The sequence below is a fragment of the Pinus tabuliformis genome, chromosome 5_2, assembly GCF_031772625.1.
Source record: "Pinus tabuliformis cultivar Carrire ecotype Pingquan chromosome 5_2, CPIR1, whole genome shotgun sequence".
Lineage (NCBI taxonomy): Eukaryota > Viridiplantae > Streptophyta > Pinopsida > Pinales > Pinaceae > Pinus > Pinus tabuliformis.
In genome coordinates, this window is record NC_142306.1 from 727,137,025 (window position 1) to 727,209,113 (window position 72,089).

At 38.8% G+C, this 72,089-nt stretch overlaps 1 pseudogene; it reads left to right on the forward strand.

Annotated features, from left to right (window-relative positions):
• The first annotated feature begins 11,367 nt into the window (after window positions 1–11,367).
• On the forward strand, window positions 11,368–59,482 carry LOC149161268 (glyceraldehyde-3-phosphate dehydrogenase A, chloroplastic-like; annotated as a pseudogene).
• The last annotated feature ends 12,607 nt before the right edge of the window (window positions 59,483–72,089 follow it).

Genomic DNA, 72,089 nt, shown 5'->3' on the forward strand with positions numbered 1-72,089 from the left:
ACGGAACAAATCTCCTTGTTTGTTCCTTAATTTGACCTCTTATAGCTTGTTTCCTGTGGTTCCTTGTAGGGCTCTCTTGCTCCACAAATGAAGTCCCTCTCCCTTGTCTCTTAGGCTGACTTTAGTGGCTTCTCTCTCAACAAAGCTTTTGTTCCATGTTGAATTTTCTACAAGATACATAATAGAAACCAATCTTTTGATCTGATAATTATTACCTAATGCTCTTCAAACAATTTATCTAATGCCACTAATATCATTGAGCAATTATACATGGAATATTTTAACAATAAATACAACAAAAAAAACAATGATCATAAGGAGACATCCATGCACAATTGTCATACGTCCATTTATAAAACATTAAAAAAGGACAATAAAAAAAAAAAAAAAAAAAAAAAATTTAAAAGGTTAAACATACCATTATCCGATTCATGATAACATATAAATTTTAACTTTACCTGGATACCAATTATTACATGATAATCTTTTATATAATAAGGATCTAGATTTACAATTGTATTGTTTGGTTTGGCATTTATGAACTTGGTCAGTCCTCTACAGTCTTAATAAATTTCTGCTCTTGCCAAAATGAGACAGCTCAGCTCACACATCGAGCTTACCCCCCACAATCAATCCTCTGGTAATTAATCCCTCTATGATGTCAGTTTAATTGACATTGCAGATGTGTCAAGTTTCCTCGGGATTCTTCGTCGCATCAACAGTGGTATTCAAGGGTCTACCATCGCACGGCTGGAGGCGTTTCAGGTGGCTTTTCAATCTCGCTTGCAGGGTTATGTGGTTCATTTGCTATCTTTTGCCTTGGCACTCTTTTCGGCTTCCCTGCTCCACTTGTGGGTTGCTCATTCTGAAGTCCAGGACCATGGTGCTTACTCCATGTTACAGAGTCAGACGAGAGGTTTCGGGTTTGTGAAACTTTACTCGTTACCAGGTGAATTATGGTTATCCTGTAACTTTCCAGCATTGTTTCTTTTTTTAAAATTGTTTTCTGTCTTGAATTTTAATGCATAATACTCAAAATTATTTTTGCAGGTTGTGTGGTGATGAATCCATGGAACACTAGTGGATTTGAAGGTGAGATAGCCACCTTACCTGGCATGGCGCTCGAAAATTTCCCGGGTAATTCTTTGGCATCTCTGACAGTATTGTCTGTGAAGAAAATGGTTCTCGTGTTTAAGCTGCGTCTTTTTTTTTTTTTTATCATACCAGGAAGGATTTCCGGCCTCAGACCTGGAACTGTTTTGGATTCCCCTTATTGGGCTTCTCACCAATTTCTCGTTGCCCGATGGAGGGTTTCTTTTTGTTTTTTGATGAAGCTATAATCATTAATTTTGAGACAGTCCAAGGTGCACAAAGGCCTCGGTCCTATGTTAGTAACTTAGATTATGACCCGTTCGTTTGTAAGAACATGAGTCTCTTAAGTTGTTATTGTGGTGGAAACGTTGCGGCTTTCGATGTTGTGATATGACTGCACATTTGTCTTTCCTCATGGTATATATAACTATATGTCTTCTTCATTTATGCTTATGGTACGACTATTTCCTTTTGTCTGAACAACGTTCATGGAAAATTTCTTTCTCTGCCTAGAGGCTATTCATGTTTGGTATCAATACTTTTGTCCAGATGTTTATACTATTCTTCGTGAAAAAGATTGTTCTATTTGTGTTGAATGTTTATTTAATATATGCATAACAATTTCCGTTGTGGCTATTCTAAGCTTAAATTTTGGGTTTGAATGAGTATTTCTATTTTCCCTTAGCAGAAATGAATAAACCAACAGGTCTTTCCTGCGATGGCCATGATTCTGGAACCTCCAGAATCTAGGTGCAAGCGCAGTATTTTCGTTTGTTTTGGTTTTCAATTAAGGTTCTGCTTTTCTATTTAAGGGGTTATTTTCCATGTGGTTCTATAACCAGTTTCCTTATGCTCCTCAATATTCTGAGAATAGATTAGTATATCGTCAATAAATATTAATACAAATTTATCTAAATACTAATGAAATATGTTGTTCATCAAACTCATGAAAGTCATAGGTGCATTGGTTAACCCAAAGGGTAATACCACAAACTCATAGTGTCCGTAGTGGGTCCTAAAAGTATTCTTGGCTATATCCTACTCTCTGATCCTAATCTGATGATATCCAGATCGTAAATCAATTTTTGAAAACACAGTTTCCCCTTTTACTTGGTCAAATAGTTCCTCAATCCAGGGAAATGGATACTTGTTCTTAATTGTTAACTTATTCAATTGTTGGTAGTCCATGCACATTCGAAGGGTTCCATCCTTCTTTTTGATGAACAACACCGGGGCTCCCCAAGGCGACACACTAGGGTGGATGTAATTTTTGTCTAGCAATTCCTGCAATTGCATTTTCAGTTCTGTAAGTTCTGGTGTGCTCATATGATAAGGGGCTTGGGACACTAGAGCTGCCCCTGGTATCAATTCAATAGTAAAATCTATGTCCCTTTTGGGTGGTGTTGATGCCTCGAAAATAGTTGCAACAACATTGGGGATAACCACCCGGTCCGGACCTTAGTACAGCTCCTTTTCCGTTTGGAATAGTGGCTCCGACTGGGGATAATGGGACCAGTTTCCCAAAATTGGATAAACGGGATAAATGGATGATTTATAATCTAAGATGGTGGGGCGAATAACTAAACTATCGACAAGAATATGTAAACTATAATATATCCCGGGAATCTATTGAGTTTTAAAGTGTACCGTTTGATGGTCTGCGTCTAAAGACAAGCATATAGATCACTCCATCTTTGAGACATAGATATTAACTCATTCAGGATTGCTGTGCCTAAATAGTTAAGCAAAGTGATTATAACTATATTACCACACTCATCATTTATATCATTGAAATATACATGATTTAAAAGAAACACATCATAAAACATCCAATAGTGGAATGAATATAGATCTGCTGTTATATCGCATGCATATAATCAATAATAGCAAGAATAATCACATAGCCATTCATATGAAAGGAATGAATTCAGACATAGATAGAAATACCATATGAGCTGCGCAACACTCCCAATATCAATCGCTATTTGTAGTTCTTCCTTCAACGCAAAAACATTCCAACAAAGACAATAGTGCACAATTGTGTAAAAGCTTCCTTGTTGAATTAAGAACAACTGGTCCAATTTTATAAAAGAATATTCATTGAAGCACAGAAGTGAAAACTTCAGTTTATTAAGTCTGATACAAAACTTTACAACCCCTTCTAAAAACATGAAAGGGTCTATAAATACTAAATTAATCTAAATATATATGAAACTGAAATCCTACTAAATTGGTATCAATAAATATTGATCCTATTTCCCTCAGCGATCTGGCAGTCGGCAGCATGATTCATCAGGTAGGCTGCTTGCCTTTAAATCTGAGCTGACTTATCGCAAGCATTGGCTCTACTTCAGGTGGTTTGTTGAGGCGTGAACTGAGCTGGGCGGCATATGTGGCATCTTGAATATCGGGAATTATACACCCGATTGCATCTGTTAAACACTTGAGGGCAGATCTCTGTGTGTGTGGCTTAATCAGGAAGAGCCAATATGCATCGAAGGTCAAAGTGTTACCCCCAGCGATTAACCTCCCTTTTTCCTCTAAGTCAGGATAACTCATTTGCTTTATCATGTTTGCTGTTGTTATCTTTCCTGGTGTACATTGGGAAATCATGTTCGCTAAGTAGAGAGTGTTGTTGACCAGGTCAACTAGATTGCTGGCAGTTGATTTACATCTTGAAGCCGCCCTCTCTGCTTTCATCACCTGAATTTTCCATTCTGTGAAGAGTATATCCTTATATGTTTCTTGGATCCTGGGCAATTTTGCTGCTTTCCCTAGATCAGAATCTTGCCAGTCAAGATATGCAGTTATGATTTCTTCGGCTTGGTCTAACTCATTCCTGGCCTTCTCTACCTGTTGATTTATGGATGTAGTTAGCTCACATAATCGCTCTGCCTCAGTGAGTTGTTGACATAGGAGCCTAATTTGTGATATTAACGCAGTATTTATTTGCAATGCTTCTGCTCTGAACTCATCCACTTGTGGAGTGCCCTTTATTATTTCGAGCTGCGATGACAATTGAGCTATTTGCTCATCTTTCGTTTTCATCATTTGCTCGTTTGCCGCCCTCAATTGTGCCAATGCCTCCGATAACTCCTTCTGCTTCTGGATCGCACTTTGATCGATCCTCTGCTTGTTTGCCTGCAATTGCTGAGTTAATTGACTGTTCATTTGTTGCTGTGTCAACAATTGCTGTTCCGTTTGCTCTGCCTTTTGCTTTGATTCAGCCAACTCTGCCTGCAGTGCAACAATTTCTTGGTCTTTAGTCTTCAGTAGAAGACTTACCTCTGATGCCTTGTCGATTGTTGCTGCCGAATAGGCTCCTGCATACTGTGATAGTTTTGTTAGATCATCGGAGGGGTCGAATTCCTCTTTCCAAACCACGTTGCCCGTAACAGTTTGTTCCGAAAAAAGGGAAGGTTGATCAATCTTTCTTCTTTTCCTTTGTCGTTTGACCACTGCTCTATGCCTCGGGCTGTAGAAAACATCTAGGGGAGGAATATCTTCTACCTGTAGAATGATTTGGTCGGAGGGATCTTTTGGTATTACTTCAACATCCTTAGAAATGGGTGGGCCGCTGGTTCCACTTAGAACCTGAGGTGAAGTGATGTCCTGCGTATCATTTGTTTTGGAAGTGTCTGTATGTTTTAGAAATAATAATAATAATAATAATAATAATAATGATGATGATGATGAAAGTGAAAGAAATCACATTTTTATTTATTATTTATAAAAGGGTTTTTGTTAAGAGAATAATAGACTAAATATATTTTTCTTCATAATTCAAATGCTCTTTTAATTTAATGACTTTAAGGTCTTCCATGTCTTTCATAATAATAACTTTGAGACTAACCAATTAGCGAATTGTGGATCTAAGTTATCAGAAGGGGGGATCTTGGTAAATAAGTTTGAAAAGACAGCAGAAAAGGAAACTCCAGGGATGTCCTTTTTCGTAAAGTTGTGTCTCTCGGGCCCAAAAAAGTATAAAATAATACCCGAAAGAACCGCCCGATCATTACGATCGAGGAGTACTTTTCATGATTAGTGACTTCGACCTGAAAAAGTAAAAAAGCGGTCAAAACCACGTCGTTTCATAACCACTAACGAGCTTGAAACGACAAAAACCCGGTAATCTTTTTATGTTTTAACGGTCGACAAAAAGAACTTAACACGACCGCCCCTTATCACCATTTAATGAGTCAAGAGGAGCGACTCGGCAATCTTTTCCTCTTTAAATGGTCAGAAAAGAGCTGAAAGCGGACCTCCATTTTTATTTTCTTTAACGAGTCAAAAAGGGAAAAATACTCGGCAATCTTTTCATATTTTACGAGTCAGAAAAGAGCGTAAAGGCGACTCATCTTGAAGGAACGAGTGGTATAAGGGATAGCAACTGGTTCCGGTAATGGTGGAACTTTACTTGAAACACGTAAAGGTTAAGAGGCTGGCTAATAAGACCACTCATCGTTGCGGTTCCTCAGGAAAGGAGAAACAACCAAGTGAAAGCATATGATCGGCCAAAAAGATAGTAGCGATGGAATGAAACAACCAGGGCTCATCTAGCATAATTTTAGCGGATAAAAGGCAATCACGGGATGTAAATGGGTTCATTTTTACACAAGCTTGAACCATGGAGAACTTTGCTTGTTAAAAAAAATTTTGTTGCATGCCCCCAGCATGATTATACCAATCAAGGTACATGCCCCCCAAGCTTCATGGCATTCACGGAGTGGATGGAATGAAGGTTTACTTGGAAAGACTCGATTGGAGGATGCCCCCGAGCTTCAGTCGCGCGCCCGGGTGAGCTACCGTCATCAGAATGACGGGGTGGGTGCTGGGGCATTTCCTGTGGAAATAAGACCATTTAGGAATAGCAAATGGCTATATGTGAAGTGTGAACCGGGGAATGAAAGTTGGTCTACGACTTTGATCGTTCTTCCTTCATGCGGAAAACACATCACTCTGAAGAGTGAGGACACAATAGCACGTATGCGATAAATATAGTCTCGTCCAAGGAGTAAATTGTAATCTAACGGACCTTGGACTATCATGAGACCCATTTGGATAGTCTTCCCTTCTAACGTGATAGGTACATTGGGAAGAATTCCTAAAGGTCGAGTGATTTCTCGATGGAAACCTACAAGGCTTCTCATCTCAGGCAGAAGCAGTGGGGAACCAAGTGCTTCCCAAGCTGTTGAAGAAAGGATACTAACAGGAGATCCTTCATCAATAATTGTACCAGCCATAACCATGCGATAGACTTGAACTATAATTAGAAATGGTATGGAGGCTGGTAACCGAGGATTGACTAGTTGATCCCAATTAAAGGAAATAACTAGGTTGCTCGGAGGTGGGACTGGATAGACAGCCGGATATGCCACTAATGGACTTTCTTCCTATTGTGAAGAAATGAGAGGGATGCTCACTTGATCATTAACGTCTATGTCAATGAATATAATTTGGACGGTGGGTTCGTCATTCTTGGCAGTGATAACATCATCTGAGGAGGTAACTTCTGAAGGCGAAACCGGGTCACTTGTAATCCAGACTGTTTGACTGTTGTCTGGTTTGGATTCAGATGTAGGATCATCTAGGGGTGGAAGTTCTGAAAGCAAAACTGGGTCACTTGTAATCCGGACCGTTTGACTGTTGTCTGGTTTGGATTCAGATGTAAGAGAAGCTAAAGATGGAACTTCTGTAGGCAAAATCGGGTCACTTGTAAGCTGGACCTTTTGAAAGACCGAGTTACTTGTAAGCTGGAACTGTGGACTTTCGGTTGGTTTGGACTCAGGGGGTTCATCTTTGATGATCAAGTAGTGCGTAGATGATGAATATAAATCACTTGTTCCGACCAGGGACTGGTCTGGAGCAGGCGGAGCACAGGTAGGTTCAGGAAGGGAAAGCTGGACCAAAGAGGAATCATGTTGGATCACTTGGTTAGTGGAGAGACACTCTGCAGGTGTAAAACGACGCTGATATCCAGTGGGTAGTTGGGGTAAGGAATCCGACAGACTTGCCAAAAGACGGGAAGCTTCATCCATAAGTGGACAAAGGTGAAGGAGATGATTACCTTCACAAAGTCGACAAGGGAAACGAACCTTCCCTTTTCTATTACCAACTAGTAAGGTATCATCAATTTGCGACAGCAAGGGGTGAGTCGGGTCACTGGACCATATATCTAGGATCCTGGGAATGCCAGGACAATCAGAAAGAAAATGGTCCCCTTTGCATAATCGACAGGGAGACCAAAGCTTCCGCGGAGGAGCAGAAGGTGGTTCCACTTCTGATAGCTTCGTGGTAGATACGACCTTTCCCTTAGGAGACTTCTTCTTTTTGGTCTTCTTCTTCTTCTTCTTAGCCACCTGGTTAGTGAAATCCAAGGTTTCACCAGGCGAAGTAGAAGATGAGGACGCAGCAATAGGTGAAGAAGGGAAGGGGTCCACCTTAGAATCAACATGGTGTTGTTCGGGTGGAGGAGGTGGTGGTGGGACAGGAGTCATCACACTTGAGACCACCGAGTTTGAAAACAACCATACAGGTAAACCAATGGTCAACCCAGGCAAAGACAATGTTGCGATATACTGAACACCAACATTTCCAACAGAAGGAAATGGGCGAGGGTACCCATCAGGAGGAACACCTTGGCCGGTGGGCACCAGAAAGGTTGCCATTGAACGAGGAATAACCCTACTCAAGCTAACGCAAACAAAATCTAATTGGGTAGATGTTATCGTGGCCAATAATTTTTAAGACAATGAACTTAACCTTTTCATTTTTTAAGAGTCGAGAAAAGGGTAAAAGATGACTCTAATCTCCTTCGAATATTTAATGAGTACGAAGTGACAAGACGCTCATAGGCACCTTTTCGTTTAGGGAGTCCGAAAAGGATCAAAAGTGACTGCTCTGGAATTCTAGGTAGAGGGTGTGCCAAACTTTTCGCAAAACCACAGAATACTTTTTAGGGTACGGGTGGTCGATCTTCGTGAATGCTGTGTTCACTGCATTGCGAATCGTAGGGCGGCTGACACGGCTTCCTATGGATAAAGGCTTTATTCCTATAGGGGTCTCCCATTATATACTCGACGGTACGTGGGAGCACAGTCCGTATTGGCAGCTACCGTTTCACCGTGGAGGAATCACCCAACCACTTGACGATAAACTACCAGGTTTAATGACGCCGGAACACGTCTCTAACCTAGACCTCTAGAGTGTTTGCATTATGTTCCAATGCGTTGTTATGTTCATTGAGTTCATTTTAAAGTTTATCTTTGATTATGTTTCAGTTTTTTGGTCCTACCGTATGTGATATCTCGAAAACTTCTTACATGCAAACTATATGCCGAAATTAAATCATTTGATTCGATGAATTCTATCTACAGGAGGGTTGAGATCTTTTTCACAAACGAAATGATCACTTCAACAAAGAACAAAGATCCTAATGCAGCTAATAACAAGAAATGAAATTTTGTCTTTTTTCTTTTCAATAGCAACAAATAACAATAAATGCTAACTACTATAATGCAAGAGATTTTTTGTTTTTCTTTCCTTTAAGATGGCATGATGCATGTAAACAAATTCTAAGAGATATGCACAATCCAAGTTCAGTCAACGAAATAGAACCAATTCTAAAACACAAAATGAACCATGCAAGCAAGGAAAAACACAAAAACTAGTGAACTTCAAAGAGGCTAGAAGTGAAGTATTCAGAGTATAGAAGATCAAGCTTTAACAAAGCACTGGATAGGTGTAGAACAATCAACAAGCTGACTGGATGATCAAGAGACCGAAACTTCCCACAGAAGGCTAGACATGCAAAGTCACTGGAAATAAGCAAACAACTGAGGGATACAGGCTAAAACCAGTCAAGTAGAGGTTCAACACAGTTCCAGAGGCTGAAAGAGATATATAAAGAGACTAAATGAGATTTCCACCCACACACGGGAAAAATTTACAGAGCTGGCGCGACTGTCAGCCTGCAACTTGCGCTACCACAGAATTGGCGCGAGTTGCTTTTGGGCAACATGCGCCAACTGGCGCGACTGTCAGAGAAATAACCTCACCAATTAAGCTTGCCAACTAAAAAGATAAATGATACGACCTCAGGTAGGGTTGACAGTGCTCAGATGGGTCAAACAGTAAAGAATCAACTCAAAACTGACTCAGGAAGCTCATGCACTCAAGCAAGCAGAAGAAAATTAACATGCAAGACAGAAATCAAAGAGTTACTCCCCAGCGGAGTCGCCAATTTGTTGGTAAGGTAAATCCCCTCTGCGGACAGAGGCGATCCCACTAGCCTATCACAGAACTAGCCACAAACAAACCACGCTGCTACGCAAGTTCCTAGTTATGCATCAAAGGTGAATCAAGAAGACTAACCTGGAGTCCAACGCTATGATTGAAGCAGAGTTGATATCCTCGCTCCCTTGCTCCAACAGATCATAATGAATACCTGCACATGCAAAGGAAGAGACAGATACCAACATAAAAACTACCAAGGCACAACTATATTTCAGTCAGAAAGGAAATAAATCAACATATCACCATGATAGATAATGAGATTGGAACTATAATAGCAGTCGCTCATCAATTAATAAACAGGAAAAGTTACAACCATTGTTCTGACGTCGACCCTTCTCCTGGCTGGGCGAGTAACTATATGTGTCTTGACATGCATCTCTTCTCCGGCAGCATAACCTCTCTAGCACTCACTAGCATTCCTCCAAGAACTCAACATCTAACACTCCATGACCAATAATCATCACTACTATCACTCAATCACCAAATCACTAGCATAACACTAACACCAACACTCTCTAGCTTGTCCAATGCATAATGACAAGCTTATATAGATGAAGAAGGGAGGAGGATGCGATGAACCGGGACACCTTTCGTGGAATTAGCAAAAGCCATAAAGATGGATAAAGCTCGACAAAAAACTGATTTTCTATCCTCAGAAAAGCTCCATGTAATGAAGGAAACAACAGTCGGACGTGCATTAAGGCAAAAAGCATTACTAAATTTGGTTGGCGCGACTGTTGCTCTAAGATAGAGCGCCAATGGTCGTGCCCTCTTTTGAGGATCTCCATCATTGGCGCGGGTAGGATACTGTGGACTTGCGCCAATGGAAAAAGAGCACTTTTTAGGGATGATCTGCAGAAGGTGTCTTCAGGGAACATGGAGTACATACTCAGGGGAACATAATGCAAGTGTTTTTAGCCCTTGTCACTTCTTATAACTCCCGGAATGAGTCCTCTAAGGTACGACAAGAGGAGTAACAGGGATGGTGACAAATTACTGTGTAACACTCTCCATACTATTGCCTGATTTGGTTGTAGAATTTTCTTGGCATCGCCCGATTTGTGGTTTGGCCATAGAATTTCCTTCTTGTCATCACCTCAATTTCTAGTAATAGGACTGGCTAGGGGCTTTGTCCATTCCTTGGAAAAACAAATCTAGCTTGTATTCTCCCTGGATTTTAGGGTGTTGGGGTTGGCAGTTTGATTCGTTGAATTTTCATTGCATTTGACCTGCATTTGACTAGCATCTAAGGTCTTTTATAGCCTTTGGCCTTCATTGGCACTAGGTTCGGTGGACTCTTGCCGAATGAGATATATAAAATGGAAGAGCTGGTAAAATTGGACCTCTCAGTCAATGATTTCTTTGGGGACATTCCTGGATTCAAACAATTGCCTAAGCTTGAGCTATTGTTCTTGCACTCTAACCTGCTAAATGGTACTAACCGGCTGAATGGTATTGTTCTCTCCTTCATTGGAAATTTATCTTTATTGAAAAACTTAATGCTGGCCTACAACCATTTGGATCAAGGGGTAATCCCACATGAACTCGGAAACTTGTCAACGTTTCAGTACTTGTGGATGAAAAATTGCAGTTTAATAAGATAAATTCTAGAGTTATTAAGGGATATAAGAGATATGGTACACTTGGACCTCTAACATAATCTTTTATCTGGAAGGATCCCCAACACGTTGATGGCCTTTTCAAAGATGACAACTTTATTTCTATATAATAATAATTTGTATGGACCAATTCCAAACAATATCAACAATCTTAAGAGTCTTGTGAATTTGGATCTGTGAATGAATGAGCTAAATGGAAGCATCCCCAATGGGATTGGAGATTTGACAAACTTAGAGACACTGCAGTTATACAACAACAAACTCTCTAGGTGTATACCCTCTGGGCTTGATAAGCTTTCTAATTTAGTCCATCTCAAGATTTTTACCAACAAGTGCACAGGAATACTGTAGTTGAGGGATTATGGCCTCAGCTACACTCTCCATGGTTGTTGTGGCCAACTACAGTTGCACTCATGCATCTTTGTAGGTATACTCTGCTTCCCATGCCACTCACCATCCATATCATTCAAAATTACAAGCCCTCACCATCCATATCATTCAGAATTACAAGATGACACCATATGAATGTCTACCCATTCTTGCATTATTCTCTGCTAGCTAATGATTTGTTCATGCAGGTTTTTATAGTGTCATTTTATTTCATTGCGGTTTCCATAATGCTAATGCACCATTAGAATTCTATGTGTTGGTGCAAAATTGCATAACCAAATGAAATAATGATGAGTGAATATTACTTGGCAATTCATTAATTTAGATGGGCTTTTACTACATGAAGTATTGGATGGTGGTACTGAGCTTATTGTAGTCAGTTTAATTAGTATTCAGTTCAAACAAGTATATTTGTTTTTGTTTGTCAGTTGCATTTGGATTTGGGGTTGGAGTTTTAATTGATGTCTCACATGCTATTGTTAATGGGCAGGTTTCACGGAAGGGATTCTCCGAATACTCAGGTCTCAAGAGCTCCAGTGACTTCCCTTGCCTAAGGAAATACAATGAGGACTTGGTTTCAGTAGTTTCATTCCAAACTAATGCAGTGAGGATATGTTCACACTTTTGATAATGTCCCATATATGATTGTGAGTCACCACCACCGTTGTTGGTCTAATTAGTGGATTTCTTGGTCTGATAATGGAAAAGTGGCATTGTGATAGTAAAGCAAGTTATAGAAAATTAGGAGCTTCCCACAGTGGAATTTTTCTCCATGATTGGACATCACACTATTGTATGTGTAGGTGATGACAATATTGATTGTCTTAGTAGTTCTCTTCCACAATGGCCACTTTGGTGTCTCTGGATATTGTTTTGTTGTATAATTGTGATAGTTGTGAGTGTAGAGATCATTTTTCTCTATGTGGATGCCATATTTCCATCCTTTTATCACATTTGTTGAGTTTATGTTCAAGCCCTTAAGTCATACAAGAAATTATCCATCAGATATTGGAGCAAGAAAAATCCTTGTGGTACACTCCCTCTTATTGGGAGAACCCTCTTGACATGAACTTTGCTCTATTCTTCTAGATGCTACCATCTATTGCCATAATCATTTCCTTGGAAACCTTCACAATGTACTTACAAACCTCATTCAGAAGGCCATGGAAGAAACAATTATAACCAAGCAAAATTATAAAGACAAGAGAATGACCAAGGAATAAAGATAATAATAATATTCAAGGGAGAAAGATATGAAATACTTATCTCTTTATTAAAAAAAAAGAAGAAACTGTTGAGGGTTGTAGGGAATTGTCAACTCCTTATTGATCCTTTCCTTCTTGTAGAAATCAATGAAGTCCATCTGCAATATCATCAAGCTTGGATTCCTTATCTTTTTTTGAAGTGGATGCTCATCCTCATCCTTAACATTCAGCTGCTAATGCATGCTACTTTCCATTATTGCATGATATATAAGAGATAGGGTTCATCCTACAAATTAGGCTTAGCAAGCAATTCATCAAGTTATCTAGCCACACCAAAGGCTTAACAACAATCTAGCATCAACATCAAGTCCACCCTTGGATCTCCTGCTTCCATTCCACATGCTATTCCACATGTTATCAAGGAGATAAACCAAGTAAGCATCTCACAAACTCCACTTGCATCCAACACTCCAAGTCTTGCTCTAAGGTTTAATTCCACAAGTGCTGAGACTTTCAACAAGTATAGAGACTTCAAGTCAAATAAAAACTCCTCCAATATGTTTTGGTACCCTTGTTGATGCACTAAACTGCCTTGCAACCACCTTCTCTTCCTCACTATATGTGTTTATACTTCAACACAACCCAACAACTTCCCTTTTGCTTGTGGCTAGGCACATTGTGGCTATTAGCCCTCAACCAGGTTGAACAGACTCAATACAAGCCTCACAGACGCCTTCTTTCAGCTCTGTCCAACCTTCAGTTTCTCTAATTCAAGTCTATGTAGCTTCATGGATCCCCTATTTTAGACTTGCGGAACCTTCCTAGGCTTGCCACCCTACGGCCAGGCCTGTAACCCTTGGCCTTCTTTATGCAGCCCTAGACCTAACCAGACCTCGCTTGACTTGTTTAGATAAACCTTTGACTTAGCTATTACGGAACAAATCTCCTTGTTTGTTCCTTAATTTGACCTCTTATAGCTTGTTTCCTGTGGTTCCTTGTAGGGCTCTCTTGCTCCACAAATGAAGTCCCTCTCCCTTGTCTCTTAGGCTGACTTTAGTGGCTTCTCTCTCAACAAAGCTTTTGTTCCATGTTGAATTTTCTACAAGATACATAATAGAAACCAATCTTTTGATCTGATAATTATTACCTAATGCTCTTCAAACAATTTATCTAATGCCACTAATATCATTGAGCAATTATACATGGAATATTTTAACAATAAATACAACAAAAAAAACAATGATCATAAGGAGACATCCATGCACAATTGTCATACGTCCATTTATAAAACATTAAAAAAGGACAATAAAAAAAAAATAAAAAAAAAAAATATTTAAAAGGTTAAACATACCATTATCCGATTCATGATAACATATAAATTTTAACTTTACCTGGATACCAATTATTACATGATAATCTTTTATATAATACGAATCTAGATTTACAATTGTATTGTTTGGTTTGGCATTTATGAACTCGGTTAGTCCTCTACAGTCTTAATAAATTTCTGCTCTTGCCAAAATGAGACAGCTCAGCTCACACATCGAGCTTACCCCCCACAACCAATCCTCTGGTAATTAATCCCTCTACGATGTCAGTTTAATTGACATTGCAGATGTGTCAAGTTTCCTCGGGATTCTCCGTCGCATCGACAGTGGTATTCAAGGGTCTACCATCGCACGGCTGGAGACGTTTCAGGTGGCTTTTCAATCTCGCTTGCAGGGTTATGTGGTTAATTTGCTACCTTTTGCCTTGGCACTCTTTTCGGCTTCCCTGCTCCACTTGTGGGTTGCTCATTCTGAAGTCTAGGACCATGGTGCTTACTGCATGTTGCAGAGTCAGACGAGAGGTTTCGGGTTTGTGAAACTTTACTCGTTACCAGGTGAATTATGGTTATCCTGTAACTTTCCAGCATTGTTTCTTTTTTTAAAATTGTTTTCTGTCTTGAATTTTAATGCATAATACTCAAAATTCTTTTTGCAGGTTGTGTGGCGATGAATCCATGGAACACTAGTGGATTTGAAGGTGAGATAGCCACCTTACCTGGCATGGCGCTCGAAAATTTCCCGGGTAATTCTTTGGCATCTCTGACAGTATTGCCTGTGAAGAAAATGGTTCTCGTGTTTAAGCTGTGTCTTTTTTTTTTTTATCATACCAGGAAGGATTTCCGGCCTCAGACCTGGAACTGTTTTGGATTCCCCTTATTGGGCTTCTCACCAATTTCTCGTTGCCCGATGGAGGGTTTCTTTTTGTTTTTTGATGAAGCTATAATCATTAATTTTGAGACAGTCCAAGGTGCACAAAGGCCTCGGTCCTATGTTAGTAACTTAGATTATGACCCGTTCTTTTGTAAGAACATGAGTCTCTTAAGTTGTTATTGTGGTGGAAACGTTGCGGCTTTCGATGTTGTGATATGACTGCACATTTGTCTTTCCTCATGGTATATATAACTATATGTCTTCTTCATTTATGCTTATGGTATGACTATTTCCTTTTGTCTGAACAACGTTCATGGAAAATTTCTTTCTCTGCCTAGAGGCTATTCCTATTTGGTATCAATACTTTTGTCCAGATGTTTATACTATTCTTCGTGAAAAATATTGTTCTATTTGTGTTGAACGTTTATTTAATATATGCATAACAATTTCTGTTGTGGCTATTCTAAGCTTAAATTTTGGGTTTGAATGAGTATTTCTATTTTCCCTTAGCAGAAATGAATAAACCAACAGGTCTTTCCTGCGATGGCCATGATTCTCGAACCTCCAGAATCTAGGTGCAAGCGCAGTATTTTCGTTTGTTTTGGTTTTCAATTAAGGTTCTGCTTTTCTATTTAAGGGGTTATTTTCCATGTGGTTCTATAACCAGTTTCGTGGCCTCTGTCTGCCATACCGCTTCCTTTGCGGTTACAGAGATAGGCCCCATTACGGTACACAAAATTTCGTTATCCTGTCTTTCTTTTCTTTGATTCGAACATGCCAATTGTTTGCTTGCAGCACTAGATGCTTAGATAAATTCCTCCAGTTTATGTGGCTGGTTTTGGGTGTACACAGGGCCTCATATTTGCATGGATTCCTAAGTTAACAACACTCATTTACACAGGTGATTCTTAGGTTAAAAAGAAAGTTCTTAGTCACTTAGATTATATTCAGGTTTCCTTTAAAATGCTTAGGTTACATTAATGAGTTCACTTTCACACAGAATTCTCTTAAATTAATTTATACTTGCTCTATATCCCATGGAACTCTTAAGACATGTTTATATGTGTAACCATTATGCTCAGTAATTTCTTAGGTTTTTCTATCAGCATGGAACATAACACCGCACTCACTCTATTATCAATGTTTATCTACCTGCATAGACACTGATATTTTAATTGGTGTCATCTCGACACAACTAGCCCATTTGGGCTGGTTAGTCCTCCTCTACTGTGGTTTGGTTTTCAAGAATAAGGTTATTTATGTTGTACAAATAACTTTATCAGGTTTCAATGATAATGCCTTTCTACACTTGTATCTATTGCAAAAATTAACAACCACTTAAAACCTACTAACAAAGCTATACCAGCCAATTTATAGAGTGGGATCCCACTCCCTATACAACATTTCTAGTTTAAACAAACACAGTAGTTCTTGTAAAATGAATTTGTCGTAAATTCTGCTTACTTGTATTTCCTGTGCAATCGAGTCTCAGAGCACTGTCACCTTTTATTCTCTACATGTCTTCCTCCCATCCATGAGATTCATCTTCATGACCAAATCTCCCCTCAAGCCTGCTTGCGAGACCACAGCCTTCCGCAAGTTCCACACTTCATGCCATTGCTATCTAGTCCTCACCAGACTTAGCATCCTCTTTTTCCCCCTTACCGTCTGACATATCAGCATGGTTTTTCCTCCCCCTATCCCCTTTTCCTTGGGGTGTTTCTAGTTAGGGGAGGAAGTTAGGGTTTCTTTCTTTATTGGCAACTACATCTTTCCAACTTCTTAATGAGAAGTTACAAAATTTAATATTACTCAATCATTTCCTAAATTTAGAATTAACAATATTAATCTAAACAGAAAATAACAATATTGTCCAGTTTGTTTTCTTACGGTGGTAAATAAAATATTTATAGCTTTTCTGAGGACATTACATCTTCCCCCCTTGAAATCAAACATCGTCCCGATGTTTCCCAACCTCAAACAGCTTTGGATAAGCTTCTTTCAAGAACTTTTCAACCTCCTAGGTGGCCTGATCTGGCCCAAAGTGTTGCCATTGCACTTTAACCTGGGTGATGACTCGTTTCCGCAACATTACTTCTCTCTGCTCGAGTATACTCAGTGGCTCGATCATGAATTCTTCTTCCAGTTCGACCTGAAACAATAGAGTTAAAGTCAGTTTTTCCTTTAACATCTTAATTAATAGGCATACTTGAAATTCTCCTATACATGTACATCCCGCCAGCTGACTATGTGCTTGGGATCATAAACGTATTTTTTTAATACTGACACATGAAAGACATTGTGGACTCGGATATGGCTTGGTAGGGTGAGCTGGTATGCCACTGGCCCAACTCTTGCCAAGACTTGAAACGGTCCACAAAACCAAGGTGCCAACTTGGTGCACCCATGCCACTGTAACGTACTCCTTTTTTCCTGAATCCTTACATACACATGATCCCCTACTTGATACTCCTTAAAATTTCTCTTATTATCAGCGAAACGTTTCTTCCTATCTTGGGCTACCTTCAAATTAGATCGCACCTTCTTGACCATTTCCTCCATTTCCTTTAACATTTCGGGCCCCTAACTGGAAGGTGTGCGACATTTCCATCCATACAAAACTTAAAATGGACTCATTTGCAAGGATGTATGATAACCGTTGTTATACGAAAACTCAACCGAATGAAAATAGTCCTCCCACCTAGATGGTTGCTACATCACGTATGCCCTCAGCATATCTTCTACCACTTGATTGACCCATTTGGTTTGTCCGTCTGTTTGGGGATGATAGGCAGTGCTAAGGTTTAACTGAGTTCCTAACCCCTCAAACAAAGTTTTACAGAGGACTGAGGTAAATTTCACATCACGGTTAGAAATTATAGTTTTTGGTAACCCATGCAGTCTGAAAATATTTTGCATAAAAATATGGGCAATCTGTACTGCCTTGTAAGTGGATTGCACTGGTACAAACTGAGCCGATTTTCTTAATTTGTTCACCACCACCATGATGGAATCGTTGTTTCTTTTTGACCTGGGTAAACCTGTTATGAAATCCATAGAAATGGTTTCCCATTTCCATTCTAAAATTGGTAGGGGCTGCAACAACCCAGTAGGGTGTTGGTGTTCTGCCTTAATTTGTTGGCATTCTAGGCAACGTACCAAGTATTCTGCTACATCTTTTTTCATGCCCGACCAATAATACTCTTTTTGGAGTGCAGTAATCATCTGATACCACATATGTCTAGCACAATAACTTCTATGAAATTCATCTAAAATCAACCATTTAATGTCATTTTGATTGGGCACATACAACCTGTTTTTATAATTCAGCATGCCAGCAACATCCATAGTGTAACCTTGTTGATTTTCTTTGCTGGTTAGATTTTGAACTTGCTGTCCTATTTGCTGATATTTTGAATCTTGCTCTGCTGCCTTTTTAATCATTTCATCGAAGGTGGTACGCCCTTCGCTGCTAGAAATTTCATAGAGACACTGCACCTTCCGACTTAAAGCGTCCGCTACCTAGTTTTCTTTCCCTTTCAGATGCTTAATCTCGAAGTCAAAACCACTTAGAAAATCTACCCATCATGCCTATCTAGCATTTAATGTGGGTTGATTGAAATAACTAGTCAAGCTGTGGTGGTCCGTCATTAAAAGAAACTTTTTACCCATAGTGGCACCACATCTTTAAGGCGTGAATAACAGCTATCAACTCCAGATCGTAAGCAAAATATTTCTGTTCATGTTCCTTTAATTTTCTAGATTCATAGGTGATTAACTTGCCTTCTTGCATCAGAACCCCTCCTACCCCTTCCTTACTCACATCTGTGCACACCACGTAATCCTTACCTAGATCTGCTATGCTTAATATAGGTGTTGTGGTGAGCAGATGCTTGAGATGTTCAAAACTTTTTGGCCACCCTAGAGAAGCCTTCAATGAACCATCTGTAATAACCTGCTAATCCCATAAAAGATCTTATATCCACTATGTCCTTCGGTATTGGCCATTCCATTATGGTCTTTACCTTCTCGAGGTCCACCGTGATTCCATCCTTAGTAATAATATGTCCTAAGTACTAAATCTATTCCTTAAGGAAGTCACACTTGTTGTACTTGGCGTATAATTGATGGTTCTGGAGGGTTTGCATCAACAGTCTGAGCTTTTCCTTATGCTCCTCAATATTCTGAGAATAGATTAGTATATCGTCAATAAATATTAATACAAATTTATCTAAATACTAATGAAATATGTTGTTCATCAAACTCATGAAAGTCACAGGTGCATTGGTTAACCCAAAGGGTAATACCACAAACTCATAGTGTCCGTAGTGGGTCCTAAAAGTATTCTTGGCTATATCCTACTCTCTGATCCTAATCTGATGATATCCGGATCGTAAATCAATTTTTGAAAACACAGTTTCCCCTTTTACTTGGTCAAATAGTTCCTCAATCTAGGGAAATGGATACTTGTTCTTAATTGTTAACTTATTCAATTTTTGGTAGTCCATGCACATTCGAATGGTTCCATCCTTATTTTTGATGAACAACACTGGGGCTGCCCAAGGCGACACACTAGGGTGGATGTAAATGTTTTCTAGCAATTCCTGCAATTACATTTTCAGTTCTGCAAGTTCTGGTGTGCTCATATGATAAGGGGCTTGGGACACTAGAGCTGCCCCTGGTATCAATTCAATAGTGAAATCTATGTCCCTTTTGGGTGGTTTTGATGCCTCGAAAATAGTTGCAACAACATTGGGGATAACCACCCGGTCCAGACCTTAGTACAGCTCCTTTTCCGTTTGGAATAGTGGCTCTGACTGGGGATAATGGGACCAGTTTCCCAAAATTGGATAAACGGGATAAATGGATGATTTATAATCTAAGATGGTGGGGCGAATAACTAAACTATCGACAAGAATATGTAAACTATAATATATCCCGGGAATCTATTGAGTTTTAAAGTGTAGCGTTTGATGGTCTGCGTCTAAAGACAAGCATATAGATGACTCCATCTTTGAGACATAGATATTAACTCATTCAGGATTGTTGTGCCTAAATAGTTAAGCAAAGCGATTATAACTATATTACCACACTCATCATTTATATCATTGAAATATACATGATTTAAAAGAAACACATCATAGAACATCCAATAGTGGAATGAATACAGATCTGTTGTTATATCGCATGCATATAATCAATAATAGCAAGAATAATCACATAGCAATTCATATGAAAGGAATGAATTCAGACATAGATAGAAATACCATATGAGCTGCGCAACACTCCCAATATCAATCGCTATTTGTAGTTCTTCCTTCAACGCAAAAACATTCCAACAAAGACAATAGTGCACAATTGTGTAAAAGCTTCCTTGTTGAATTAAGAACAACTGGTCCAGTTTTATAAAAGAATATTGACTGAAGCACAAAAGTGCAAACTTCAGTTTATTAAGTCTGATACAAAACTTTACAACCCCTTCTAAAAACATGAAAGGGTCTATAAATACTAAATTAATCTAAATATCTATGAAACTGAAATCCTACTAAATTGGTATCAATAAATACTGATCCTATTTCCCTCAGCGATCTGGCAGTCGGCAGCATGATTCATCAGGTAGGCTGCTTGCCTTTAAATCTGAGCTGACTTATCGCAAGAATTGGCTCTACTTCAGGCGGTTTGTTGAGGCATGAACTGAGCTGGGCGGCATATGTGGCATCTTGAATATCGGGAATTCTACACCCGATTGCATCTGTTAAACACTTGAGGGCAGATCTCTGTGTGTGTGGCTTAATCAGGAAGAGCCAATATGCATCGAAGGTCAAAGTGTTAACCCCAGCGATTAACCTCCCTTTTTCCTCTAAGTCAGGATAACTCGTTTGCTCTATCATGTTTGCTGTTGTTATCTTTCCTAGTGTACATTGGGAAATCATGTTCGCTAAGTAGAGAGTGTTGTTGACGAGGTCAACTAGATTGCTGGCAGTTGATTTACATCTTGATGCCGCCCTCTCTGCTTTCATCACCTGAATTTTCCATTCTGTGAAGAGTATATCCTTATATGTTTCTTGAATTCTGGGCAATTTTGCTGCTTTCCCTAGATCAGAATCTTTCCAGTCAAGATATGCAGTTATGATTTCTTCGGCTTGGTCTAACTCATTCCTGTCCTTCTCTACCTGTTGATTTATGGATGTAGTTAGCTCACACAATGGCTCTGCCTCAGTGAGTTGTTGACATAGGAGCCTAATTTGTGATATTAACGCAGTATTTATTTGCAATGCTTCTGCTCTGAACTCATCCACTTGTGGAGTGCCCTTTATTATTTCGAGCTGCGATGACAATTGAGCTATTTGCTCATCTTTCGTTTTCATCATTTGCTCGTTTGCCGCCCTCAATTGTGCCAATGCCTCCGATAACTCCTTCTGCTTCTGGATCGCACTTTGATCGATCCTCTGCTTCTTTGCCTGCAACTGCTGAGTTAATTGACTGTTCATTTGTTGCTGTGTCAACAATTGCTGTTCCGCTTGCTCTGCCTTTTGCTTTGATTCAGCCAACTCTGCCTGCAGTGCAACAATTTCTTGGTCTTTAGTCTTCAGTAGAAGACTTACCTCTGATGCCTTGTCGATTTTTGCTGCCGAATAGGCTCCTGCATACTGCAATAGTTTTGTTAGATCATCGGAGGGGTTGAATTCCTCTTTCCAAACCACGTTGCCCGTAACAGTTTGTTCTAGAAAAAGGGAAGGTTGATCAATCTTTCTTCTTTTCCTTTGTCGTTTGACCACTGCTCTATGCCTCGGGCTGTAGAAAACATCTAGGGGAGGAATATCTTCTACCTGTAGAATGATTTGGTCAGAGGGATCTTTTGGTATTACTTCAACATCCTTAGAAATGGGTGGGCCGCTGGTTCCACTTAGAACCTGAGGTGAAGTGATGTCCTGCGTATCATTTGTTTTGGAAGTGTCTGTATCTTTGGAACATTCCATCCCACTGATAATAGAGTCAAATTGCTTCCACTGCTGGAGCAATTCGGGGTCAATGGTGGTTTGTTTCTGCTTTTCAGCTTCAGACTCCTTCTGCACTTCTTCCTGCTGTTTCTTCTGTTGCTCTTCTTGTTCTCTCCTTTGTCTTTCCTCTTGTTCTTTTATCTGTTGTTCCTCTATCTCTTTCCTCTTTCTTTCCTCTTGTTCCTCTTGTTCTCTTCGTTGCTTTTCTGCCTGTTCTTTCCTCTGCCTTTCTGCTTGTTCTTCTTGTTCTCTCCGCTACCTTTCTGCTTGTTCTTTCCTCTGCCTTTCTGCCTGTTCTTTCCTCTGCCTTTCCCCCTGATCTTTTGTTATAGCAGGAGGTTGGCTCGACTGTTGCCGACCAGGCTCGCTTGATGATGTTGCTGGGGTCGTTGTCAGTAAATCTAGAGGCATAGTTTGCAACCTCTGTTCTCTAAGTTTATTGAAATCAGTCAACCCTTCATCATTGTACTTTTGTAGGGAGAATTGCCTAACCTGGTTTATTGACTCGGCTAAGGAGAACAGGTCATCAAAGAGATCTTCCTGATGATCAAATCTTGTCAGTTTGGCCTGTTCTAATGCATTATAGGCAACTTTCTTTGGATCAAAATGCCTATTTGGGAGAGTCGCTAGAGTCAAGGATTGGATTTTTGTGGCTTCCTTTTCTGCATGTTTGAGGTCATGCAGGGTGTATACACCACACTTCAAAGGAAAAGAGGGCCAGCCTTGCTTTTTATTCTTCTTGAGTGTTTGTGTAACACTCTCGGAAATGATTTGGTAAGAGATTTCCCTCGCTAGAAGCTTATCTGGTATGTACAGAGGGAGGACATGGGGTCTGGCTTGGCTACCGAAAAATCTTATGTAGGTAAACCTTTCTTCTCCAAACCAACTGGCTATTCCGGCTAAATCAAAACTAGCTAGATAAGAAATCTTGGGAGCAGGTCTATCAAAAATGGAATAATGAATAGGCAACATAAAGCCATTACAAACTTGATATAAATGATCTTTATAAGAGGACTTCCACATTTTCTGGTGATATATATGAATGGGTGAGGGGTCTTGCGGAGTCCACCTCCAGCCGAGTACGGGGAATTCAAAATTATAACAGAGGGTGTCTAGAATATAAGCGTTGTAGTAAAATGGGGAAATTATCCTCTCAGTAACCCGGGTCTTGCTTCTAAACTCAAACACAGCTTGTGCTAGTTTGTTGGAAAGGATAGTAGCCCAATCCATAATTATACTGTTTACTGCTGCCTCCATTAGAGGAACCATTTCTATGGTAAAATTAGCAGAGTCATGCAATCCCCATAATCTACACATCATTATTCCCGCATAGCAATAAGGAGAAGCCAAAGAATCGACCGAGTACTTACCGGAAGACTCGTGCTTGTGTTTGGCTGGATTCTATCTCCAATCCCGGATGGGTTCCGACTCTTTTTCATTATCGTTTGCAAACTTCTCCAGGAACGCCTTGTTATACACCTTCTCTAGCTCGGGCAAATGATACATTTTCCTTAGATCATCTGCCTTGAATGATCCGAAAATCCTCCCATCTATGGTGCTAAAAGTTCTGTCCAAGATTGGAATTTCTTCAATCGCCCATCGCACGACGTCCGTGTATGGGAAAATTTGCTCTCTGACCGCTATCCTGTGAAGGAAAGAGTCGGCCAAATCTTTGAGAGTGCTATCAGACTTCCGGAGTAAATCCACACCTGCTTCTGTTACTATCTTCACTGGCTGTTCGGCTTCAATCAGATTTTAAGTGCCTTGCCAAGTGACTCTGGTGAGACCTGTGCACGTGGTATCAGAAATTAAGCCCTTCTTTTTGTCCACGGCAGCTTGTCCTGCAACTGGTGTAGCGGAAGAACCTGCGGTCTTCTTAGATTTCTTGCCCATCTTGCTCAAGCTTCCCTCTATGGATGAATTCTGCACAAAGGCAAAAATAATCGTAACACAGAAATATGATAATGAAAATCCAATACAGGAAAGATATATCAATCGAAGCGTGCTGAGAGATTAACTCTCAAAAATGGCTGCGGATCCAATTGATGGGAAGATCTTACAGATACATTAAATGGCCGTTAAGGCCTGCTACCCCTTAAATGCTCATTACACCATTATCCAGCTGACTGGCTTGCTTAAGCGTGCTATGGATATTTTGGTGGTTGAGTGCAGGTGATCGTTAATTCAAGAGATAAAACTTTAAATACGAATGAATCACCTTATCCCTCCATTTAACGGCTTTTTTCGAAATCCGCACTCTATCCTGATCGGGTATCGGGAACACTTTAAATCTTTAAGTTGACAATTTTGAAATTCCGATCACCGATAGCGATATCGCATCACATCGGAAGAATAGGTGTTATATAATCATATGAATAGGATACCTCCGACCACCGATTGCAAAATCGCATCGGATTAGCGTGAAAAGGTATAACAATGTGCATAGAGAGTGCAGTGCCGATTGCCCGATCTCCGATATCGCATCGCATCGGGGGTAAAACCTGGGTGCCTTATTATTATATATGGAGTATTGCCGATAGCCGATAGCGAAATCGCATCGGCGGAGACCAATGTGCCACCTGTATGTGTTTTCCATGTCATTGCGATATGCGATCTTGCGATCGCTTTATCGCAATAATAAAAGATTGTTTTATTTGTTGAAAAATGGGTTTTTCAAAAGGCTTTAAATAATATCTTCATTTGGTTTGTGGACCTTTTAAAAAGAATGCGCTATTGATACCAATTAATTTCTAGAGGGACCCATTTCATATAATAATTTTGTGAACATAAATGATATGAAATGGGGGGTTGTTGTAGAGCACAACAATTGGCGATTCGCTGGAAGAACCATTTATCTCTGAAAAGTAAGAAAATACTTAAACTTTTGCAAAATAGAATTCTAACCAAAGGGGAAAATTCTAATATAACTAGGTATATATGCATTCCGAAAATGAATCTATTTTTGCTAATTTCCTCTCTTTTTAAATAAAACATATACATTCCAAGCTTTAAATAGGTCTCTATGGGTTTATAATGATAAAACAGAATACTTTTCCAAATCAACTTTTAAAATGAACTCCTCTGTCATAGGTAGAGCCTCTGCTGCCAGCAAACATTTGTAGTTTCGACAGGGATACCTTTTAACCATGCTATTGTCCATTGTTCCATTCAATTAAGAGTGTGATTAACAGAATGAATTCAAAACATGTTTTCATATTTTGTATTTCATTTCCTTTTTCTGTTGTTGATAAGATAAAAAGCCATTGTCCTGGTTTGGTGGCCAGCTATTGACAATGCCATTCACTGGTAGTAATCTAACCGAACAAGCTGGCTCATGATGAGACCCCTTGTCTTTTAATTGCAAGCCATTACCCTGTTTTGGTATGCAGTATTGGTAATGTCGGTTAAACTATTTCCCTATGAACATGGTAAGCAGGCTTGTAATAAGACCTCTTATCTTTAATATCAAATATTTTAGAATGACACTCTGAGTAATCATAAACTTTAGTGAATGGGATGAACAATTTTCTCCTTAAGAGCAAATGGATGACAGTGACAGTTAAGAGTTGAAGATGTTGAAATTGGATTAGCTTCTATCTTAATATGGATAACCTTTTGAGACTGATTTGAAAACAGAAAATGATTTACAATACTTTTTAAACTTCTGAGAGGAGTTCACAAAACTTGAAATGTGGTTTCAGAATGCAAATGATACCTAATTTCCTAGAAATTATCCCTTTTGGTTATGAGTTCCATTATCTAAAAGAAAATATCAGATTACTTCTGTAGATCAAACTTTTACACACAGCAAAGGTCAATGGTAGATACCTTACACCATTATTTTTTTACAAATCCTACAAACTATAAAAATTTACCAAACTAAAAGGAGAAGTGAATACCTCCTCAATTAAAGAATTTCTTCAAGATGAGGCCATTAACAGGGAGAGAATCTCTCAACCCTGATAAGTTTTGCAATATAAAGGTCGAATGGCCCACCTTTTCACAGATCTGAAATGGTCCAAGCCACATCTTCTGGAACTTGGTGTGTTTTCCCTTATCTTCATGGGCTTTGTCCCATTTCAGAACTAAGTCACCGACTTGAAATTGTTTTGAACTGGATGAGGCTGAATCAAAAGCTGCTTTGATGATATGCTGATGTTTGGCATGAGTAACTCTAACTTTTTCTCTTTCTTCTTCTAATTTTAGAATTTGATCATGTCTAAGCTGAATAGAAGAAGAAGGAGTTTCGTCAATGTACTGTACTAGGGCTAAAGAAGGAAGAACAAGATTTGTGGGTAATACTGCTTCTTTTCCATATACCAGATTAAATGGGGAAGAACCTATAGAAGCCTTTTGCGTTATTCTATCAGCCCATAATGCAAACATTAAAGATTTGTGCCATTTTTTATGATTTTGCTCTATAGTTCGCTTAATGATTTTGATCAGATTCTTATTAGTAGATTCGGCTAAGCCATTACCCTGGGGGTAGTAATTAGCAGAATACTTTAATTTAAACCCTCTTTTAATGGAAAAATCAAACATAGCATTGCCTGAGAAATAAGATGCATTATCAAATACAAGAGCATTCGGGACACCAAACCTGGTAATGATGCATTGGTCTATGAACTCGATGATTGCTTCAGAATTTGTTGTCTTCAAAGGAATAGCTTCCACCCACTTAGTAAAATAATCAGTAGCAGTAAGGATATACCTATGTTATTTGGAAGACGGTGGAGTAATCTCCCAATGATATCCAATCTCCATTGTTCAAATGGTTGTTCGATGTTGACTGGTTGCAGAGGGAAAGCTGATTTACGTTGTCTTCCACTAGAAGTCTGGCAATTGAAGCATTTCCTTACATATTCGTGGGCATCTCTAAACAGAGTAGGCCAATAGTACCCAGCATGAATAACTTTGTGGGCTGTCGTATCAGCTCCAAAATGTCCTCCTGCTGGTCCATCATGTAACTCCTGCAAAACCTTTTGGGTTTCAGGTTTCTCAAGGCATCTTAATAGGATAGAATCATAATTCCGCTTAAAAAGCACATCATCAATAAGTGTGAAATTCTTTGCTTTTAACCTAATGGCCCTTTTGTTTTTGTAAGACAAGTGTGGAGGGGCATAACCATTCTTTAAGAAAAATATTAAATCTGCATATTGAGATTGAGAATCAGTGGCACTTATCTGATTGATTTCTTCAGTTTGACTTGTATTGCCTGATTCTGGAATGTTGGATGCTCCTGCCAATATCCTGCAAAAACCTTGACCCTTAAAAATCTTTGCTGGTTTAATCTCTAGGTCATATTCTTGAAGCATTGTGACCCAATTTTCTCTTTTTTCACCCAGTCCTTTTTGGATTAATAGTTGCCTAACTGCAGGGAAAGGAACTATAACTTTTGTGTGGGTTTTCAAAAGGAAGGGTCTATAATGCTTGACTGCTTTAAATACAGCAAAGGCTTGTTTTTCTACATCGGAGTAATTCAATTCAGCACCCTGAAGATTAGAGCTAAAAAATGAAATGGGTGCTTCCAAATTATGATCATTTAGTTGCGTGAGCACTGCAGCATAAGACAAGTCGGATGCGATGGTGTACAATGTAAAATGATTAGAAAAATTTGGAGTATTCAAGGCTGGGGCATTGATTATTGATTGCTTGATTAGATCAAAGGCTTCCTTTTCTGTTGATCCCCACTTAAAGACCGATTTTTTCTTCATCATTGTTTGAAGAGGCAATATAATCTGAGAGAAATCTGGAACAAATCTCTTAACAAAATTAATCTGGCCTAAAAATGACTGCATTGACTTTTTGCTATGTGGGAAAGGGATTTCAGAGATTTCTTTGATCTGATCAGGATCAATATAAATGCCATCCTTAGACACAATAAATCCCAAGAGTTTTCCTTGATCAAGGGCGAAGAAAGACTTTTTAGGATTAAGAGAAATACCATACCTTTTGCAGCGCTGAAAAATTTGATTTAAATCATGCAAATGATTATATCTTTCTTTAGAGAATACAATAATATCATCCAAATAGACGACTATTGTTCTATTAATCAATCCTATAAAAGCTATATCCATAGCTCTTTGGAATGTCGCTCCTGCATTTATAAGTCTGAAAGGCATCTTCTGATAAGCATATGTTCCCCATTTAGTTCTAAATGTCGTTTTAAGCTGGTCATCAGGATGAACCAATACTTGGTTATATCCTGAGAAACCATCTAGAAAGGAAATTAATTCGGAGCCAGCTGCTGATTGAAGGATGTCGCCATAGTAGGTAATGGGAAATTGACTTTCAAGCTTGCTTTGTTCAGGTTTCTGAAATCAATACGAATTTGGATGTCGCCATTTTTCTTTCTGACTGGTACCATATTAGAGACCCAGTTTGAGTGTCGGACAGGAAAGATAATCTTAGCTTTCAAGAGTTTATTAAGTTCTGATTTTATCTAGGTCTCTAAGTTTGGATGTATTTTCCTTAACTTCTGTTGAATAGGTTTCTGGTCTAGCAGCATTGGGATGGTGTGCTGGATAATAGATGTATCATAAGTCTTCAAATCATCATACTTCCATGCAAAGACCTGTTTGTTTTTCCTTAACAGTCTAATGAATGCCTCTTTCTCTTCAAAAGAGAGTCCTAATCCTAAATTTATATTTTGAGGAGCTTGTTCAGTACCTAGATTGATCAATTCAAACCTAAGGGTAGAGCTTTGGAGCTTTGCATTAGTTACAGGTTTAAACCTATATTTAATATCATAAAGATCTTCCAGCTTTACCACAGGCTTAGGAATTGTATTTTCCTGAGGTGTTTCTCTTATTTGGGAATCATGTGCATCCTCCTCAATGATTTGATTATCATAGGACTTTTCGGAAATTAAGAATTGTAAAACATCCTCATCATGATTGAATACTCTCCAATTAGTGACATTGTCAGGCACTGAAGGCCTAAAAAGCAATTCTACAGAAAATCTGTCTGAGCTGTAGTCTTCAGAAGGTAGGAGCTTGGATGCTACATTAGCTAGGAGATCGGCTGCCGAATTTTGAGACCTGGGAATAGAGGAAATATTGAATGTAGCAAAGTGCGAGGTAAGTTCCTGTACTAGCGATTGATAATGTTTAAGGTGATTTGAAAGACAATGAATTGCATTTCTTACCTGTTTCACAATAATCTCAGAATCGCCAAATACTTTTAAATATTGCACTTTAAGGCCGATTGCCTTATATAATCCCTGAACTAAAGCTTCATATTCGGCTGTATTATTAGTACATTCAAATTCTAGCCTACAGGACAACATTGTATTTTCTCCTTGTGGGCTAACCAAAATACACCCTGCTCTTGAGCCTTCACTAGACTTGGACCCATCGAAATATAAAGACCAAAACAAAGAGGTATTAACAAATGTATTTACAGTTTTCTCAGCATCATTGAAACATCTAGACCTATCTGTTTGTGAAAAATTCTCAATCTGAGATGTGAAATGATTAACAGAGAAAGGGGATGGTTGGGCAACAAAGTTACCAAAGAATGACTCTGATGAATAATTTCCCAAAATGTTGTTGTTGAATGCTACCGGTTGGTTTTCTTGTTTGAATTCAGTAACCGTATGGGTCATATGTTTCTCCCGATCGATCTTAATTTGATTTGGCTTGCCCTTGAAGGGAAGCCAAATATGTGACCAATCTGTGGAAATATATCCATGCAATTTCTCAGACCAATCCCTACTCAAAATTAAACCATAAAACTCGGGTATATCAGCTATTAGGATATCAATCCTCTGCACTATTCTTGGATCAGCCGATAACCTAATGGTTACAGAGTTAATTTCTCCTAACACCTGTACTTTGGTCCTGTCCAACTGTACAATATGAATAGCAGACTTTTGGGGTTCTATGTTCAGTTTAGAGCAAACTGAAGCTGGCATTATGTTAGATGATGCCCCTGAGTCAATTAAACAGTTGTGCAAGTTTCTATTGTAAATCTCATAGGTTAAAAGGAAGGGTGGGGTGTGAGAATTTGACCTGTCTCCAATCAAAACTGAATCGGTAGCTTCAACCATTCCTGAAGGAGGTTGGCCGGAATCATTAGCAGCTTTTTCACTGGGAAGAGGCGTAGAAGGAACAACATTTAATTCTTTGAGAAGCAATTTCTGTTGATGCTTTAATTTTCTAAGTTTGAACATCGTAATGTTTGCTTTAGTTTTCTTCATATCATCAACAATATTATACTCCATTGAATCTGATACCACTAACGTTTTAGATGTTGAAGGGGTATTAGAAGCTGAAGGCTGGTTTTGAGGAACTGCCGCAGGTACTTTCTTTGCAGGTACTCTTTCTTTGGTTGTAGCAGCACCAACACTTCTTTTGTTTGATGTTATCTGAACAGGTTCAGAAATACTTTTGCTTCTAGTAGTGACCGGAAATGCTTCTTCTTCGTTTTCCGAATCAGAGTTGGGTAGTATAAAATCCCACATTCCGTGACATTCTACTACTTCTTCTTCATCGCTAGTTTGTGAAATCGATTCCTCTTCCTCTTCTTCTTGTTCCAAATCAGCATTAGATATGACATTTGGTGGCTTTGATTCATTTTTCTTAAAAGTTCTACAGGGCCTTTTGGTTGATGTTTCAGCTACCTGTTTCTTTATTTCAACCATTTCATTTGATAAAGTCTTTAGAACCTTTTGCAAACCTTCCATGTCATAGGGGTCTTTAGAGGTTTTCTTTCTTGAGTTATCTTTAAAAGAGACCTTTTTGGCTTTTCTGTCTTCCAAGGCATATTTCTTTTCCAAGGCATTAATGCGTTTCTCCACAGCAAGCGCTTCTTTCATGTTTTCGGCTAAAGTAGGTTTCCCAGCCCTGTCTACAAAGATGGCTATATTGGCAGGCAGAGCTGTTATATACCATTCACTCCGAATTTGTTCGCTTGGTTTGGAGGCTGTGGGGATTTTATTTAGGAGTTTATTGAAACGGGCATTAAATTCTTTAATTGGCTCTCTATGCTCTATTCTCAAATTGGAGAGATCATTTATTAGGGTAGCCAAAGACCTGTCATCTCCATATTTAGTAAGAAACTGCTCTTGGCAAGTGTTCCAACTGGTAATGGAACCAGGTGGTAGGGAAAAATACCAGGATCCTGCTTATCCTTGCAAAGTATAAGGGAAAATTCTAACAACAACATCTTCTTCAGTAACACCTTTCAAGTTGACTGCCAACATGAAATTATTGATATGCTCCTCAGCCTGGGTCCCATTATCTGGATTAAACTTGGGTAGCCATTTTTCGGGAAGATCTGGTAATGGATGTAATGGTGCAGGCATATTGACTGCACCAGGCCTGGTCCATGGATCTGCCATTATAATAGCAGTAGTAGTTGATACTACTGCTGGAACTCCAAATGTCTGGGAAGGAAATAATGTTGAGGGAGGTGGAGGTTGGGATGCTGAAGCTTCTAATCCCTGGTGAACTACAATATGTAATGGGGGAGTGAGTGGTTGACTTTGCAGGTGAGAAGTTGAAATGGAGGATGTGGATGAAAGCTCTTCACTGTCAGATCCTTCAGTGTTTTTCTTTGCCTTTTCCCTTTTAGGTAAAGGAAACTCAGTGGGTTCAATACCAAGCTTTTCGCTCTGAAGTCTGGTGAGAGGGTGAGGTAAATTGAACTGCGAAGTCGCACTACTTTGTGATACCTCAGATTTCTGTGGCGAAATCGAGAAGCTCTAAAGTTTATGGATAAGAGACTGAACTTCAGGTGATTCAAGACTTAATTGTTCTGGAGTATGATGGGTTTGAGCAGTGGTAGTTGATTCCTCTCCTTCTTGTTCGGATACTGGCGAACCAGCATGCGAATGGGAAGTCCGAGGGGATTTGGAGGGAGAATTACTCTTAAAATGGCTTGCAGATCTAGGTTTGTTTGCCATTCACAGTCAGGCCCTCCTTCTAGCGCCAAAAAATGTTGATGCCTCGAAAATCGTTGCAACAACATTTGGGATAACCACCCGATCCAGACCTTAGTACAGCTCCTTTTCCGTTTGGAATAGTGGCTCCGACTGGGGATAATGGGACCAGTTTCCCAAAATTGGATAAACGGGATAAATGGATGATTTATAATCTAAGCTGGCGGGGCGAATAACTAAACTATCGACAAGAATATGTAAACTATAATATATCCCGAGAATCTATTGAGTTTTAAAGTATAGCGTTTGATGGTCTGCGTCTAAAGACAGGCATATAGATGACTCCATCTTTGAGACATAGATATTAACTCATTCAGGATTGCTGTGCCTAAATAGTTAAGCAAAGCGATTATAACTATATTACCACACTCATCATTTATATCATTGAAATATACATGATTTAAAAGAAACACATCATAAAACATCCAATAGTGGAATGAATACAGATCTGTTGTTATATCGCATGCATATAATCAATAATAGCAAGAATAATCACATAGCAATTCATATGAAAGGAATGAATTCAGACATAGATAGAAATACCATATGAGCTGCGCAACACTCCCAATATCAATCGCTATTTGTAGTTCTTCCTTCAACGCAAAAACATTCCAACAAAGACAATAGTGCACAATTGTGTAAAATCTTCCTTGTTGAATTAAGAACAACTGGTCCAGTTTTATAAAAGAATATTGACTGAAGCACAGAAGTGAAAACTTCAGTCTATTAAGTCTGATACAAAACTTTACGACCCCTTCTGAAAACATGAAAGGGTCTATAAATACTAAATTAATCTAAATATCTATGAAACTGAAATCCTACTAAATTGGTATCAATAAATATTGATCCTATTTCCCTCAGCGATCTGGCAGTCGACAGCATGATTCATCATGTAGGCTGCTTGCCTTTAAATCTGAGCTGACTTATCACAAGCATTGGCTCTACTTCAGGCGGTTTTTTGAGGCCCGAACTGAGCTGGGCGGCATATGTGGCATCTTGAATATCGGTAATTATACACCCGATTGCATCTGTTAAACACTTGAGGGCAGATCTCTGTGTGTGTGGCTTAATCAGGAAGAGCCAATATGCATCAAAGGTCAAAGTGATAACCCCAGCGATTAACCTCCCTTTTTCCTCTAAGTGAGGATAAATCGTTTGCTCTATCATGTTTGCTGTTGTTATCTTTCCTAGTGTACATTGGGAAATCATGTTCGCTAAGTAGAGAGTGTTGTTGACCAGGTAAACTAGATTGCTGGCAGTTGATTTACATCTTGAAGCCGCCCTCTCTGCTTTCATCACCTGAATTTTCCATTCTGTGAAGAGTATATCCTTATATGTTTCTTGAATTCTGGGCAATTTTGCTGCTTTCCCTAGATCAGAATCTTGCCAGTGAAGATATGCAGTTATGATTTCTTCGGCTTGGTCTAACTCATTCCTGGCCTTCTCTACCTGCTGATTTATGGATGTAGTTAGCTCACACAATGGCTCTACCTCAGTGAGTTGTTGACACAGGAGCCTAATTTGTGATATTAACGCAGTATTTATTTGCAATGCTTCTGCTCTGAACTCATCCACTTGTGGAGTGCCCTTTATTATTTTGAGCTGCGATGACAATTGAGCTATTTGCTCATCTTTCATTTTCATCATTTGCTCGTTTGCCGCCCTCAATTGTGCCAATGCCTCCGATAACTCCTTCTGCTTCTGGATCGCTCTTTGATCGATCCTCTGCTTCTCTGCCTACAACTGCTGAGTTAATTGACTGTTCATTTGTTGCTATGTCAACAATTGCTATTCTGCTTGCTCTGCCTTTTGCTTTGATTCAGCCAACTCTGCCTGCAGTGCAACAATTTCTTGGTCTTTAGTCTTCCGTAGAAGACTTACCTCTGATGCCTTGTCGATTGTTGCTGCCGAATAGGCTCCTGCATACTGCGATAGTTTTGTTAGATCATCGGAGGGGTCGAATTCCTCTTTCCAAACCACGTTGCTTGTAACCGTTTTTTCCGGAAAAAGGGAAGGTTGATCAATCTTCCTTCTTTTCCTTTGTCGTTTGACCACTGCTCTATGCCTCGAGCTCTAGAAAACATCCAGGGGAGGAATATCTTCTACCTATAGAATGATTTGGTCAGAGGGATCTTTTGGTATTACTTCAACATCCTTAGAAATGGGTGGGCCGCTGGTTCCACTTAGAACCTGAGGTGAAGTGATGTCCTGCGTATCATTTGTTTTGGAAGCGTCTGTATCTTTGGAACATTCCATCCCACTGATAATAGAGTCAAATTGCTTCCACTGCTGGAGCAATTCGGGGTCAATGGTGGTTTGTTTCTGCTTTTCAGCTTCAGACTCCTTCTGCACTTCTTCCTGTTGTTTCTTCTATTTCTCTTCTTGTTCTCTCCTTTGTCTTTCCTCTTGTTCTTTTATCTGCTGTTCCTCTATCTCTTTCCTCTTTCTTTCCTCTTGTTCTTCTTGTTCTCTTTGCTGCTTTTCTGCCTGTTCTTTCCTCTGCCTTTCTGCTTGTTCTCCTTGTTCTCTCCGCTGCCTTTCTGCTTGTTCTTTCCTCTTCCTTTCTGCATGTTCTTTCCTCTGCCTTTCCCCCTGATATTTTGTTATAACAGGAGGTTGGCTTGACTGTTCCCGACCAGGCTCACTTGATGATGTTGCTGGGGTCGTTGCTAGTAAATCTAGAGGCAGAGTTTGCAACCTCTGTTCTCTAAGTTTATTGAATTCAGTCAACCCTTCATCATTGTACTTTTGTAGGGAGAATTGCCTAACCTGGCTTATTGACTCGGCTGAGGAGAACAGGTCATCAAAGAGATCTTCCTGATGATCAAATCTTGTCAGTTTGGCCTGTTCTAATGCATTATAGGCAACTTTCTTTGGATCAAAATGCCTATTTGGGAGAGTCGCTAGAGTCAAGGATTGGATTTTTGTGGCTTCCTTTTCTGCATGTTTGAGGTCATGCAGGGTATATACACCACACTTCAAAGGAAAAGAGGGCCAGCCTTGCTTTTTATTCTTCTTGAGTGTTTGTGTAACACTCTCGGAAATGATTTGGTAAGAGATTTCCCTCGCTAGAAGCTTATCTGGTATGTACAGAGGGAGGACATGGGGTCTGGCTTGGCTGCCGAAAACTCTTATGTAGGTAAATATTTCTTCTCCAAACCAACTGGCTATTCCGGCTAAATCAAAACTAGCTAGATAAGGAATCTTGGGAGCAGGTCTATCAAAAATGGAATAGTGAATAGGCAACATAAAACCATTACAAACTTGATATAAATGATCTTTATAAGAGGACTTCCACATTTTCTGGTGATATATATGAATGGGTGAGGGGTCTTGCGGAGTCCACCTCCAGCCGAGTACGGGGAATTCAGAATTATAACAGAGGGTGTCTAGAATATAAGCGCTGTAGTAAAATGGGGGAATTATCCTCTCAGTAACCCGGGTCTTGCTTCTAAACTCAAGCACAGCTTGTGCTAGTTTGTCGGAAAGGATAGTAGCCCAATCCATAATTATACTGTTTACTGCTACCTCCATTAGAGGAACCATTTCTATGGTAAAATTAGCAGAGTCATGCAATCCCCATAATCTACACATCATTATTCCTGCATAGCAATAAGGAGAAGCCAGAGAATCGACCGAGTACTTACTGGAAGACTCGTGCTTGTGTTTGGCTGGATTCTGTCTCCAATCCCGGATGGGTTCCGACTCTTTTTCATTATCGTTTGTAAACTTCTCCAGGAACGCCTTGTTATACACCTTCTCTGGCTCGGGCAAATGATACATTTTCCTTAGATCATCTGCCTTGAATGATCCGAAAATCCTCCCATCTCTGGTGCTAAAAGTTCTGTCCAAGATTGGAATTTCTTCAATCGCCCATCGCACGACGTCTGTGTATGGGAAAATTTTCTCTCTGGCCACTATCCTGTGAAGGAAAGAGTTGGCCAAATCTTTGAGAGTGCTATCAGACTTCCGGAGTAAATCCACACCTGCTTCTGTTACTGTCTTCACTGGCTGTTCGGCTTCAATCAGATTGTAAGTGTCTTGCCAAGTGACTTTGGTGAGACCTGTGCACATGGTATCAGAAATTAAGCCCTTCTTTTTGTCCACGGCAGCTTGTCCTGCAACTGGTGTAGCGGAAGAACCTGCGGTCTTCTTAGATTTCTTGCCCATCTTGCTCAAGCTTCCTTCTATGGATGAATTCTGCACAAAGGCAAAAATAATCGTAACACAGAAATATGATAATGAAAATCCAATACGGGAAAGATATATCAATCGAAGCGTGCTGAGAGATTAACTCTCAAAAATGGCTGCGGATCCAATCGATGGGAAGATCTTACAGATACATTAAATGGCCATTAAGGCCTGCTACCCCTTAAATGCTCATTACACCATTATCCGACTAACTGGCTTGCTTAAGCGTGCTATGGATATTTTGGCGGTTGAGTGCAGGTGATCGTTAATTCAAGAGATAAAACTTTAAATACGAATGAATCACCTTATCCCTCCATTTAACGGCTTTTTTCAAAATCCGCGCTCTATCCTGATCGGGTATCGGGAACACTTTAAATCTTTAAGTTGACAATTTTGAAATGCCGATCGCCGATAGCGATATCGCATCGCATCGGAAGAATAGGTGTTATATAATCATATGAATAGGATACCTCCGACTGCCGATTGCGAAATCGCATCGGATTAGCGTGAAAAGGTATAACAATGTGCATAGAGAGTGCAGTGCCGATTGCCCGATCTCTGATATCACATCACAACGGGGGTAAAACCTGGGCGCCTTATTATTATATATGGAGTATTGCCGATAGCCGATAGCGAAATCGCATCGGCGGAGACCAATGTGCCACCTGTATGTGTTTTCCATGTCATTGCGATATGCGATCTTGCGATCGCTTTATCGCAATAATAAAAGATTGTTTTATTTGTTGAAAAATGGGTTTTTCAAAAGGCTTTAAATAATATCTTCATTTGGTTTGCGGACCTTTTAAAAAGAATGCGCTATTGATACCAATTAATTTCTAGAGGGACCCATTTCATATAATAATTTTGTGAACATAAATGATATGAAATGGGGGGTTGTTGTAGAGCACAACAGGTGGCAGTCCGGGTATCTCCTCCGGGAACACATCTACAAATTCTTACACAACTGGAATATTTTTCAAGGTGGCTATCTTTTCTTTTGAGTTGGCATAGCCAACCTGAATTGCATAAATCTGGCAACCCTTCCTGATACACTTTACCAGTTGAGAGCTAGTTATCGGCTGAATCTGTATGGGCCTCAAGATGCCTTGCATCTCCCGCCCTTCTCCCAGTTCAATCTTGTAGTAGATAGTTTTTGTCTTACAGTTTATAATGGACCAACGTTTTTCCAGCCAATCCATGCCTCTCAACATGTCATATGATCCAAGGGGTAGTATGTTTAGATCTACCATTAAAGGCTGATCTGCTATTTCTATAGGGAAGTTATTAACCTTGGCCAACACTCGTCTCTTTGCCCCTGTTTCTAGTTGTACTAGCCAAGGGTTTTTAAACTTGACAGACTGTAATTTACACTATTCCACAACCTTAGGACTAACATAACTTAATGTAGCTCCAGGATCAATTAAAACAGACACAGTATGATTAAAAATCTTACCTTCGAATTCCACCATAGTCGGCTGGTAATCTGCCTGATGGTCTTCGAGAGCAGCATTAATTTTTGGAATGCTCCGGGCTACATCACCTACAGTTGATGCTTCATGGATTTGCGACACCTGATCAGTGCCTTTTTGATGAGGACAGTTTTTGACATAATGGGGTCCCCCACACCCCCAGCATTGTACTGGGGGCCTCGCTGTTCCCTCGTTATCGAGTCTACTAGCTTGCTCACTGATTCTCGATTCAGATGGTGGCTTAATTCTGAACTAGTTTTTAGGCAGATTTCTATTGTTTTTCCTCTTGGAAAACCCTTTGCCAGCACTGCCCCAATATCCTTTATTCCCTGGTGCAAACTTACTATCTTTCTTATCTGTCCACTTCCTGCCCAAAATTTCACCCTTCTGCTTACATTGCTGGTAGCATATCCTAGCCTTTCATATAACCTCATCCATTGTTTTTGGGTTATCGAACTCAATTCTTTCCCTCATCGTCACGGGTAAACTGCTGATGAACCGTTGTAACTTAGTCTTTTCCTCGTGTATATAGGGTATGTTGGGTGTGGAGCCTGATTATCTTCTATATTCAAAGGTTTCAGCTGGATGTATACCCGAGGAAGATTGTACACCCCCCCACACGGGGGGGGGGACTTGTCCCCCCCGCGAGGGCTAATCCCCTCGGGCTGGGGGGTCTAAGGGCCAGTAGTCCCCCTGCGGGGGTTCGGGGGCAACGCCCCCAAAGCTAAAAATAGATGTAAAATTGCCTTGTAAAAGTCTAGTAATTTCTATTCAATCTGGGCCGTTCATTAGGCAGATGATCTGACAGTAGAAGTTATGTTTAATTTAGGGTTTTTTTCCCTAGAAGGCAACCCCTCACTGTATATGAAGGAATTGTATTGCATCTATGTATATCTGTATTCTAAGTGAGGAAGAGAGAGGAGGTTGAGAGCGAAGAGAGTGTTACAGCATCTGTTGTAGGTTGTATCTCTTTAGTTTGCTGGATAATATAGTAAAAGAAGGACTAGCTGTTTCTCCATGGATGTAGCCCAAACTCGATGAACCACGTATATTTGTGTCTCTCTTGCTTTATGCATTTATGTTTATGCAATATTTTGTGTTCCATTGCTCCGTAATATATAATTTTTTAACAACTAGTATTAAAGCCGAAGGTCTATTTGGCTGATAAAATCGCAAGAGAGAAGGGTTCCTGGTTAGAGTGGAAGCAATGGCGGAAGATGGTAGGTTTAGGGTCGAAAAATTTAACGGCCAAAACTACCAGCTATGGAAGATTATCTGTATTAGAGAGATCTGTATCTACCATTGAGTGGAAAGACAAAGAAGCCAACGAGTATGACAAACACAGAATGGGATATTATAAATAGAAAGGCACTTGGAACAATACGGCTGTGCCTAGTGGCATCGGTAGCATTTAATATTTCAAAGGAAATGACAACGGAGAGTTTAATGTTAGCATTGGCCAAAATATATCAAAAACCCTCGGCCTCAAATAAGGTATTTCTTATGAAGCATTTATTTCATATGAAGATGTCAGAAGGTGGATCTGTTGCAGACCACTTAAATGATTTTAATACAGTTACAAGTCAGTTAAGTTCTGTAGGGGTAAATTTTGATGATGAAGTTAGGGCTTTTTTATTTCTGTGCTCATTGCCAGAAAGTTGGAATGGTTTAGTTATGGCCATTAGTAACTCTATCCCTGGATCTAGTACTTTAAAGTTTGAAGATGTTGTCGATGCAATCCTTAGCGAGGAAATGCGACGGAAAAGCTCCAGTGAGACATGAAGTAATGCTTTGACTGTAGATACTAGGGGAAGAAAAATGGAAAGAGGAAAGAGCTCTGGATATCGCAGTAAGTCAAGAAAAGGCAGATCCAAGTCCAAATCGAGGATATTGTGCTGGAAATGTGGGAAGAAAGGACACTTGAAGAAAGACTGCAAGTCTTGGAAGGGAAAAGAAGGAGACACACAACACGAAAACAATCATGAAGAAAATGTAACAGGTGATGTGTTGCAAGATGCTTTGATTCTTTCATTAGAAAATATTATTGATGCCTAGGTGGTAGATTCAGGGGCCTCATTCCATGCCACACCTGATAGGAAACATTTTCATGATTATGTTCAAGGAGATTTTGGACAGGTTCGATTGGATGATGATAAACCCTTTAAAATCGCTGGAATGGGTACAGTTTTCATAAAACAACAAATTGGAAATCAATGGCTATTGAAGGAGGTAAGGCATGTTCCAGATCTGAAGAAAAATTTGATTTCAATAGGGCAGTTGGGAGGTGAAGGTTGCGTAACTACTTTCATAAATAAAACCTGGAAGGTCACTAAAGGATCCCTGGTAATAGCGAAAGGAGAAAAGATTGGTACATTGTATTTATGCAATGGTATTTCTAATTCTGTTAATGCTTTAACCTCTACAGGAGAAGATACCACATTGTGGCATCATAAGCTCGGGCACATGAGTGAGAAGGAGATGCAGATTCTTCACTCAAGAATTTTGTTGCCAGGTTTGAAGTATGCTGATTTAAAATTCTGTGAGAATTGTGTTTATGGAAAACAGAAGAGAGTCAGATTCCTTAGAGTTGGGAAAGAAAAGAAGAGAAAAAAATTAGAGCTTGTGCATACAGATGTATGGGGACCTGCTTAGGGGTTACTTTTATTGATGATGCAACCAGAAAATCCTGGATTTATTGTATTCAAAATAAATCTGAATAATTTGATACTTTCAAGAAATGGAAAGCTTTGGTTGAAAATGAGACAAGAAAAAGGTTGAAGTTTCTCAGATCAGATAATGGAGGTGAATATTGCAACAAAGAGTTTGATAGGTACTGTTTAGAGAATGGAATTCGCAAAGAGAAGATAGTTCCAGGAACACCACAAGAAAATGGTGTGTCAAAAAGGATGAACAGGACAATCATGGAGCGTGCAAGGTGCATGAGATTGCATGCAGGATTGCCTTTACAATTTTGGGCATATGTTGTAGATACTGCTATTTATCTAATAAACAAAGGTCCTTCAAGTTCCTTGGATGGTGGTATTCCAGAGGAGGCATGGACAGGTAAAAGGGTAAACTACTATTTTTTAAAGACTTTTGGTTGTGAAGCCTTTGTCCACATTAACAAAGAAAACAGAACAAAGCTTGAGGCAAAATCAAAGAAATGTACCTTTATTGGATATGGTGTTAATGATTTTGGTTCTCACTTATATGATTATGAAAATCACAAAATTATTAGGAGCAGAGATGTAATATTCAATGAAAAGGTCTTGTATAAGACTCAGTTGCAGGAAAAGAAACAAGAAAAAGAAAATAGAGAATACACAGTTCTTGACGATATCACAGGAAAAGTGGTGGTGCCTGAAAATCATAATGATCAACATCTAGAACAAAAACCACAACAACAACAAGCACCTCAAACACCTGAAAGTGGTGTTATAAGATCTACCAGGATAAGTAGACCCCTTGAACGATACTCTCCTTCATTATATTATGTATTGTTGACTGATTCTGGTGAACCAGAATGTTATAAAGAAGCAGTGCGGGTAGAAACTAGGAAGAAGTGGGAGCAAGCCATGAAAGAAGAGATGGACTCCTTAGCACATAACCAGACTTGGGACTTAGTCAGGTTGCCTGCAGGTAAAACAAAATTGCATAATAAATGGGTTTACAAGTTGAAGGAAGAAGATGGAGGTAGAAAAAGGTATAAAGCTAGACTTGTTGTGAAAGGGTTTGCACAAAAAAGGGGTATAGACTTTGATGAGATATTTTCTCCTGTTGTGAAAATGACTTCAATTAGAACTATTCTAAGTCTAGTAGCTGCTGAAGATTTCCAACTTGAGCAGTTATATGTAAAGACAGCCTTTCTCCATGGGGATTTTGAGGAAGATATATATATGCAGCAACCACAAGGATATGAGGTAAAAGGGAAGGAGAAACTAGTGTGCAGGTTGAAAAAGAGCTTGTATGGCTTAAAACAGGCTCCAAGGCAGTGGTATCTAAAATTTGACAGGTGTATGTCTGAACAAGGTTATACTAGATGTCACTCTGACCATTGTGTTTATCTCAAAAGGCAAAATGATGGAAGATATATTATATTGTTATTGTATGTAGATGACATGCTTGTTGCAGGTTCTAACATGCAGGAAATAAATGTGCTCAAAAGGAAATTGGCAAACTCATTTGTAATGAAGGATTTGGGTGCTGCAAAACAAATCCTTGGTGTGAGAATAACTAGAGACAGGAAGAATCTCAAATTAACATTGTCTCAAAGTGAGTACATAGAAAAGGTGTTGAAAAGGTTTAATATGCAGAATGCAAAACCAATTAGTATACCTTTGGCTAGCCATTTGAAATTAAGTAAGGAAGCGTGTCCCAAGGCTCAGGAAGAAATGGCTCATATGTCTAAAGTTCCATATGCATCAGCAGTTGGAAGCTTAATGCATGTAATGGTGCACAAGGCTTGATATTGCACATGCATTGGGGATTGTAAGCAGGTACATGAACAATCCAGGAAAGGAACATTGGATGGTGGTGAAGTGGATTCTCAGGTATTTGAGAGGTACCACAAATTAAGCATTATGCTTTGGTGGTTCAAACATTGCTCTACAGGGATATGTTGATGCAGATATGTCAGGTGACAGAGATAACAGGTGGAGCACTACAGGATATGTATTTAATGTAGGTGGAACAATTGTCAGTTGGGTTTCAAAAATCCAAAGTATTGTTGCACTTTCAACAACAGAAGCAGAGTATGTTGCTGCTACAAAGGCTAGTAAAGAAATGATTTGGTTACAAAGGTTTCTGGATGAACTGGGTAAGAAGCAGGAGTTTGGTAGGTTATACAGTGACAGCCAGAGTGCCATACATCTTGCAAAGAACTCTGCATTTCATTCCAAGACTAAACATATATAGCTCAAGTACCATTTCATACGGTCAGCATTGGAAGATGGATAGTTGAAGCTAGAAAAGATACGCACTAGCCAGAATCCTGCAAATATGCTAACAAACGTTGTAACCAAGGAGAAACTGAGAATCTGCTCAGTTTCAATTGTGTTGGCATTATGGCATAGGTATGGCACTATGGTATAGGTGTTGTCCTTGATGGAAACTCACTTTGGTGACAGATCTCAGTTCAGGCCCTCAGAATGAAGGAAATCAGATATACGTAGGTTCACCTTGATGAAGACGCGTATACACGCGGGTTAGATGTTCCAAAGTCGCGTATGCATATACACCCACTTTCATGCAAGGGAAAGCGCGTACATGTGGGAGAACTCATTTTTTGGTCCATGGTATTTAGTCCTTGGTATTTGAACCTATGGTTTTGGACCATAGTATCTCGACAAGTGTGTTGATCCCAAGTATTGGTTCCATGGTATTGATTTTTTATGGTTTTGGACCGTGATGTTGAGAAAGGCCTAGGACTATAAAAGAGGAAGGAGATCATTAGGTAAAGTCATCATCTGAATTATTGAATATCTGATAAAGTGCTAGATCTGGAATACTGGTGATTGGGTTATGGTGCAGATCTGGATCTGAATAAAGGAGGAACCTGAGCGCAAGGAGAAGGACAAGTTCTATTGATGGGTCAAAATCTTAAGGCTTGAATTATAGTATCTTTGTATGATTTTGATATGTTATATGCGGCGCATGCTTTATCTATAAATATGATAATCTAGGTTAATTGATGTCTGAATGTCTAAAAAGATGAACTATCCTTTATATATCTGTACGCAGGTTCAGTGAAGCAAAAGCATGTATACATGCTGTTTCTGTGAGTCAAAGTAGCGTATACGCAAGCTCATCTTGACACAGAAGCGTATGCACGTAGGTTTCTGGTTATTGAAGTAGCGTACACCTTTTGATTTATGCTTTAGCTACTTCTATTTATTGTTGTAGTGTTCTGGGTGCAAAATTGGTGTGTGGTTACTGTTACTGTGTTTTGGGTACAGCGGTCAGAGAAGTGTTTATTTGATTCAGTTTTGATTGGTGAAAAGGAGATTGTTTGATGCAGAAATTCTTGATGTTTGATTAATGTTATTCATGGATCTAGTCTGAAAATTAATGAAACGTGGTCCCTGGAAGAAAGAGAAGGTTGCAGCCTTCTGCAGGTAGAAGCCTGCGTACTAGTATCCCGGCTAGTACAAGAACTAAGGGGGTTGGAGCTCCCTTCCAGGAAAAGCTGGAGAACGAGAGAGGGTTGTAGCCCTCTACAGGTAGCAGCCTGTGTACTAGTAAAGACTGCACTAGTATAGAAACATTGTAAAAAGAAGTTTCTAATTAAAAGAAGATATAGACGAATTGCAGTAGGGGGTTTTCACCCACATTGGGTTTCCTCCTTATATATTGAGTTCTTGTGTGTGATTTTCTTCTGCTCTGTTTCACTATTTCTGGTACTATCTATTTGATTCTGATACACAGATTAATGATCAACATCTATAAGATAAATTAAATTATAAGTCTGCTTTATATATGCAGATTTCTTTATCTGTAGTTGCGTATATACACAGTTTTTACTAACTGAAGTAACGTATATGATCTGGATTTGAAAAAGAGAATAATTGACTTGATAATACTGATTCACCCCCCCTCTTAGTATTATTTCCAACAAATTGGTATCAGAGCAGGTCCTTCAGAAGAAGCTTGATCGCTTGAAGGAAGATCTATCATCATGAGCAACTACGAGAGAGAAGCATCAATCAGGGCACCGATTTTTTATGGGACAAACTTCATCTATTGGAAGGTAAGAGTCACTGCCTATCTTCAATCTCTTGGTACATAAGTCTGGGATATCATAGATATAGGGTAAACTTTTCCATCAGCAACTCTTACAGATCCGGCTGGTAAGAAGCAATTTGAAACAAATGCAAAGGCTGTCAATACTCTATTGAGATGTCTATCTCAATCACAATTCGTCAAGGTTATGCAGTATAAAACCGCAAAAGAAATATGGGACAATATCGTTCTGAGCTATGAAGGAGATGAACAGGTAAAACGAGCAAAACTTCAAACCCTCAGAATTCAGTATGAAAATCTCATAATGCACAATGATGAAAGTGTGGCTAACTATTTTTTACGTATAGATGAGATTGTTAATTGTATGAAAAACTTGGGTGAAGAAATAAAAGAGGCTGTTGTGGTTGAAAAGGTTCTAATATCTTTGTCCCCTAAGTTTGAATCAAAAGTTTCTGCAATAGAAGAAAAATAGAATCTACAAAACCTTACTATGTCACAGCTGCACGGAATTCTAACTACTTATGAAATGAGGAAAGGAGGACCATCAGACAGGAGAGAATCTCCTTTCAAAGCTTTAGGCAAAGGAGATTACTATGAGTCAAGACATATGTCAGAAGAAGAGGAAGAATCAAATTTTGTCAAGAACCTTTAACGGGGTGCTGGAAGATTTAGAGGTAAGTTACCTTTCAAATGCTTTGCTTGTGGAAGAGTCGGTCACTATGCTGCCAAGTGTCCTCATAAAGATAAGCTTGACAAAGGTAAGGAACCAGTTAGATGGAACAAAAAATAGAATGTAAATAAGAAAAGCTATTACACTCATGAAGACAGTGATGGACTTTCAAATAGTGATGAAGAAGAACAAGGTAATAATAATTATAGACTTTTAATGGCTTTTGAAGATGATGATTTCTTGGATGCTATAGATGAAGAAGGTATTTATGAAGAGATTTCTAGACTCAAAATATGTTTAGAAGAGAAGAATGTGATTATACATTACTATGAGTCAAGACATATGTTAGAAGAAGAGGAAGAATCAAATTTTTTCAAGAACCTTTAATGGGGTGCTGGAAGATTTAGAGGTAAGTTACCTTTCAAATGCTTTGCTTGTGGAAGAGTCGGTCACTATGCTGCCAAGTGTCCTCATAAAGATAAGCTTGACAAAGGTAAGGAACCAGTTAGATGGAACAGAAAACAGAATGTAAATAAGAAAAGCTATTACACTCATGAAGACAGTGATGGACTTTCAAATAGTGATGAAGAAGAACAAGGTAATAATAATTATAGACTTTTAATGGCTTTTGAAGATGATGATTTCTTGGATGCTATAGATGAAGAAGGTATTTATGAAGAGATTTCTAGACTCAAAATATGTTTAGAAGAGAAGAATGTGATTATAGATACTCTACAAATCCAACTTGCTGAAAGGGAAAAACATCATGAAAAGTTAGAATGTGAAATTGTGGGACTTAGAAAAGAGATTGAGAAAACTAAAGCTCTTAATCTTAGATTTGTTAAAGGATCTGAAACTTTAGATGAGATTATCAAAGTGCAGCGTTCTCCACTAATCAAGACAGGTCTGGGATATAATGAAGAAGCATCTCAAGCGCAGAAGCCATCCACCTCCAAAAGCTATCTTGATGCAGCAATGAGAAGTGAACAAATTGAAAATCGACAACAAAGGCACAATGCTGCTCACCAGGGAAATCAGGGACATTTTTCTTCAAGAATAAACAGAGATCACCAAGTAAATTAGGGGCAATCTACTTCAAGGGTAAATAGAAGCTACAATAGACCACAGGTAAATCATTCTCAATTTGCCTCAAGAATGGATGTAAATGAAAATTACAATCATTCGGTCCACAGGGTTGATAATCGCAGGAATTTTTTCAATGGCCAATGTTTCTCTTGTCACAACTTTGGACACAAAGCAGCTGAGTGTGTTGCCTACAAAACTATCATGACTAGAGAAGCTCAAAAACAGAGGAGTAACTAAGATCATGAAAAGGACCTATAATAACTTTTCTTCTCTTGAAAATGAACTGGAAAGTTCTATTTGTAATAATTTTGGTCATGAAGATTCTGAATGTAGGAGCAGGTTTCGGCAGACAACTGGGAAGGAGCAAGCCTCAAATATCAAAACATGGAAAATGAAAGAACCACAACCAGAAAGATGTGGTATAGCTTTATATGCAGAAGGGCAGGAAAATCAATGGTACATTGACAGTGGATGTTCTAAACATATGACAGGTGATAAAGAGAAACATCAGTTATATAGTGCCTTAGAGAAGGAGAAGAAGGTCTCTTTTGGAAATGACACCCCGACACTCATAAAAGGTAAAGGTTTTTTTCTTTTAAAAGAAAAGGTCAAAGCAGGAAATGTTATGTATGTTGATGGCTTGAAGCATAATCTATTAAGTGTCAGCCAAATGTGTGATCAAGGAAATGAGGTGATATTTTGATCAAATGGGTGTATTTTTCATGATCTTGATACAGGAGAAACAGTGATATTTACATTCTCAAGGGAGGACAAAAGCTATGTTATATGAGCAAGAATGATGAACACTGGCTATGACACTGGAGATTGGGGCATCTAAGCTTCTCATAAATAAGGAAAGCATGCAAATACCAGGCAGTTCGTGGTCTTCTGGACATCAGAATTCCAGACAATACAATATGCAAATCATGTCAGTTTGGTAAGCAAACCAGAACTAACTTCCATAAGAAAGAAGGATCAGCTAGCAGACCACTTGAACTTGTTCATACTGATGTATGTGGTCCATCTAGGAAAAGGTCATCTCGAGGAGAAGAATACTTTATATTATTCATTGAGGACTTCTCCAGGATGTGTTGGATAAGACTTATGAAGCACAAAGACGAAGCCTTCGAAAAATTCAAATCTTTCAAAGCCTTGGTTGAAAACGAATCAGATCACAAAATCAAGTGCCTCAGGTCTGATAGAGGTGGGGAGTTTACCTCAAATGAATTTTTCGATTTCTATGAAGAACATGGAATAATAAGGGAATTATCTATTGCAAGGACTCCTAAGCAAAATGGAGTAGTGGAAAGGATGAATAGAATGGTTCAACAAATGGCTCATGCTATGATGGATGAGTCTAGAACTCCCGCAACTTTTTGGGGTGAAGCTGCATTTGATGCTGTTGTTATTCTCAACAAGACAAATGTTCGGGTGAATAGCACGCAAACTCCTCATGAGCTCTGGTATGGTAAGGCTCCTACGGTAAAACATTTCAAAATTTTTGGAAGCAAATGCTATATTAAAAAGACTGATGAAAATCTTGGTAAGTTTGAACCAAGAGCAGATGAAAGCATTCTTCTTGGATACTCTCCCCATAGCAAAGCATACAAGTGTTACAATAAAAGACTTGGAAGAATTGTTGACAACATTGATGTAGTGATTGATGAAGAAGGAAACATTCCTAGGCATGTAAATTCCGAAGATTTTGAAGATGATGAGGACCATCCTTCAACATCAAATCAGACTTATGATGAAGAAGAAGCTCAAGAGGCACCAGAAGAACAGATAAGAATAGAAGAAAAGACTCCTTCCATATATGTACAAAAGCATCATCTCGAAACTCAAATTCTGGGGCAGAAAGAGGCAGATATACAAACAAGAAGAACAATTGCAGAAGCTTCAAGCTATTTGGCATTGATCTCCTCCACCGAACCACAAAATGTAAGAGAGGCATGCAAGGATGAATGTTGGGTCAAGGCAATGGATGAAGAACTTGAGCAGATCGAAAAGAATAACACTTGGGAGTTGGTTCCTAGACCAAAAGATAAGAATGTCATAGGGACAAAATGGATCTTCAAAAATAAGTTGAATGAAAATGGGGAAGTGATTAGAAACAAGACCAAACTTGTTTGTAAAGGGTATGCTCAACAAGAAGGAATAGACTTTGAAGAAACTTTTTCTCCCGTTGCTAGACTTGAGGCCATCAGAATGTTCCTTGCTCTCTCTAGCTTTCAGAAGTTCAAAGTATTTCAAATGGACGTGAAATCAACCTTTCTGAATGGAGACTTAGAAGAAGAAGTGTACATTGAGCAACAAGATGGTTTTATCCTTGGGAATGATCCAAATCTTGTATGCAAACTAAAAAAGGCTCTCTATGGGCTTAAACAAGCTCCAAGAGCTTGGTACTACCGTCTGGACAAATACCTTCATCAACAAGGTTTTTCAAAAGGATCAGCAGATAACAATCTTTATATAAAAATTGAAAATGACAAATTGCTAATACTTGTTGTGTATGTAGATGATATTATCTTTGGCAGCAATGAAGAAGCTATGAGTCAAAACTTTGCCTTGGTGATGCAGAAAGAATTTGAAATGTCATTACTTGGAGAGCTGACATATTTTCTTGGTCTACAAATCCAACAAAATGAAGGCGGTATCTTTTTATCTCAAACCAAGTACCTCAAGCAGATCTTGAAGAAATATGGCATGGAAGATTCAAAACCAGTATGTACCCCTATGGTTACAAGATGTAGCCTCAGTGCAAATGATGAATCAGCAGCAGTGCATCAACCAACCTATAGATCCATGATTGGAAGTCTACTTTATTTGACAGGTACCCGACCAGACATCATGCATGCAGTGGGAATGGTTGGAAGGTTTCAAGTAAATCCGAAGGAAACCCATCCTCAGGCAGTAAAGAGAATTTTCAAGTATCTTCAAGGAACTCAAAACTATGGCCTATGGTATCCTAGAGATACAGATCTCACTCTTCATGCTTATGCAGATGAAGATTGGGCTAGAAGTGTAGATGACAGAAAAAGCACAAGTGTTGTTGCATTCTTTATGGGGTCCAGATTAGTACCTTGGTTCAGCAAGAAAAAAAGTTCGATTGCTTTATCTACAGCTGAAGCAGAATATGTGGCTGCTGGATCTTGTTGCACACAACTCCTTTGGATGATGAAAACCTTGCAGGATTTTCAAATCACTTGTACTCCACCTGTCTCCATCTTATGTGATAATACAAGCGCAATCAGCATTTCAAATAATCCTGTCATCCATTCAAAAACCAAGCACATACCTATCAAATATCATTTTCTTCGGGAACAAGTCCTTGAACAAAAGGTCAAGTTGGAGTATGTTCCCTCTAAGGAACAAGTTGCTGATATAATCACCAAACCACTACCCAGGGAAACATTTGAATACCTCAGATAGAAGCTGGGAGTAGTTGATGCATCATCCTGCTGTTGAAACCTGTCTGTTTCAGGGAAAAATGGTTGTACGCGAGTTTCATGAGGAGGATCCACGTACATACGCCGATTTATGCAGGTACAATCGCGTATATGGTGGTTTGAAGGAAATCAGTGGGGACAGACTCTGGTTGAAGAAAGCCTAATTTTGGTCTGATAGAGATTATCTGGCACAGGTTCAGGGGGAGCATATGAACTTCTAATAATGCATTGTTGGCATTACCTTAGAAGCTCTTGGTTCAAGTACACAAGCTGCTTTTGGGTTCAGGTGGATCAGCTGCAGAAAGGAGAACAGAAGGAGAACATGGTTGCTTATCTGAATAGTGATTGACAGATGCTGCTGATAGTAGTTATTGGTGACTTGCATATTCTTGATATTTCATCTCTATGTCATGTTATCTTCTTTTTATCAAGGTCATGTAACGACCTATTTTGGTTTCCCCACTATCCCTGGGATGAATGATGTGATAATACTTGGTTGTCATATGTAAATTTCTGATGTATCCCCACTTGGTTGGGTGATGGATGTATAGAGTCTTTTTGGTGATAGGAAGGTCCGTTATGATGTATAAGTCATGGTTCTTCTTGAAGAACATCTTTTTGCAGATATTGCCTACAGTCAGGGGGAGCATGGTCAGCACAGCAGAGCAGAGATTTCAGCATGTACTCAGGGGGAGCATAGCCCTTTTCCCTTGATGACAAAGGGGGAGAATGACTTTGAGGATCTTGGGGTTGCCATCAAGTCCAAAGGGGGAGATTGTTGGCATTATGGCACAGGTATGGCGCTATGGTACAGGTGTTGTCCTTGATGGCAACTCACTTTGGTGACAGATCTCAGTTCAGGCCCTCAGAATGAAGGAAATCATATATACGCAGGTTCACCTTGACGAAGACGCGTATACACGCGGGTTAGACATTCCAAAGTCACGTATGCATATACACGCACTTTCACGCAAGGGAAAGTGCGCACATGTGGGAGAACTCATTTTTTGGTACGTGGTATTTAGTCCTTGGTATTTGAACCTATAGTTTTGGACCATAGTATCTCGACAAGTGTGTTGATCCCAAGTATTGGGTCCATGGTATTGATTTGTTATGGTTTTGGACCTTGGTATTGAGAAAGGCCTAGGACTATAAAAGAGGAAGGAGATCATTAGGCAAAGTCATCATCTGAATTATTGAATATCTGATAAAGTGCTAGATCTGGAATACTGGTGATTGGGTTATGGTGCAGATCTGGATCTGAATAAAGGAGGAACCTGAGCGCAAGGAGAAGGATAAGTTCTATTGATGGGTCAAAATCTTAAGGCTTGAATTATAGTATCTTTGTATGATTTTGATCTGTTATATGCGGTGCATGCTTGATCTATAAATCTGATAATCTGGGTTAACTGATGTCTGAATGTCTGAAAAGATGAATTATCCTTTATAGATCTGTACACAGGTTCAGTGAAGCGAAAGCGCGTATACACGCTGTTTCTGTGAGTCAAATTAGCGTATATGCAGGTTCATCTTAACACAGAAGCGTATGCACACAGGTTTCTGGTTATTGAAGTAGCGTACACCTTTTGATTTATACTTTAGCTACACTTGTTGATTTCTGCAATGTTCTGGGTTCAGAATTGGTGTGTGGTTACTGTTACTGTGTTCTGGGTATAGCGGTCAAAGAAGTGTTTATTTGATTCTGTTTTGATTAGTGAAAAGGAGATTGTTTGATGCAAAAATTCTTGATGTTTGATTGATGTTATTCATGGATCCAGTCTGAAAATTAATGAAACGTGGTCCCTGGAAGAAAGAGAAGGTTGCAGCCCTCTGCAGGTAGAAGCCTGCGTACTAGTATCTCGGCTAGTACAAGAACTAAGGGGGTTGGAGCTCCCTTCCAGGAAAAGCTGGAGAATGAGAGAGTGTTGTAGCTCTCTGCAGGTAGCAGCCTGTGTACTGGTAAAGACTGCACCAGTACAGAAACATTGTAAAAAGAAGTTTCTAATTAAAAGAAGATAGAGACAAATTGCAGCGTGGGGTTTTCACCCACATTGGGTTTCTTCCTTATATCTTGTGTTCTTGTGTGTGATTGTCTTCTGCTCTGTTTCATTGTTTTTGGTACTGTCTATTTGATTATGATACATAGATTAATGATCAACATTTGTAATATAAATTAAATTATAAGTCTGCTTTATATACGCGGGTTTATTTATCTGTAGTTGCGTATATGCGCAGTTTTTACTAACTGAAGTAGCGTATATGATCTAGATTTGAAAAAGAGAATAATTGACTTGATAATACTAATTCACCCCCCCTCTTAGTATTATTTCCAACAAATTGGTCTTCAAGTGTGATGAAGAAGATGAGAAATAGACAGGTGTAAAGTGGAGTCATTGTCTAGCAAATGAAGTAGCGATGGAGTTGCTATAATCAATCTCCAAGTGGGAGATTGTTGGGTGTGGAGCCTGATTATCTTCTGTATTCAAAAGTTTCAGCCGGATGTATACCCCAGGAAGACTATACACCCCTCCACGCAGGGGGGACTTGTCCCCCTCGCGGGGGTCTGGGGGGGGGCTAATCCCCCCCGGCTGGGGGGTTCAGGGGCCAATGGTCCCCCAGTGGGGGTTCAAGGGCAGCGCCCCCGAACCTTAAAATAGATGTAAAATTGCCTTGTAAAAGTGTAGTAATTTCTAGTCAATCTGGGCCGTTCATTAGGTGGATTCAGTCTGACAGTAGAAGTTATGTTTAATTTAGGGTTTTTTTACCCTATAAGGCAACCCCTCACTATGTATGAAGGAATTGTATTACGTCTATGTATATCTATATTTTGAGTGAGGAAGAGAGAGGAGATTGAGAGCGAAGAGGGTGTTACAACAGATCTGCTATAGGTTGTATCTCTTTAGTTTGCTGGATAATATAATAAAATAAGGACTGGCTGTTTCTCTGTGGACGTAGCCCAAACTAGGTGAACCACGTATATTTATGTCTCTCTTATTTTATGCGTTTTCTGTGTTTATATTTCTGCAATATTTTAGGTGTTCCATTACTCCGTAATATATAATTTTCTAACAGGGTACATATCGTAGCAAAGAGGTAAATCGGGTGATAAACTCATCCATGGTTTTCTATCCAAGCCGCAGGTCATGAAATTCCTTCGCTTTCTCATCATAAAATCATTTTGTCGGATATCTCTCCTTGAAATATTTCTAGAACTTCTCCCAAGTGATACTTTTCTCACTCACCCCTCGTACAATCTTGACTTCCTCCCACCACAAAGTGGCCTTCCCTTGCAGTTGGAAGATAGCTAATCGAGCTTTTAGATTATGATTGTACTCATATAATTGAAAATATTTGTTCATGTTAATTAGCCAGGCTTCTGCGGCTTCTTCCAACTATCCATCGAAGTGTGGCAATTTTATCTTCCAGAACTCCCCTTGCAATTCTATCCGTTGTCTTTTTTATGTTGGGTGCCGAGAGGCATTATCTGACTTCTCCTCTCGATTCTCTTCCCCACTACCTGTTCCTTCATGCTCTGCATGATAATCTTGTTCTTCAAACATTCATTCCTGCTTAGGGCTGGGAATGGTCTGGCGTTGATTCTACTTGTCATACAGGCTTTTCATAATTTTTTCTTGCTCCAGGGTTAGCCTTGCATTGTCCTCCCATAGGCGATCCATCTCACTCTTTAATTCCTGAATTGTTTCCAGTATTGCAAGATTCCTATTGCAAGCTTCCTCTCCCAACTACACCCATATTTTAGGGTTATTTTTCGGAAATGTTGTAGGCCCTAGGCCAGCCATATTTGTGTGTGGCACCCCGTCTGTTCCTCCTATAGACTGTTGTTGTCTTGTTCCTCTGTACTTAGCAAATTAATAAATCAACCACAGTTAAAATTCCAAAAGAAAATAGTAACTAATTTATGGTTCATTTTCCAGAGGTCACAGTTTTGTAACCTTGGCTCTGACACGACATGTCATACTTGCATTTATAAAACATTAAAGAAGGACAATAAAAATAAATAATAGTTAAAAGGCTAAACATACCATTATCCGATTCATGATAACATATAATTTTTAACTTTACCCGAATACCAATTATTACATGATAATATTTTATATAATATGGATCTAGATTTACAGTTGTACTGATCGGTTTGGCATTTATGAACTCGGCCAGTCCTCTACAGTCTTAATAAATTTTCATTCTTGCCAAAATGAGACATCTTAGCTCAAACATCAAGCTTACCCGCCCAACGAGTCCTCTGGTAATTAATCCCTCTGCGATGTCGGTTTAATTGACATTACAGATGTGTCAAGTTTCCTCTGGATTCTCCGTCGCATCGACGGTGGTAGTCAAGGGTCTGCCATCGCACGGATGGAGGTGTTTCAGGTGGCTTTTCAGTATTGCTTGTAGGTTTATGTGGTTCATTTGTTACCTTTTTCCTTGGCGCTCTTTTCGGATTCCCTGCTCCGCTTGTGAGTTTCTTGTTTTGAAGACCGGGAGCATGGTGCTTACTACATGTTGTAGAGGCGGACGAGAGGTTTCAGGTTTGTGAAACTCTACCCATTACCAGGTGAATTATGGTTATCCTCTAACTTTCCTGCATCGTTTCTTTTTTTAAATTTGTTTTTTGTCTTTAATTTTAATGCATAATACTCGAAATCCTTTTTGCAGGTTGTGTGGTGGTGAATCCGTGGAACAGTAGTGGATTTGAAGGTGAGACAGCCACCTTACCTGGCATGGCACTAGAAAATTTCTCGGGTAAGTCTTTGGTATCTCTGATAGTCTTGTCTATGAAGAAAAGGGTTCTCCTGTTTAAGCTGCATCTTTTTTTTGTTTTCATCATACCGGAAAGGATTTTCGGCCTCAGACCTGGAACTGTTTTGGATTCCCCTTGTTGGGTTTCTCACCAGTTTCTCGTTGCCCGGTGGAGGGTTTCTTTTTGTTTTTTTATGAAGCTATAATCATTAATTCTCAGAAAGTCCAGGGCGCACAAAGGCCTCGATCTGTGTTAGTAACTTAGATTATGACCCGTTCTTTTGTAAGAATAGGAGTCTCTAAAGTTGTTATTGTGCCGGAAACGTTGCGGCTTACGATGTTGTAATATGACTGCACATTTGTCTTTCCTCATGGTAAATATAACTATATGTCTTCTTCATTTATGCTTATGGTACAATTATTTCCTTTTGTCTGAACAACATTCATGGAAAATTTCTTTCTATGCGTAGAGGCTATTCTTGTTTGGTATCAATACTTATTTCCAGATGTTTATACTATTCTTCATCGAAAAGATTGTTCTGTTCGTTGAATGTTTATTTAATATATGCATAACAATTTTCGTTGTGGCTATTCTGAGCTTAAATTTTGGGTTTGAATGAGTAGTTCTATTTTCACTTAGCAAAAATGAATAAACCAACAGGTTTTTCCCGTGATGACCATGATTCTGGAACCTCTGGAATCTAGGCACGAGTGCAGTATTGTCGTATGTTTCGGTTTTTAATTAGGGTTCTGCTTCTCTATTTAAGGGGTTATTTTCCATGTGGTTTTATAACCAGTTTGGTGGCCTATATTTGCAATACCACTTACTTTTTAGTTACAAAGATAGGCCCCATTACGGTACACAGAATTTCATTATCCTGTATTTCTTTTCTTTCTCTGATTCGAACATCCCGATTGTTTGCTTCCATCACTAAATACTTAGATAAATTCCTCCAATTTTATGTGGCTAGTTCTGGGTGCACAAAGGGCCTCATATTTGCATGGATTCCTAAGTTAAAAACACTCATTTACACAGGTTATTCTTAAGTTAAAAAGAAAGTTCTCAGTCACTTAGATTATATTCAGGTTTCCTTTAAAATGCTCAGGTTACATTAATGAGTTCACTTTCACATAGAATTCTCTTAAATTAATTTATACTTTCTCTATATCCCATGGAACTCTTAAGTTATTTTTATATGTGTAACCATTATGCTCAGAAATTTCTTAGGGTTTTCTATTAGCATGGAACTTACCACCGCACTCACTCTATTATCAATGTTTATCTGCCTGCACAGACATTGATATTTCAATTGGTGTCATCTGGACACAACTAGCCCGTTCAGGCTGGTTAGTTCTCCTCTACTGTGGTTTGGTTTTCAAGAATAAGGTTATTTATGTTGTACATATAACTTTATCAGGTTTTAATGATAATTCCTTTCTGCATAGGTATCCATTGCAAAAATTAACAACCACTTAAAACCTACTAACAAATCTATACCAGTCAATTTATAGAGTGGGAGCCCGCTCCCTCTACAACATTTCCAGTTTAAACAAACACAACAGTTCTTGTAAAATGAATTTGTCGTAAATTATGGTTACCTGTATTTCCTGTGCAATCGAGTCTCAGAGCAATGCCACCTTTTATTCTCTGCTTGTCTTCCTCCTATCCATGAGATTCGTCTTCGCGACAAAATCTCCCCCTAAGCCTGCTTGTGAGACCACAACCTTCCGCAAGTTCCACACTTCATGCCAATGCTATCTGGTCCTCACCAAACTTAGCATCCTCTTTTTCCCCCTTACCATCTGATCTATCAACACAGTTTTTCCTCCCCCCACCCCCTTTTCCTTGGGGTGTTTCCAGTTAGGGGAGGCAGGTAGGGTTTCTTTATTTATCGGAGACTACCTATTTCCAACTATTTACTCAATCATTTCCTAAATTCAGAATTAACAATATTAATCTAAATAGAAAATAACAATATTGTCCAGTTTTTTTTCTTACAGTGGTAAATAAAATATTTATAGCTTTTATGGGGACATTACAATGATAGAGACAATAAGCTTTCCATGGGAAACCTAAACTTGAGAGAAAACCCAACAACACTTCTTCTAAGGAGAAATTATTCTTCAACAAGGTTTACAATTCCAAATTCTCTAGAAATTTGGGCCAATAATCCAAGTCAAAACTTCATTCAAATTCAACCTTATCTACTCCCACGTGTGATTATTATAGAAGAGAGATGATGATGATGAGTGATCAAATGAAATTTCACATCATGTATATATATATATATATATATATATATATATATATATATATATATATATATATATATATAAGTCGAATGGGTGCATTTACCCCTATGGAAACATTCCATCATGAGCTGGGCCAACTTGTCTTTTTTGAGCCTACATGAAGCCTAATAAAAAATTGAAATTTTATTTTTACTTTCATAAATCTTCTAGGCCGGCTTAGGAGGCCTCTTGGCATGCAAGAATACCTCCCGATGCTACACAAAAATCAACACATTCTGCTATGGTACTAATGATTGCATGTCATTGTGTCACTTAAAAAAATTATTGGTAGTAGTTGCTTTGGTTTATATGGAGGTCGGTTTGCACTTTGAATTGTCATAGGGGCCTAATAGAAGTTCATTTTGTTGTGTGTTTGTTGCATTTTTCATCAGAGTTTTGTGCATGAAGGTTAACTGTTAAATTGTATAATGATCATTGTATTGAGGTTTAGATTTCACTAGGTTTATTAACAATATGATTGTCAGCCTCTCTTATGTTGGTACACTTTGTACTGAGAATTATTCATGATACTCTTATTTGTAGAAATACGGATTGTCTAGACTAATTACTATATGTTTTGGAGTTTTTGGTGACAATTTGGAAAAACAATTTTTGGTCAGAAGGTGGTTTTTTTGTTATTTAAGATCCATTTTTAATATAAGAATGGATTTAGTGCCCTGAAAAACCCAAGGGCACTCAATTTGTGCTGAGTTTACAAATCAAACTTGTAATTCCAGCAAATTACTGTCACAAATTTGACCAAACATATATTAAGGCTTTTGATCGTTCTATTGGTGTATGCTGATTTAACGTATTTATATGGTTGATGCTCTAATCCATGTATGGGTTAGACACTATGAGCTTGTTATAGTATTGCAAGCAGATATTACTTGTTTAATGATTGTCCTTGCTGTATATGGATCTCAATTTGAAACTTTTGTTTCATCACATTAAATGTGTGTATCGGATTTTCATGGTAAACAACAAACTGATCTAGTTTTTGGTCCTCTTGCCCTTTTTCTTTTATTCCAAGTAGGATCATTTGGAAAAAAAGGGGCGTAGTGGAGCCAAAGATAAAAATTGCAATCAATGCGTTTGGAAGGATTGGTCACAATTTTCTGCGATGTTGGCATGGTCGAAAGGACTCCCCTTTGGATGTGGTTGTCATTAATGACACCGGAGGTGTTAAACAGGCCTCGCATTTGCTCAAATATGATTCTATTCTTCGAACCTTTGACACAGATGTGCAGGTAGCAGGAAATGATGGCATTTCTATAGATGGAAAGGTCATCAAAGTTGTATCAGATTGGAACCTTGTAAATCTGCCATGGAAGTAAGTACATGAAACTAATCATTTGTATAGGATTATAGGTTAATGCTACAGATCTTCTTACACTTAAGTATTGGATCAGATTCCTAATGTTTACAGTTGGGTTTAGCAGATATTGAAATTCTTTGGGATAATTATCGGTTCATTCAAAAATCAATAATTAGAGCATTGTGAAATTGACATGTTCAACACTTAACAGACTCCCTTGGGTCTCAATTAGATTACTCAAATGCACTAACTTTAATCAACATGGTCAATTCTTTATTTTCTATGTATAGTATTTTGGTTGCTTAGGTGAACTTGGCTTGACGACCAAAAGAAATCCGAATAAAGAATGAAAGACCCGATTTAACAGAATACAAGCATGTGCATTGCAAATTTGCTAAGCCCGTGCATTGCAAATTTGCTGATTAGCATATTTTAAGGGTAATGTTTAACTATTTCAAGTTTTGTAGTTTTTTTTCAAACAACTTTTTGTAACATTGTGATCTTTTGTTATTTAAAATGTGTTTTGGCTTGCATACATGGATTCGACACTTGAAAAACCTATAGAACACTCGAATTCTAGAAATATCGCAATTCAAACATACAATTTCAACAAATTCCTTTTTAATTCTAAACAAATTCCACTGAAAAGTATGCCAATAACAACTCCAAAACCTATAAAAAATAGACTACTAGTAGAGGCAACAAGCCGCTACCAAAAAAAATTGTTAAATCTATATAATATTGGGTAACCTTCTAGGATTATTATATATAGATAATTGATGCTTCTCATCTCATGACGAAATTCTTCATATTGTGTTTGTAGGGACTATGGGATTGATTTAGCCATAGAAGGAACTATTGTGTCTGTTGACAGGGAAGGTGCTTGTAAGCATCTCCAGGCTGGGGAAAATAAGGTTTTGATCCTAGCTCCTGGAAAGGGAGGTATTCCTACATATGTTTGTGGTGTGAACGATGAAAAATATAATCCTGCAGAAGAAATTATTAGCAATGCCTCCTACACTACTAATTGTGTGGCTCCTTTCGTTAAAGTTATGGACTAGAAATTCGTTGAGTGTCATTTGGTTAAATAGAATGAACAATATATTCATTGTTTCCCCTATTTCATGTTGAAATCTAACATATCATTTTCTACTATCTATCACCATAGTTTATTTGGATTTAAAATGGCATTGTTTAGTTCCTATTTCGGGACATTGCTTTATTCCTATTCAATATGGTTGCCAATGTACGCCTAAATTTGTTTAGTGCAGGAATCATCAAGGGCACCATGACAACAACTCATTCATATACTGGTGATCAGAGACTTATCAATGCTATTCATAGAGATCTTAGACGTGACAGAGTTGCAGCCTTGAACATTGTCCCAACATCAACAGGAGCAGCAAAGGCAGTGGCACTAGGTCTCCCAAGTTTGAAAGGGAAACTAAATGGAATTTATTTGAGAGTGCCAACACCCAATGTATCAGTTGTTGACTTGGTTGTTCAGGTGGAGAAGAAGACATTTGCAGAGGAAGTGAATGCAGCATTTCGAGAAAGTGCAGATAAAGAGCTTAATGGCATGCTTGTAGTGTGTGATGAGCATCTAGTGTCAATAGATTTCAGGTGTTCAGATGTCTCCTCAACTATGGATTCATCACTCACAATGGTCATGGGAGATGATATGGTGAAAGTGGTTGCTTGGTATGAAAATGAATGGGGTTATTCACAAAGGGTTGTTGATTTGGCTGACATCGTTGCCAACAATTGAAGTCTTAGACAATTAATTTCTCCTTGCTCAACCTAAGTTGCTACATAACAAATATGGTTTTTTTTTTGTTTTCCATTATTATTTTCTATGAAATGAACCACTAATTATTCTAATCTATGTAATGTATGCTTTATGTTTTTTATTTCATGACAACATTATGAATAGTTTTTCAAATTATATTACAATTTTTTTGTTTTTACAAGGTGATCCACATAATTCTTTTTCCCCTCTATTAGTAAGGGATGCCTTATTCAACTCACTGACATCATAGTTTCAAGCTCATAGTGTGTATTTATTAAGTTTATTTTTTGAATTACATTATGAATCGTAGAAATTTTAGATAAAAAAATTATTCAAATTGTTAATTTTTTTTTAGAAATTGTGTATCATGATTAAAACCACTCATCTTGGTAAGTGGTATTGGGACTTGGAGGACCAAAACCTCCTTGTAACTTAATCCCTTGTGATGCTTCACAACCATCAATTTTCACTCAATATCCATCATTTGATAAAGTACAAGGGCAAGTTATGTGCCAAGAGGGAAAGGATGTGGAATTGGCCTTGCTTGTCACCTTAGCCTATGAAGAGGGGATAGGTAGATGAGTGATAGAGGATGTGGGACCCTTTCCCCATTTGCAAAAAAAATGGTGGGTGGTTGTCCAGGATAAGTGGGCCCACAGAAAAAGTGTACACACTATGATGAAAGGAAAAGAAAATATGAGGGAAGGAAGAAAGAGGAGCAGAGAGAGAGAGAGAGAGAGAGAGAGAGAGAGAGAGAGAGAGAGAGAGAGAGAGAGAGAGAAGGCTGATTGAGTGATGATATTGATAGTTCAAATAAAGGTGGACAAGGAGGTGATGTTGCAGCTTCTTAGGGTGACATGTGGACTTGAGGTACCACATCTACAACCACATCAAAAACGTCCCAAATCAACAAAAGTTTCCCTATGTTAAAAAAAACAAAAATAAATAAGTTTGGAGCCAAAATATTATTTTGGCCATAATAGGAGTAAAAAAACTCCAAGTTAGATGAAAATTTTGGGTTAACTCTATAATGAGGAAAATCATAGAGGTGCCAATGAGGGCCACTAACCAATTATGCACCTGGTCCTGCTTCATATCTTTTGTTAAGCATCTCTTCCAGAGGGAAAACCAGTCCATGCCCACATTATTCTAAGTGGATTCAACTATGAAATCAATGTGGGAACCAAGCTCGTTACCATGTATGTGAAGTATGGGAATGTGTAGGACGACAGGCGAGTTTTATAGGAAATTCCAGAGCAAAACGTGGTGTCATGGACTGCATTGATCACAGCTTGCTCGAGGTGGGGACATGCTCAAGAGGCTTTGGGTTCGTTTAGTGAAATGCAACAGACAGGTATCCAACCGAATGAGTTCACTTTTGCTAGTTTGTTGAACGCATGCACCGGTTTGGCAGTTCTGGAGCAAGGCAAGAAGGTCCATGGAGATATTATTAGAAGAGGTTTTGATTCTGACACCTTTGTGGGAAATGCTTTTGTTAATATGTATGGAAAGTGCACATTGTATAATGTACCCATGGTATTGCATGTAATGGAGCCTATAAAAGGCTGCCAATACTTCATTGTAATGTAGGCCTGGAGGTGAGCAGTGAAGGCTCACTTGGTCGGATTGGCCAGGGTTTTGGCCAATGCTAATGAGATATCATTAGGTTGGGTTTTTCCCTGGATTTGGGGTTTTCTCGGATAAACATGTGTGTTTATGTGATTATGGTTGTTGCTGGTTATTTTTATATTTATTCCTTTCGGTAATTATTTATGTTATACAGTAAATTTCTTAACAATTGGTATCAGAGCCAAATGTTGGCTTCAAAGGGATGCTTTTGTTGCCAAGGGTTTTATTGGCCTGGTGAATGAAAGAAATTTGATTCGCTGCACTCATGGAGGTCTCGATCTGAAGATTTGAGTTCAAATATAGGCGCAAATGGCTGGAGAATAGATCCATCATGTGGCAGGCCTGAGCTGCATAGATTTGACATCCGAGAAAGGGTTTCAAGGTCGTGACCACCAAATCGATTTATATATACATGCTTCATGTGGTTTCTCACAAGCAGTTGAAAAATGGTTACAGCCCAAGATGTGGAGAAAGGTGAGGAAGCTGAAATCTGTAGTGGCCATGGGAGAGTTGTTGCAGGCGAAGAGGCTGAAGGTAGAGGATCTGGAACAGCAGAAAGAGGATCTCAAGGGGCAGAAAGCTGAAGGAAAGAGGGATGAAGAGGTGTCGGTCGATTTGATTGCCGAAGATGATAAGTTGGCGAGGGACGAAACAGAGAGTGTGATAACTGCGGATTTGGGATTCTCTGTTGTTGATGGAGATCCGGGGCGTCTGGGGAATACGCAGTTGTCGAAAACTTATGGTAGCAGTTCGGTATCGCCGGAGCAGAATCCGAGCTTTCTTTTGAGCAATGCTTCGTCTGAGGGTTTGAATGATTAGACAAAAACGGTGGTGACTGAGACTCATGTTGAGCCTCAAACCTGCACCTTCCTATACACCCTCTCAGCCTTCTTTTTCCACTTATTTCATCCACCCAGCTGTTAAATCATTGCATTGTAGTTTAAAAAGAGCTTTTTACATGGTTTTCTGACTATGCTTATGACTGTTGTTTGGTTTAGTTTTTGTTCATGCAGCTGCGGAAACTTCTCAGTTTCTGCAGCCAGCACAGGTTTCCGCGGCGAGCACAAGATTCCGCAGCTATTTTGTTAAAAGCTGTGCTACAAGTGTCCTATGAAGAAACGAGCCACATGGGAAAGCTACAGGTGACGGATACGTGGAATGTCTCCCTTCAAATCAGCCAAATCATCCATGGAAGGTCACGGTCAACGAGGGTCAAAGGAAAATCCAACCAAGGAGTTCAGCGGTGGCACGTCTCTGTTTTGGGCACGTGAACGTTTAAGTGGCACAGTCCTCAGCCCACGAAGACACCGGCACACCTAGAGATCATCCCCGTAACCTGAATCCAACAGCTACCACTCCGAAGATTTAATAGACATGATGACAGTTATGCTAGATCTCGGCTGAGGAGATCTACGTGTCTTTGGCAACACAGTTAATAGCGTAGGATTCAGTTAGTTAGTTTCAGCATTTTTTCATTATAAATAATGCGTTGATGAACGTTGTGAAGAAGCTTTTTGATATGTAATTTCTGAACTGTTGTTGTTATTACCCCACTGTACTTTGTTTTATCTATGTTGCTGCTTTAATACATGAGAAGACTCCTTTGCTAAAATCTCGTTCTCGTGAGTGATCATTGACTGGCTGAGGTGGCAGAGGGCCCCTATGCCCTAAAGCCCTGTATAGTTGTTATTTGATTTCCTTACGTTTCTGTTTTCATAATCATTAGCCTGTACATAACACGCTGTTTTGATGCTCCTTAATTCACTGCTATTTATATTTTCATTTATGTTTTCTTGTAGTTGTCAGCTGATCAATGTTTTTCTGTAGGTTTTCTTAGGCAGCCCGGGCAAATTTTCATATTTTTGATAACTATTGGCATATGAGATCATCTTGTCCTTCCTGTTAACTTTCATTTTATGAAGTTTAATTCCAGCACTGTCCTTTTTCAAGTTGTGATTTGCTTATTTATTTTTCTGTTATTTAGACATCATACTACTCATCCGTTTATGGTTTCTTTCTTTAAGTCAGGTGACTCTATTAGTAAGAAATCAAAATATTACTTATTGTAGTGTGATTTAGTTATCATATTGCTTGACTTATTCATGATTTCTTCCCACAAGGTAGATTGAGCTGAAGGGTAAAGGATTAGAAGAGTTGAAGTAGTGTGACTAGTTTCTTTTATGCAATTTAATTTCTTGCCATTTAGATATCATATTGCTTGACTTGTTCATGATTGCTTCCCACAAGGTAGATTGAGCTGAAGGGTAAAGGTTTAGAAGAGTTAAAGTGGTGTGAATTAGTTGCTTTTCTTTGAGTTGCTTTAAGTTCAATTTTTACTTTCTTTTCATTCAGCAGCAAGGATACTGGGCCATTGTCATTAGTTCACTGTTTTTCTTAAGAATTGATTCCATTACAGTTGTTTTAAAGCTTTCTTTTTGAGTACTTTCTATGTTTTGAAAATATCACTGTAGAAATAATCATCATCATCCATCCATATTCCATACTTAACTTTCATTTCCACCGTCACACATTAGGGAAAGATAAGTCCAAAAACAAATTAAAAAACTCAAAAACGACAAAATACTAAGAAAATGGTTATCTAGTACATATAGTACACTTCACTTCGTCAGTTTACGAATCCCGGATTAACATTTTAAATAGCAATTTAGAACACACTAAATTGACCAAACATTTTGGCGTCGTTGCCGGGGAAGTGAAAATTAGGTAGCCAATTTCTTAAAAGAAAAAAACAAGAAAATTTCAAGGAAGGGAAATTGATAACCTCTCAAAGTATGCTCTCCTCTTGCACTTAGTGTGATCTGGAGGATCAGAAAAGAGAAAGTTATTGGTTTAATAGTTTCTTGAGTATGCTCTCTTCTTGCACCTAGAGTGACCTGGAAGATCAGAAAGAGAATTATTAGCCCGACTTGAAGAAAAAATGACATGCATAGAGCAAGAGATTCTAGGGGAAGGTTTTTAGCTAGAGCCAAGAGTTCGATTTTTACAACTCCATCTACTTCAAGGAATAGACAAGAGACACCTCCATCATCTCCAACCTACACTCCTAGCCCTAGGATTCCTGGAATTCAAGAAGCAATAGTTGACTCTCCCACACCATCCATCGAATCTGAATTAGGAATAGATCCTTTCTTTCCTTCTATAGGGAGACAAATTGTAATTGAAGAAGTAGAATCACCTGAGGAAGAAGAGGGAGAAATTCCTCCTCGTTCGCCCTTAGTAGAGGAACCATAGGACTCTGAAGTCTCTAGGGAAACTACCATGACAGAAGAGGGAGTAAACGGATTTGGTAGAGGTAGAGGTAGAGGAGGAGGAGGAAATAATGGAGGAGGTAGAGGTAACAATGGGGGAAATAGGGATGGAGATAACTCATTTGGATTTCCTATATTCGATGAATATTCTCGAGCAACAATGAAAAATATTTCACCATCTGTCCTCCCAAACTTTCATGGGTTAAGAAATGAGGATCCTGAAACATTTCTATTTGAGTTTGAGGTCGTGTGTCGAACCTATGATTATCTGGAAGACTCTCAAAAACTCAAACTGTTTCCTTCAACATTGAAAGGAGCAGCTTTGAAATGGTTCATGGGATTACTCACTCAATCCATTAGGACTTGGAATGATATGAAACAAACATTTTTGTATAGGTATCTAAACTATTGTATGCCCACCAATCACAAGGATGAGGTATTCAAAATGGTACAAAAAGAAGATGAAAACTTGGAGGATTTACTTGAAAGATTTCAATACAATCTGAAAAGAGCAAAAATGAGTAACTTAGATGAGGAAACCTTGAAAGCCCTTTTATTAAAAGCCATTAGAGATGAATGGATAGATATTTTGAACATGATGGGAAAAGGAGACATATCTCAACTTCCACTTCATGATATAATAGAACTGTGTGTCCATCTCTCAAGGGGGAAATCTAAAACTCAAAAAGGGCCTAGAGATCCTTCTCTCATCAGAGCAAACAAATCTGCAACTGGATCAGTAAGTAGGGCTGAGATTGGCAACATGCTTGATGAATTCAAAACTGATATCTTAGGGAGTCTTAGTGAGAAACTAGACACTCTTAAGATACACAACAAGCAGAAAGCAGAAGCTAAGGCTTTGGCCATCTTTTGCCCAAAGTGTAGAAAGAAACATGCTCTAAGGGAATGTCCCTTAGATGCAAAAGTTGTAGAAACCTGTGTAATTTGTTCAGAGAATCATGAGACCAAGGATTGTCCTTCAATTCCTGGGCTCAAAGCTGTCTTTCAAGAAGATCCAAATACAATTGAGTCTCTCTGTTTTGTTGCAAGGAGACCTTGGCAAGGGCAGCAAAATCAAGCGTTTAACAACTCTATGAATTTTCAACCCCCACCAAATTGGAATCCTTGCCAACAACCTTGGTCCCAACCTCAAAATCCTTTTCAATCATGGGTACAGGGTATGCAAAATCCTTATGGGAGAGTTGCTCAATTTTATCAATATCCTCCATCTTTTCAAAATCAACAAGCTCCACAACTTCCAAATCAAAACCCACAATTATCATTGCCATTTCCACAACAACAACAACCTTCTCAACAGAATCCAAATTCTCAACTCTTGCTCCCATTCCAACAGAAGTCAAATCAACTTCCTTCTCAGCCATTTCGAAACCCCAATAATAAAAAACCTCAAAATGCTTACATGATAGAAGGTCAACAATTTCCTGCCTATATGATTGTTCCTCTCAATGATGTACAACTCAGATCTGGTAGAGTTTTAGATAAACCTTCTATAGATGTCCAAAATCAAAGCATTTCTGAGGAAGAATCTCTTGAAGCCAATAAGGGTTCTGAAGCATCTCTTCAAAACCCAAACACTCAGAAAGAAAAAGAAAAAGAGCTAACTCCCACAACTCCTATAGTTGAGCAACCTGCACCTTCATCCACACCTCCTTTTCCTGAAAGATTACAAATTGACAAAGGGGTAGAAAAACAAATCTTGTTGCATGACTATGATTTTCTAGATGAATTGAAGAATGTTTGTATCAAGATTCCCTTGTTACAAGCCATTAAAGAGATTCCTATTCTAGCAAAAACAATAAAGGAGTTGAGTTTTAAAAGACCAGGAAGGAAACCTAGAGACACAAGAAGAATCCACCTGGTAGGTAAAATTGCAGACATCACGATGGGAAAAATTACTATGCAGAAGTATGTAGATCCCGGCAGTTCAATTGTCAAAACACATATCAATGGGGTTGAAATTCCAAATACTTTGATTGATTTAGGGGCTGCTATCAACATTATGAGTAGACAGACTATGGAACAGTTGAAACTTCCTAATCTTCTCTTTACACCTACCTTACTGCAACTTGCAGATCGATCAATTATTAAACCCGATGGTGTGTTAGAAGATATTTTAGTCTCCTTAGACTCTTGGGAGTATCCAGTGGATTTCATGATTTTAACTCCCAAGAGTAATTTAGGAGGACATCCTCTCATTTTAGGAAGACCTTGGCTAGCCACAGCCGATGCTTTCATTAGTTGTAGGTCTGGGGATATGTATATTTCTGATGGTAATTCGACAAAGAAATTCAATCTGTATCCTCCAGCAAAAGCAATTACAAAAATAGGAGATAATGAGTGGATTGATGATGAAGATACTGTACAACCTGTCTTTACCATTTCTGAAGTTAGTGAAGATAGTCAAATTCTGAACACATTAGAAAATTTTGAAACATCTTCGGAATATGACCACACACGATTTCAGTTAGATTCTGACATTGAGTATCTATCATCTAGACAAATGTCTCTTTTCTCTATGGAAGAATTTGGTAGTTCTGCCATTGAGATCTTTCCAGGGAAAACATTGAATATCAACAAAAATTTGGAAAGATCACAACAGGAAGAACTAACCAAAATCTTGCAAAAACATTCTACTGCATTTGCATGGGAGTATACTGATATGAAAGGTATTGACCCTAAGACTTGCATTCATCACATCTACATTGAGGAAAACAGTAGACCAATCAGACAACCTCAGAGAAGGATGAATCCAAACCTTAGGGAAATAGTGAAAGAAGAGCTCCAAAAGTTACTTAATGTGAACTTCATTTATCCAATTTCAGATAGCCGATGGGTTTCTCCTTTGGTTATAGTACCCAAAAATAATGGTAAATGGAGGGTTTGCATTGATTATAGGGAATTGAACAAAGCAACTTTGAAGGATCACTTTCCTTGACCCTTTATCGATCACGTATCAGATACTCTAGCAGGCAAAAAGTATTTTTCATTTTTGGATGGTTTTAGTGGTTACAATCAGATTCAGGTAGCACCTGAAGATTAGGATAAGACCACATTTACCTGTCCATGGGGAACTTTTGCTTACTGAGTACTTCCTTTTGGATTATGTAATGCACCCGCAACATTTCAAAGGGCAGTACTAGGAATCTTTTCCGATCTAATCCATGATCGTGTAGAGGTTTATATGGATGATTTTACAGTTTATGGTAATTCGTTTGAAGAAGCATTAGAGAATTTGTAAAAAGTCCTTATTAGATGTAAAGAAACAAACCTATCATTAAGTCATGAAAAATGCTTTATGATGTTTACTGAAGGGATTGTTTTAGGACATCATATTTCAGGAGATGGGATTAAAGTTGATAGATCAAAAGTTGAAGTCATCTCCAAGTTGCCTATTCCAAATTGTCAAAAAGATGTTAGAAGTTTTCGTGGATTTATTGGATACTATAGAATATTTATTGAAAACTTCACCAAAATAGCATCTCCACTCTTCAAATTACTTACAAAAGACTGTGAATTCAAATGGGATCCTGATTGTCAATCTACATTTGAAACTTTGAAAACAAGAATATCTGAAGCACCCATTTTGAGAGGGCCAAATTGGAAACTTCCTTTCCATATTTCTACAGATGCTTCAGATGCAGCTCTAGGAGTTTTTTTGGGTCAAAAGGATTTAGTTCCTTATGCCATTTACTACACCAGTAAAAATTTGACTCCCACTGAGTTAAACTATACTGTGACTGAGAAAGAGTTCTTAGCTGTTGTTCATGCAATCAACAAGTTTAGACATTATATAACAGGCTATGAAACTTTTGTCCATACTGATCATTCTGCGATTAGATATCTCATGAACAAACCTGTTACTAATGGCAGAGTTATAAGATGGCTTTTACTTTTACAAGAATTCAATATTATTGTGTTGGATAGGCCAGGGAAACAAAATACAGTAGCTGATTTCTTTTCTAGAATCCAAAATACTAACAAAGATTCTCCTGTAGAGGATAAGTTTCCAGATGAATATTTGTTTGCAGTAACTACTAAGACTCCTTGGTATGCAGATATTGCTAACTATTTGGTTACAGGGAAGCTACCTCCACATTTATTTCCTAATGAAAAGAGAAAAATTATTCAGGAGAGTTCAAGTTATTCATGGATTTCTAATGAATTGTTTAAAACAGGGCTAGATTGTGTGATCAGAAGATGTGTTCAGGAAGATGAAATGCCTGACATCCTCAAGGCATGTCATGATGAACCATGCGGTGGACACTTTGCTGACAAGAGAACGGCCTATAAAATCCTTTCTTTAGGATATTATTGGCCTTCTCTCTTCAAAGATGCAAAACAATATGTTAGAAGGTGTGACAACTGCGAGAGAGTTGGGAGACTGACTCTTTCAAATGAAATGCCATTACAGCCACAGGTACTCATCGAACCCTTTGAAAAATGGGCTTTAGATTTCATTGGACCCATTAATCCACCATCTAGACAAAAGAAATATATATTGGTTTGAACTGATTATGTCACTAAATGGGTAGAAGCCAAAGCATTGCCTTTTGCCACTGAAAATTCAGTTGTTCAATTTATTTTTGAGGATATTTTTATTTGTTTTGGTGTCCCAAGAGAAATTGTGATAGATCAGGGAAGTCAATTTACATCTAATTTGATGGAGAAGCTTATGGAAGAATACAAAATCAAGCACAGAAAATCTACTCCTTACCATCCGCAAGCAAATGGCCAAGTAGAATCTACAAACAAAGTTATTGAGAACATCATCACCAAAATTGTTCATCTACACAGAAGAGATTGGTCAGAAAGGCTTCCTGAAGCCTTATGGGCCTACAGAACTACATGGAGGAACACAACAAGACATTCTCCCTATGAACTTGTTTGTGGGAAAGAAGTCCTGCTCCCCATTGAGTTTCAAGTCAAAACTTTCAAGATGGCAGTTCAGTTGGGGATGAATCTATCAGAAGCCCAAAAGCACAGAATGGAGCAGCTAAATGAGCTAGATGAGATCAGACAAGATGCAATTTTAAGGACTGATCTAGTTCAACATCAAAGAGCTAAGTGGCATGACAGATATATCAAAGAGAGAAAGTTTCAAGAGGGAGATTGGGCTTTACTGTTTGATTCCAAGTTTAAAGACTTCAAAGGAAAATTTCAGACTCATTGGCTTGGGCCGTATGAGATTGACAAAGTCTTTAACAATGGAGCGGTAAGAATCAAGACCATTGATGAATTTCAGACTCCTCTTATTGTGAATGGCCACCGATTGAAAATTTATCATAAGCCATTTTCAAAAGAGGAGTTTGTCAAAATGTTCCAAGAGAATTCTGTAATCAGGCTGGTGGAGAAGAATCCCTCTCCCCCACCAGCCTAATCTTTGTTTCTTTCAGTTAAAAAAAAAAAAAAAAAAAATGTGTATAAGCCTGAAAACCAATCCTATATTGGCGGTCTTATACAGAAAATATAGAGTGAAAATCAAGGACACTTGACACTCTATATTTTCCAAAAAAAAAAATATCTCCTCTCCTTCTCTTTCCATCTTCACTTCATCTCACTTACCATTTCACTTCACCTCCATCTCATTCTCATTTCCATTTCACTTCACTCCACTTCACTTTCATTTCACTCCACTCATTCCATTTCACTCCATCAATAAAAGTCCCTTTCAGGACTATTTTCATTCAGTTGGTTTTCCTCTAACTATCTTTGTGCAGTTAAGGGGGTGCTGTCTCAGTTTCCGCAGCTGGAGACCATTTCCGCAGCCAGAAACAGTTTCTGCAGCCAGAAACGATTTCTGCAGCCAGCATCACTCTGTTTTCAAAATTTACAGTCAACTGTTAGTGCCATAATCATGAAATGCAGGTGTAATTGAGCTAAAGACATGGGGCATCTCCAAGATAACAAACAAGAGCAATTGGTTAGAAGCCTTGATCAAGAAATGAGAAAGTTACAAAGGTATGATCAAAAATCTTTATCAAATAACAATTCAAGTCATAATTACACATAGTCATTAAACCATAACAAGTTCTACTATGAGCAATGATTTGATACGATAGCTCCACTACCACTTCTATTCTAAAATATCACTCCACACACCTCGCATTCATTGCCCTAAAGGTCTCATGATTATCCCGAGTTTAAACTCAAGACTGACTGCACTTCCATTTATTACCTGTACTCTTGAGACGTGACCTATTGTGTTACGGCTCTTCTTAGCCGTAATTTCCGCAGTCGTCTATTGAGATGTGTAAAACCTCATACACAGTCATCCGATTCGAAGAATCCCGCCGTTACTCCACTCGCTTATCACTCCACTTATACCATACTCCTTGCATGCATCCACATTTTATTTTAAACTTGTTCACTGCTGCTCACCCTCTGTTCCTCCGGTAATTTGGATACTTCCATTCCCTGTTCTCCATTTCTAACTGCAGCCACTACAGTTCATTCTAAACCCTGACTGCAGTCACTACAGTCATCCTAAACCCTGTTGCAGTCACTACAGTCTATCCTAAACCCTGTAACAGAGCTATTTTTTTTCCTTAACCCTCACACGTAGAAGAACTCTCAGTTGGAATCTAAAACAGAGGATGGGAAAATTACTGAGAGCTGAGTCGGAAGGACCGAAATACTTGGAGGGTTATACTCAAACTAAGGAATTGCTGAAGAAAGTCAGATGGCTACGATTTATCCAGAAGTTTAAAGGCCATAACAAGGAGGTGACCAAAGCTTTTGCGAGGTCCTTTAATGGACAAACAGTGGAGATTGGAGACTTGAAATTCACAGTGACCGAGGCCACTATAGCAGCTGCCACGGGCCTACCTCAAGAAGGTGAAAGGTGGTTTAAAAATAGAAGTGTGGACGATCAAATATGGAGAATCATGCTACAAAATCAAGGTATGGATACCACCGTATTTACAAGAGGCATCCCTGTTCATACACTAAAAGAGGAATGGTCTAGTCTACTGTTAGTCATCCAGAAATTTATCACGTGTGAAGGTCGTTTTGGCTCTATGTATATGTATCATGTTAGATTGATGATGAATTTCATAGACGGTCACACTCTTAATTTGCCTCATTTTCTGCTATTAAGTTTGAAAAAGATGAGTTTTACAGTTCAAAAACATGTAGGCAATATTGAACCTCATCTCTACCATCATGGGCTCATAAAAATTCTTATTGAGGACTAGTTAAAGAAAAATAAGGATACTTGGGAGCAATTTTTGACAAGAAACTACTTCCAAGAGCCGTCTGAGGCCTCTGGAAGCAGTCCACCAAAGATTCCAAAGAAAAGTAGGAGGAAACAAAAGAACATTACAGTCCAAGACTCCCCTACAATAGAAATTCAAGAAACAGTCCAAAAAGAAGAAGAAGATAGAGCTAAAAGTAAGAAGCAGAGAAAAGAAAAAGGCAAAAGAACCATCCAAGAAGTTTATCCATCCCCTGAGCAATCCATAGAAGAGGATTATCAACCGCTGTCAGAAATATTAATAGATCTTCAAGCTACTGCCATAGCCAAGAAAAAAAAAAGAGGAAAACAGAGTGCACAAGAGAAGAGTACTAGTTCATACTTAAGAAGGAGCACTAGGCTAAAAGGGAAGGGGAATAAAACTAAAGAAAAATAGTCTCACTTTATTGATTTAGGTGAAGAGACACTGGAGAAA